This window comes from Lampris incognitus, chromosome 1 (genome assembly GCF_029633865.1).
Source record: "Lampris incognitus isolate fLamInc1 chromosome 1, fLamInc1.hap2, whole genome shotgun sequence".
Taxonomy (NCBI): Eukaryota; Metazoa; Chordata; class Actinopteri; order Lampriformes; family Lampridae; genus Lampris; species Lampris incognitus.
Window position 1 is genome coordinate 122,289,316 of NC_079211.1, and position 60,680 is coordinate 122,349,995.

Below are 60,680 nucleotides of genomic sequence, written 5' to 3' on the forward strand. Positions count from 1 at the left end.
AAGTCCTGGAACTCTTTGCTGCTATAGCATGGTCCATTGTCACTGTAGACGATCTGTGGGATTCCATGTCTTGCAAATATTTACTTCATGTGTCTAACCACACAAGTAGCAGATATGCTGGGAAGCAGCGCCATCTCTGGATAATTTGACAGGAAGTCGATCACCAGCAGGTAATTCTTTCCATCCAGGTGAAACAGGTCAGTCCCAACTTTCTGCCACGGCTCGTCTGGTAGGTCTGTGATTGCCACTGGCTCTTTTGGCTGTTTTGCGTGATACTTCAGACAGGTCTCACAGCTTGAGACCAGCCTATTGATGTCTGCATTGATTCCTGGCCAATAGACGGCTGTTCTGGCCCTTCTCTTGCATTTTTCCATACCGAGGTGACCCTCGTGCAGCCTTTTCAGCATCTCTGGCCTCAATGACTGAGGAATGACAGTTCTGTTTTTTCTGAGTAGAAGCCCATTGACGATGCTCAGCTCAGCTCTGATGTAATACTGTTGACATTCACCATTGAATTCACCCACTCTGGGGGCTCCTCCGCCTTTTTTATGACTCCCAGTGACGTCATTTGGTCGAGTTCTTGTTTCAGCTTGTCTCGTAGAGGTGCTGGAACCCGCCTGCGAGCATGGACGACTGGCTGTGCATCATCTTTTAGCTGTATCTTGGAGGTGAATGGTAAGACTCCACACTCTTTGAAGCTGTCTGGATACTGATCTACTATTGACTCGACGCTGTTCTGTGCACTGACATTGATGCGGTACACCCTCTTGACTAAGCCTAGATTTTCACATGCCTGGTCACCTAGCAGTGAGTCGTGTCCCTCTGAAACTACTACAAACATGAGGTTGTGTTTTTTTCCTTTAACTCTCACCTTGAGTCTGCATGTGCCTTTGGTGTTGATGAGCTGTCCGTTGTAGGCTTTGAGTGGAATAGAATTTGGACGAATGCATGGCTTTACCTTCATGGCTTTGATGTCGAGCTCATTCATCAAGTTAGCCTTTGCTCCTGTGTCCAGCTTGAGAGGAATGACAGCTCCGTTTATATACAATGGAACAGTCCACTTGCCCTGCTCAACTCTGTTCACACCTGACTGTTCAGTCCCTTTAGGCGTGACATCTTCCTGCGCTACCATTCCCATGAAGACTGAATCACAGAGATCAGTTTCTTCCACTGCATGCACATGTTCAACTCGGCTTTGTTTCCCCTTGGAAAAGCATTGTTTCACGTAGTGATTCTGTCCTTTACATTTATTACAGACTTTGCTATAAGCTGGGCATTGTTTTGGTGCATGTCGAGTGCCACATCTTTTACAATTAAAAGTCTCTAAGCCTTTTTGCTGTTTCGGCTGCCATAATGTCCTCGGTTTCTGTGCCCGTGCAGGCACAGTGGCTATCGCTGTGATGTCTTTTTTTATTTTCCTTCGTGCCACCACCGAACGTTCTAGCATGTTGCAGGGCTACCTCACTAGCATGGCATATCCTCACAGCTCCAGCTAAGGTAAGGTCCGTTTCTCGTGATAATTTCTCTCTCACTTTCTTGTCATTAATGCCAAACACTAATTGATCCCGGATCATTGAATCATGCAGCGCTCCAAAATTGCACGTCTTAGCTTTCAATTTCAAGTCTGTCAAAAAAAATGTGAATGCTCTCACCATTTTGCTGCGTGTGCATGCGAAACATGTGCCGTCCGAACGTCTCGTTTTTCTTAGGCAAACAATGTTCATCAATCTTCTTGACAACTTCGACGAACGTGTCCTTATCAGCTGCGTCGGTGTAAACAAACGTATTGTATACCTCCAATGCTTGAGATCCCGTGACGGTAAGTAGCAGTGCAGTCTTCCGTGCATCCGGTTTGCCATCCAGTCCGAGGGCTTGCAGGTACAGCACGAATCGCTGTTTGAACGTCCGCCTCTCGTAGTCCACATTTCCAGTCCAATTCACAGCGTCAGGCGGCTTCAAACTTTCCATGTTTCTTATTATAAATGAAGAAACCTGGGTTCAACAATTACAACTATTTATTAAAGTACTGTGACAACTCAGCTAACATGTGCATCAAATATCGTGTGGCGTCTTCTTCTGCCGGAATCCTACAGACCACTAAATTTGTGGCTACTGCCCTCGGGTGGTAAGTATTGGTATAAACATTAGTATCAACTCGTATCACCACAGTTTCTTAACAGACATACTAACACATGCAATGCATTAATATCTCAATTGGGTATTTAGTTTGACAGAATATAGAGTTAAAAAACCGTGGGCGGTCATTTTGTTCGCCCATGGTTCTTCTAGTAGTTTTTAAGTTCTAGTCATTGTTTGGGACTGTTTTAATATTTATTTTCAGTTCTTTTTTTACATTTCACGTTTTATAGGCCTTGTTACGTTTACTAAATTAGCAATGTGTGTTTTCCGTTTTGTTTTGCAGGTAATTTTTTTCAATTTTGCTATTCAAGTTCGGGCATGTCTCTCTTAAGTTTAAATTGTTTAAAAACATTATTATAGTTGTTAAAATGTTCATTTTGGTGTCAGTCGTTTCCTAACAGACATACTAACATATTTAGTGCATTAGTATCTCAACTGGGTATTTATCTTGACAGAATATAGAGTTTAAAAACCGGCGGTCATTTTAACCGCCCATGGTCATTTTAGGTAGGAGTGAATGAAATCCCGGTCGTTCTAGTTTAAAGGCACTGATTACTGTGGAACTGAATAAGTGAAGAAGGCTGTGGTCTGTGTGTAGGCCATCAATAAGAACCCGCTTTGCAATCGGCTAACTTAACAGCTCGGTTATGAAACTCAGATAAGTTTATTTTCTTGGCGAGCAATACAGCAGCAATGAAGCTATAAAAATTACAATTGTAGCGAATTCGGGGGGCAGTCCGGGAACCGTCACAGCCGGGACGCGAACCCCTGTCTCCCGCTCCTCAAATATTAATTTACAGTTATATTTCATCGGCTTCGTTTGATTTTTGTATGCAGACTCTGAACAAGGCTGGTTCCGGGAATAAATGTAGACAAGAAGAAGAAGTCTCTGACAGACCTGGTCCAGGATGATCCCATTAGAAGGACTCTTGGGTCCGTCCACATCCCTGTCCAGAACCTCATCAACGGGAGCCAGACGGTGGACGTTGTGTGCGATCTCGGTTTCTTGTTCACAGAGCTGAGTGGGATGGCCTTGGGGCCACAAGGCAAGGGAGGTTTACACTGAGTAAGATGACAAACGTTAGCTTTACGCACCAAACTGCCATTACACAACGTTGAGATATCGTTTTGTAAAAATACAGTAAGTTATCAAATCTGAAGAATGCGAGACGACAATGCTTTCCTGTTTGGGATTCAATTACCAAATTAAAAAAGAACAAGAAGGGGAACAAAAAACGTCAGGCTGTGAGAGGCGGCACAGACGGACAGAGAGCTATAGCAGCATCCAAAGGCGAGCATACACACCCAGAGCATCAGTCTGCAGGTTTATTCTCTGATGTAACCAGTGGACGTGAATTGACAGCCGAGTGCCCTTGAACATGACACTACTGTCGAGACTAGACTACCACACTACATAGATTTTGAAGCTTAAGATAAAACGGGATGAATGGAAATGCAAGATTTTTTGGGGGGGGGGGGGATCCTCATTATTAATCCCCCACGGTATTACCAATGAGGTTTCTCCACCCATCATCAGAACTGAAGAAGCCATCCACATGCAAGGCGAAACATCCAGTGAACAGATTTAAACCTCTCCCGTTTCAAGTTCCAAAAGCAAAAGTACCTGATGTGAACATGGCTAGTGAACCTATATTTGCCTTATTGTAATTAACTGTACAGAACAGCGTCCGCCTTAAATGTAAAGCTACGGGGATCGTCGGATCAAATCCCCGCGTTACTTCCAGCTTGGTCGGGCATCCTACAGACACTATTGGCTGTGTCTGCGGGTGGGAAGCTGGATTTGGGTGTGTTTGATTTGATTTTGATAAACTTTAATGATCTCCGTAGGGAAATTACGCCCTGCATTTACCTAGCTGTGTAGCTAGGAGCAGTGGGCAGCCGCCGTGCACTGCCCAGGGACCGACTCCAGTTCTTCTTTCCATTGCCTCGTTCAGGCGCACTAGCGCCTCTGGTCGGTCGGGGCGCCTGTTCGGGGGGGGGATAGCGTGATCCTCCCACGCGCTACGTCCCCCTGGCGAAATTCCTCAGTCAGGTTAAAAAAAGCAGATGGCGACTCCACGTGTATCGGAGGAGACGTGGTAGTCTGCAGTCTTCCCGGGATCGGCGTAGGGGGTGGAGCAGCGACCAGGACAGCTCGAAAGAGTGGGTAATTAGCCAGATACAATTGGGGAGAAAAGGGGGAGGGGTTAAAAAAAAGTAAAGCTACGGGGATCGCCGGGTCGAATCCCCGTGTTATCTCCAGCTTGGTCGGGCGTCCCTACAGACAGTTTGCCGTGTCTGCGGGTGGGAAGCCGGATGTGGGTGTGTCCTGGTCGCTGTACTAGCGCCTCCTCTGGTCGGTCGAGGCGCCTGTTCAGGGGGGAGGGGAACCGGGGGAAATGGTGTTATCCTCCCACGTGCTACGTCCCTCTGGCGAAACTCCTCACTGTCAGGTGAAAAGAAGCGGCTGGCAACTCCACATGTATTGGAGGAAGCATGTGGTAGTCTGCAGCCCTCTCCGGATCAGCAGAGGGGGTGGAGCAGCGACCGGGACCGCTCAGAAGAGTGGGGTAATTGGCTGGAGACAGTTGGGGAGAAAAAGGGCGAAAAAAATCCCCCAAAAAATGTAAAGCTGATAACAGAGGTATTGATTGACAGCAGACAACCGACCATGTCCGAACAAAACTTCTAACAATACATCTTAGAACTGATGATCTAGTTATATGTTCAATGTTTTTGTCTCAATCAAAAATCCTTTAAGTAAACTGAAGTTGAAAGAAGAATTCTCCTTCACCCACTTTCGTCTCCTCTCCAACTCTGTCCTATAAAGGCAAAGGAAAAGGACGGCGTGAGAGCAAGGCGGATGTCCAAACAGAAGAGACTCCCTCCGTTCAGCTAGAACCACTGACTGTAGAGTTCAGCGTGCAGTTGAAGACATTGCCGTCTGCATCTGGACACTCAGCTAAAACTCCCACAGGAAGCCTCCAAAGAATCCGGATCACCAGTCTCACAAACACAACAGTTAGCACCAAGTACTCTTTTCCAATTTAATTTCTTTTGTTATTGAACAAAGATAGAAAAAGTTTTTAAGATGATTATCAACGGTAAATGTTAAAAACAAAATAATGTTGAATGATTCACCATTATCAGAAACTGAATCTGTTTATGGGGTGTGTGATTACATGCTTGTGTCATCGTGACAGAGGGGAGGAAAAAGGGGATTGAAGAGGACAAGTGAATACACTGATGTGGTCAGTCGAGCCTGAACTTTAGTGCGAATCCCAAGAATACTGTATATGCACTTCCTAAAGTTCCCGAACTACAACAGCCAAAACTTTTTATTGCTGCTCCTTTCCTCTCAACTGTTTCAATTTTTCTCCTACAGAGAAGCAGTTTGAGGGAGACAACAGAAAGGGGTGGGTGTGTTTCAGCATCAGAGGACCCCCATAAGCAACCACATCATTTCAACTTAAAACCATGACGCCCTCTGACATTTCTCAAAGCTTTCACCTTACAGTTTGAATTTCTATGAACCTTCTATCTAAAGTGGATAAAGCCACATCTCTTTCTAACGAAATGCTCTCAAAGGGCTTTAAAATTGGATGCCACATGAAAGGGACTGAACTTTTCAGTTTATGCATAAACTTCTTTTATTTTTATACAGATATTCAAAACATGTAAGAAATGCCTATGTTTATTATTTTCCATTTTTTGTCTTACAGAAATTATCAATTTCAGATATTTGTAAAGGCCATTTAATTGGAACGAAGGACTTAAGCATGAAGTACTTTGGGTCCAACCGTTTTCTTCTCACAAAAATCATGAAGTAGGCCCTTGATGTATCTTAAAAAAAGCAATTACTAAAGCCAGCGGTATTGGGTTTCACCGCTCCACTCCAATCCAGAGCTAGCGAAATGCTACCTCGTGGTCCTTTACTTTATGAACCCGTCACACATACTGACAAACCCTTCAAGAGTACATAGTATTTCCTGGCGTAAAAAAATATAACTATCGCTCAACCAATTTCTTTTGCGCAAACTGATTTTTTTTTCAATCAAGTAATTTACAGTTTCAAACAAACACCTTAAATGATACTATATTAGCTTTGTAACCCCTTGGAAAAAGTGTGCAAACAATCTTGGGGTACTGATAAGTTAACAGAAACTGAGGGAGACCATTCTTTTCTCCCGTGACCACCGTTCATTGACAGGATCCTTTCCCTCATATAAACACAACAGATACAAAAACAATACCCCCCCCCCATATTTTCCCAAAGGTACTTATTTCTTACACAGACCTTCGATTGCAACTTGTATGCAATTCAAATGTTTTCACTATGCCAATTTTTTTTATGGGGGGGGGGTATTGATTTTAAGGAGACAAATCTCCCTTAAGAGCGCTTAAGGGCTGGCTTGTACAACAAAGATGCTTGGCAAAAACAAGCACACAAAACGCGCACACATAATCTGAAACCCCACGAGCGCCGCAAAAAAAAAAAACGAACAATGTGCAAATATACTGATTGTGCCATCAATGGTTCTGGAGGGCTTCAAAAGGTCTGGTCATCATTACAAGAATCAGTCCAATGGCCAAAGACCTCACAGATGTCACAATAGGGCCGTTCCTCATCCTTGCTGCCGTGGTAGGTGGTATGTGGCGGGGAGTCTGGCATCTGCATCTGCGTGGGACAGTCCTCAGTATCATGAAGGTCAAAGCAGTCGCAGATGTCACAGAACAGTCGCGGTGGGGGCTTCTTCTTGACAGGCTGCTTGTCCACACTGGGGAGGGGGGGCACAACTTAATATTAAAATGAAACAATCCAGTATTGTAAGCAGCTCTAAGCCAGGTCCACACATCATTTGCTCCAGGAAATGTAGTTTCTAGTGTATTGGACATAGAATTAATGGTGGGACCGTGAACTCACCCATCGTGATTATCTAGCTCACTGGCGTTGTTCCCATTGAGAGCAGCAGCCGCCATTTTCTCTAGCTTGCCCTTGAGCTCCTCATTCTTCCGCTGGAGGTCAATGATGACCGAATTAAGAAACTCAATCTGAAATTGAGAAGGAGCAGTGTCACTGCAGTTGTTAGAGAATAAGTCTCTACTGAACACCAACAGTCTTTGTTTCTTTTTGTGAATGTAGGTGCAGGCTATCCATTACAACATATCAAATGGACAAAGGTTTGATGTGGATATTCACCCCTTACAACAATTAACCCTGTGAAAAAGACTATGAAAAAATAAACCATAGCCATGCCTGGCTATACCTCAAATAAATCATCCCAGTCCTAAAAGTTAAAACTGGCCACCATGTGCCTTCAACTAAAGAGGAATTATAGCTAGGAAATTAGTTACAAAGCAACTCATTCAATTACCTACTTAAAAAGAAAGTTCCAATTTTTTTCAACCTGGAACTTACTTTCAAAGTATCATTCCTGTCGACTGTTATAGTGTACTTTACGTTATCTGCCTCATTGGAGATTTTTGGAGATGAGCCCATTCTGCTTCTCAAAGTTATCAGTAGGACATACTAACATACACCAGTGCTCCTCAGACAAGTCCAGTTTATCTAACCCTCCCATTTGAAAGTGAAAAAGTTGACATTTTAAATTTATTAGCCAGAACTACAAATTGCAGTAACAAGCTACTGTATTTAGCCCACAGATCAAACTGGGCGATATGGACCAAAAATTATATCTCAGTATTTTTAGGTTGAATGGCGATACACAATATATATCTCGGTATTTTCTATGAAGTGGGCTAAATGTTCGGTTGTAAGTCAAAGCCACATGTGAGATGTCACAAGCACTTTTATTAAAACAGATCAAAATAAAATGCATTTTAAAATATACAGCTACACAATATATCAACGTGTAAATGAAAAATTATCTAAAATAAATATTAAATAAAAATAGGCCTATCTCTGAGAATGCAAACCACAAAATATAAAAATACACAGCTGTGCAAATAAGAATAAAAATGTAAACAGAACAAAAATAACAACAGGCCTACTTGCTCTGACAAAGTAGTTAAATTTTCTACTGAGGTAGACAGTTCCTTCTATGTAGCCCTGTACATCTCTTACAGGTTTTGTGCAAGGAAAACTAACCTATCAACAGCTTCAGGCTTCAGAGATGCCCTGTAGCAGGTTACAATGTTACCACTGCAACTGAAAATCCTTTCGGAAGAGGAACTGTTGGCTGGTACACAAAGGTACTTCTTTGCCAGGTGGCTCAATGCTGGAAAGACAATTTCATGTTGCTTCCACCATTTGAGAGGTATCACTCTCTCAGGTATCACAGAGATCTGTATCACTCTCTACACTAATTGACTGCAAGTAACTTGAAAGTTTATTTTCAATTGCCTCCCTCTGTGTCGGTGGGGTCCTGGTGGCGGTCTATTTGAAGAAGCATGCCAGTGACGTCTTCTTCTTAGCGACACTGCTGCTTCTTGGTCTGCAGGCTTGGGCACAGTGGGCACAGCTGGGTCAGACTGACCGTTGCCCTGATCAGCCAGCAGAGACTCCGTCTCCAAGACAGCTTTGTGTTTCAATGCATCAATCTTTTCACTTGGCATGTAGTTGGCCCTGAACCATGGATCCACAAGTGAGGCCATGTCCAACAGGTCACAAGTGGCTGGGTCGGCATAGTTAGCCTTGAGGTCATCCACAGTGCAGGTCTTGGTCGCTCCAGGACCCTCTCAATCATTTGCTGCCTTGATCCCCAGTGTGTGGCTGACTGTGATGAGCTGGTGAGCCGGCAGACAACGTTGCTCCCATTGTCGGTTGTTATAGCAACCAGTCCCTTTTTGTCGAGCTTCCAGTTTGTAAGGGCATCCTGCAGGGCTTCAGCTCTATGCTCTCCAGTGTGATCTTGGGGGAAATGGCTGATTTGGAGACATGCAGTTTTCATCTCCCAGTCTTCAATGACATGTACTGTCAAACTCATATATGGCTCACATGTCCTGCTTGACGACATATCTGTTGTCAGTGCGAAATGGGTCACTTTTGCGAGCTGGTCGGTAAGGTTTTGTCTGACCTCCGTGGCCATTTCTGGCAGTGCTTCCCATGCAAAGTAGTTGTGACTGGGGCAACTGGTATCTTGGGTCAACAGTTTTTAGCAGCTTTTTAAAGCCTTCTTGTTCCACTGTTGCAACAGGGACCATATTTTTAGCGATGTGGTTGGCCACCACTTTAGTTAATATCGCGCCACTTGGCACTTTTCTTTTCATAGGGCACACTATGGGTAAATGAAGCTCGCCAAGTGCTTTGTTTTGGGGCAGAAGGCTGCGAAGGCTTCGTGGCTGGGGTTGCAGCAGCAGCACCAAGTTTAACACACTCTTCGTACTGCAGTTTATGGCGCTGCTGTAAATGGTGAAAGAGATTTGAAGTGCTTCCATTTTTGGATGCAACCTGTTTATGGCATTCTCTACATATGGCATGGTTCTGCTGCTCATCTGAGATTTTAAATCCAAACCATCTTCAAATAATTGAACCGTTGTTTGTCTTTTTACAAACCAGCTCTTCTTCGGCAGTGTGGACCGGCGCTGTGTCTCCCTCCATGTTGCAGGACAATTTGTGAGCGAGTGGGGCCAGGTTTGCGCACAGTGGGGGAGTGGGGGCGGGGTTGCACGGAGAGTGTGAGAGAAGAGAGATGCAAACACTGGCATGGTTTTAAGAAACAGGTTATGTATTTTAATGTAACATCAAACTATATCGATATAAACGGTATTGTCTCATCCTATATCTTGCTTGAAAATATATCGATTTAATGTAAAAAAAAAAAAGGTTTTTTTTTTTTTTTTTAAATCGATGTACCGCCCAGTCCTACCCACAGACCCATTACAAGATTTGGAGCTCCATGTGAGACTCACCAATGTGGCCTAAACAAATTTTGCATGTGTGCAGGATAAATACAGTACTGTAGCTAATTTCTAAAAGTTGTGGTTATGGTATTAAATTAATAAATGTAGTTTTAATTTCAGCTAATAGACTTAAAATTTCATCTTCATTTTCACTTGCAAATGAGGGGTTTAGATAAACTGGACTTGTTGAGGTGAATTGAACCTGTGTGTTAGCATACCCTGCTGACATGGTTGCGAAGCATAGTGCGTCTCACAAAACCTCCCTAAAGATGCAGGTATGTAAAATACTATAACAATCGACAGGCATGATTTAAGTTACTAGAGAAATAAGACCCAGGTTGAAAGAAAAATAAATTTCCTTTAAGAAATTAAATGGCTCTAGACAAAGCTGCTGAAGGAGCATATTAAGCTTGATTGATCTTTATGTGATTGTGGTTTTGACATCAAATGGAATGGGTTTCACATCTTCAGAACACAAGAGAGCACAACATTAAGAGCCACAGTGATATGAGAGGACAGGCATGCGTGAGAGAAACTGATGAAAAACAGTAACAAACCGCTGCCTGATTGCGTGGTGGCATTGCCAACATCAGAGACATGGAAGAGGAGAAGGAAAGGGTTTTAGGGAAAAGGAGGAGAGGGAAAAGACAAAATTGAAATTAGCTCGACCCATTGACTGCAAGACAACATACTCAAGCAAATGCTGATACACTATACTAGAGAAAATTCTAGAGCGGCGATCTCCAAAAAATGTGTCACTGACAGCCAAGTGTATGCATGTGTTCATTCCTGCAGCAACTGATTTCAGTAGTTAGTGCCCTCCCTTTCAAAGATGTGGCAAATAGCGACATCAGTTACAGCTGTAAGAATGAAAACTTGAATCCGCTCTGCTCTTAATGGCACACATAGCATACTACATCATGGGTCAGAAGCACGTGGTTGGTGATGACTTTTTCCAATCATACACATGCAATCACACACGCACGCACACCTTTTGCCATTGTCTCTTTTTTTTTTTGGTTCCTAAGTATAGTGGACCTAATTTTAATGAGTCCAAGTAAAGAGCATGGGCATTTCAATCAGTGGGGTAAAATTGTGAAACAGTCTGAGCATGGAACCCAAAGTACAAACATGACACAGTTCAAGAAGTACAAAGGTCTGATTATCAAGACGTATAGGGATGATGAAGAGTTGTGTTAACTGTTTAAGTTTCATTTATCGCTTAAACATTTCTCATTACATTTTTTTTTCATTTTTCTTTTGATGACACCAAGTGGATATTTGGGTTGGTTGGGTTGTCATTGAGATCTGTTTATTCTTGGTACATGACATTAGGATGTGTTTTTTTTTCTCTGATGTGTTTTTGATGCATTTTCTTTTTTCTCCTATTGTTTCAGTAGTTGTTTGTATTGTGCAGCACAACTTGCATTGAATTTGAACTATACAGTACAGTGGGAATTGAGTTTGAAATGTATAGTAGCTGAATTAATTTAAGAATAGGTGAGAAGGGGTAGGAAAAAAATAAGTGTATACTTCCTCCTACTCCTTTTCGAACATGTAACAAATAATCTGATGATTTGCTCGCAGAGTTGATGTGTGGATTTGTTGATCACTTCAGATTATTGGCAATGTTATATCCTGCTTATTTACATGTTCAAAATGAATCATCATTCATTCATTCATAAAAGCCCATTTCTTTGCAGGAATTTCTCACATTGTTTTTTTTTTTTTAAGTGAAATCTGTTTGTAAAATGCTGAAAAGAAATTCCGACAGTTATTTTGTAAAAACATCCTTTCAGAGGGAGGATGTCCTCAGACCCGCTACACATGGTGCAGTACGACTCTGCATTTCAGGACCACTACAGTTAGAATATAGTACAGGGGAAACGGTGCACAAAAGCAAACTACTGCTACCATGCACATGCTTTACAAGGGGTGGAATAATTATGATAAAAAAATAGTTCTGATCCGTCATCTCTAAAGATTTTAGGTCTTTTCAGAAGCTTACTACGCTTAGAAAGGAATTTTTTTTTGGGGGGGGGGGTTCCACCCTTTTTCTCCCCAATTGTATCCGGCCAATTACCCCACTCTTCCGAGCTGTCCCGGTCACTGCTCCACCCCCTCTGCTGATCCGGGGAGGGCTGCAGACTACCACGTGCCTCCCTGATGCATGTGGAGTCACCAGCCACTTCTTTTCACCTGACAGTGACGAGTTTCACCAGGGGGACGTAGCGTGTGGGAGGATCACACTATTCCCCCCAGTTCCCCCTCCCCACGAACAGGTGCCCCAACCAACCAGAGGAGGCACTAGTGCAGCGACCAGGACACATACCCATATCTGGCTTCCCACCCGCAGACACGGCCAATTGTGTCTGTAGGGATGCCCGACCAAGCCAGAGGTAACACGAGGATTTGACCCACCAATCCCTGTGTTGGTAGGCAATGGAATAGACCGCTACACCACCTGGACGCCCTCAAAATTCATTTTTATGTTCTATGTCACACCTGAGCACCTGTGAAATCAGCCAATTATTTTTGATTTAGTAATTCATGTAAGCCCGCTGCTCATCAGCTTCTGCTGAGAGCCAGGTGTTACCAATCATATGGCGCCTATCTTTAGACTCATTACTGTAGCTAGTAACAATAAACAGCTTGCAAACATGACAAGAAAAGCTGGCCATGTCAAACATGCCAATTCTGGCCATCAGTCAGCAAACAAATATTTGCATGGCCTTCCACGGGGTTAGGGGAGCCCCATGAGTTGGTTAAAATTCATTTACAAACAACCACCATGCAGATGTTAACCCACACCCTGTGGTGTGCTCGGCTCCCTTCTCTCAAGACTGCCTTCTAAATGAGGCTTAGTTCAATTCTGGTTTTGTGGCAAAATTGCCATGGCAGTTTCCTGTCCAATAATGGCCGTGAATAATATAGTTAATACTATACATATATAGCATATGCAAAAAGGAAAAAAAAATACTACACCCACAGAAAATGGTTTATTCAGTTTGAGAGGAGAAACAGATGCTGTATAATCAATTCATTAATTAAGATTGACTTTTTTTTTGAGAAAACGTCAGTAGCATAATGCATGACACTTTTTTTAAGAAAATTTCAGTAGCATAATGTATAAACCACTGGCTGTTATATGAAATTGCTGAAAACTGGTACAATATAGGACCTTTAATACCATTACCTAGAATAGGACTGAAATCCCACTGTGCATACACTGAATATTGATAAAATTGAAATTCTGGTCAGCAAATAAGGTAGGAAAACATCTCTGTTTGGATCCAAGCATGGTAAAAAAAAAAAAAAAAACTTCCAAGACTATATATTAAATTTTTGTCCTGGCCCTATATTTTTATTATTGGGATAATTCTGGTTAATAAACAAATATGGTCTATGTATACCTGATTCTCTGCAGTCTCATTGTCCTCCCTCAGCTGGTCAACGATTGCATCACCTGAAAAAAAATTATCCAGTTGATAACAATTTAAGCCATGTTCAATTAGTAAACTAAGAAATTAGACAACAATTTAAGCCATTTTCCATTAGTTAACTAAGAAATTAGACTTCCTTGCTTAGTTTATGATGCGATATCATTGCAAATAATCCATGAGGCCACCAGAACTACAAGATGGAGGCATGAATTAAGCAAGGTGTTACCTGAGGATTTGTTGATGGTGTCTGCCCCAGCAGCCAAGTCCTTTTCCAGGCTCTTAATGTGCGCCTGAAGACTAGCCTTGTCCTTCTCTAAGGCCTTAATAGTACTCTGAAGTGTCTTAAGCGTGGAAACTTCACCTTGCAAAACAACCAGCTGTGCAGGAAAGAAAATAAATGCTGTTAAAATACTGGATAAAATTGCAGAGTAACAAGATTACTGTTTGTGGAAAAATGTCCAATATCATAACTACACAATATTTTTATCATTATTATCATTGTGATCATTTGAATGCCAGTGTTTCAACACGCATCCGTATCTCACCTCACTCTTCGTGGTCTCCAGCTCCTGATCCTTTTCAGCGATGAAGGCACTGTTTTTACAGATGGATTGTTGAAAGTTGGCCTTTTCCTTGTCCAGCTCTTTCTTCAGGGCGCTCTCACTATCAAATATAAAGTACCTGACTAAACAGCAGAAGTATACAATATGTCCAAGAAAGAGGTCTCAGACAGAGAAATTCCTCACTGATCTTCCAGCAATTATTTTGCTCCAAAAAACTATTAAATAAAGAACCAATTTTTCTCTGTATGTGACCTGTTTGAGTTGAAATATTTGCTGAAAAAGGTTAAAAAAAAAAGCAGCATAAAGGACACACTGAACTTAATGTGAACTCAATGAGAGTGTTAAAGGGAAGTAGATAGGGAAAACACAATGGGGGAAAAAAACAAACTTGTGATCAGGCAACATGAGTGAGGAAAGCAGAAGCTAAAGGTGGATAAAACAGTTTATTGAAATTACATTTGATGTAATGACTAAAAACTTGGGGAAAAACAAAACATCACATCTTTGAGAAATGAATAAGGCTGTTTACATTAGGGTAGAAATCAGGAGTATAGGGTTCATTTTATGTGCATTTGAATGACTGATGTAATACAAAATTGAAGGCATAAAGTACCTGAAGGCATTGTTTGGTAAGCTTTAAAGGCAAAGATGATAACATTAACATGTAGGACACTCATAGCTAATAGGACACTCCACACAGGTGAAAACATTGTTTTACAGTTCTGATTTCTTAAATCTTAAATTTGGCGTTTTACATGAACGGGATTGCTTATAATCAGTATCACTTGTGCAGATGTACATTGTTAGAGCCCATTGACTATGTTGAAAAGTTACACAATTACCTTCAGAAATGTTGTAAAAATCTTTTTTATTTTTAATGTTTAGAAGGCTACAATGTTAACGTTACAAGGTAAAAATGTTTACATCCAGATTTGAGGCTTGGAGAGGAAGTTAGTATGTTTGTTATTGTATTGGGATCCACTTTGCTCAGTGGTGGTACTAGTGGTTAAAAACGCTGCAATTCATCTTTGAATGGGACAATAAGCAACACAGTACTGATGCACTTTGACAGGATGGAGACACTGCCAAAAGCTGTGGTGGAAAGTGACCACTCCTTCCCTTACCTTTGCTTCAGCTCCCCCAACTGTTTTTTGAGCTTTGAGTGCTCATCCTCCAGCTAAAGGGGTAGAAAAAAATTATGTTAAGTCTGCCGTTTTATCATTGAAATGTAAAAGACTCTAATGTTAGTTTCTAACTTCAAAATGTTCAAGGACAAAAAAAGTCAGGCAAAGGTCAAAGTGTTGCACCTTCACCAGGCCACTCTTGTCTTTGTGGTTATTGTCAAGTTCCCGAATCAGCCTGCTGTTCTCTTCCTGTAGGGCATGCAGGGATTGGGACTTCACAGATGTTGCTTCTTTGAGGTTCTCACTAAAATACACAAATCATAACTTCCATTTATAGAGCAAAGACCAATTATGAAAAATAAGTAAAAACATGTGATGATTGCTTAGAGGTAGAGCAACTGATGTATGATCATCAGTATAAACATGGACTAAACCCCAATCATCACAGTACATAATTCAATATTTGATCGTTTTTAGTTTTGTCCATAAACCAAATTTACAAATATACTTACATTTCCTGGCAAAGACTCTTAATTTTCTGGGCTTCTGAGCCAAGCTGCTCCTTTGATATATTTACATCTTCTTGGTACTTTGAATTCTGCTGCTTCAATAACTGTAACTACACCAGAGACAGAATAAACATATTAACTACAAGATTTCAAATATAATTGATTCTGGTTTCTCAGAACCGACTTGACTAATTACCGATGACAAAAGCAGTTTCTTGATCACACCAATCCATAGTTATTTCAGAGCCCTCCAAATTTTGCAGAAACTATTGCTTAATTATGATTTAGGCCTAGAGAAGCATTGGTATCATTCTTACCTGAGTCTCCACCTCCTGCTTAGAATTCTGGAGCTCTTTCAGTGAAGCCTGGACTTCATTCTTCTCCTCCAGGAGACTGACTTTCTCTTTAGTCAGTTGTTCTACTGCTTCAGCAGTCTTCCCAGATATCTCTGCAGCCTAGGCAGTGAGGGAAGTGTTGTGTTTCGTTAACACAATAACATAAAATTAGTTTGTCTCAAGATTAGGTCTTGATTTAGGCAAATTATTCCCCCAACTAACTGATTTTCAGATTTGAATAAACTAATTATAAATTGCTTATAATTAACCTCAACCAATTCAAGGTAAAGCTCATCAATTCAAATTGTGAAGAAATTAAAACTGCATGCTTTGTGCGTTAGCTATCCCAATTACTGCAATAAGCTGCCAGACTATGGGCTCAGTTGTACAAATCTCGGCTATCGGCAATGCTTAAAGCCTACATCTTACCCAAGGAGGGAACAAACCAAACTGAAAACCTGTGGCCTCAGAACGGATATCAAGTATTATCCTCCCTTTAATTAGACAATTGCTTAGACGAGGAGAAGTAAACTAATTTAAGAGGTTGTCTTTTCAAGCCATCTGTGTAGGATTGTCTCAAATCACTGTCGTACGGAAAGTGATAGAAACCATAAGTACTCCATTCTATAGCTTCTGGGAGCTGCTTTGTATTGTCATATAACATTTTCTCCTATGCCTTCTACCTCAGATGGGTAATTTACCAGTCTACCGTAGGGATTTAAATTAAACTAAGTTTGCTTTATTAATGCCCTTGGGGAAATTCGTTTACTCATTCATTTATTTATTTATTCATTTCATTTAGCAGAGAATTAAGGCTGAAAACTCCAAAATGGGGCGAAATGACAGATAAGCAGATCATTCGTACTCTAAAAACAACAGCAGCTGCTTTTTTTTCTGCCATTAGAACATGTAGCCAAAACTTATTAAATGACAAGATGTGGATGAGAACATCCCTCAAGCAGTATCTCTAAATAATCCAGAGAATCAACATCATCTGATGATGTGTGGCTATGACCTAAAACTTTCATGGTCCGCTTGAATCTACAATTTTATGTTACTGAATTATTGATCCTGCTCTAAGATCACGTTATAAGTCCACAGGAAACAACACAAAATAATGGCTGGGAGGTACTGGTGATACACAAGAGTTAGTGAATGGAAGATGAAAATTAGACATGAGAATGGAAAGCAGGAAGAAAACTAGGATACCGGCATGCAGTGAGAAAGCAACAGCCATTCTAATGTGTGGTTGAGTGACAATGACTGGTAGTAGGGGAATACCTCAAGCTGCTTAGAAAGGGCATTTTTGAGTTGAGCCTCAAGTTGTGCGACTTGTTGGATGGCTTCATCTCTCTCCACTTGTAGGGAATCCCTCCGATTTCTTAAATTTGTCATGTTGGTGGAAATTTCTTCATTTGTTTTAGCACAAACTGAAGCTTCCTCTACGGCAGCCTTGTACAGTTTTTCTATGTGCTCTTTATCAGTTTGTAGGACCTTGACATCAACTTTTAATTGTTTCTCAGTAGCTTGCAGCCTTTCTACATCCACAAGGAGCCTTAAACGCTCCTCATCACCAATTTCCTGGCTGTTGCGGAGAGAAGACATGTCTTGTTCGAATCTACACTTTACAGCAAAAAGCTCTTCCTTCTCCAGAGTCAGGAAAGTTATCTCTTTGCCCATCTCTTCAAGTTTAGATGACAAATGTTCTTTATCTTCAACCAAAAGACTCTTTTCTTGCTCGATCTGCCTCAACTGCGTGTTCAATACCTCCTTGTCTTTGGTCAAAGCGTTCTTTTCCTTGTCAGCATTTGTAAGGAATGTAGTCCTCTCAGCATTTTCCTGTGTCAATGTAAGCACTTTTTTCTGCAGTTCCTCAATCTCTTTGGAGAGACCATGCTTGCTACATGTCACTTTACTCCGTTCAACAACTTCAGCCTGAAGCTGAACCTCAAGAAGTCTCTTGGTCTCTGACATCGTTTCTGCCTGACCCTTTAACTCAAAGATCTGCTGAAGCAGACCCTCTTTCTCTTTATGCAAGGACTCTAAGGTTTTGTCAGCCTCAGCCTTCTGCAACTGTAGGAAGGTACAGTCTTTGGTAAGGTTATCCACCTGTTTAACAAGTTCTAAATTAACTTTTTCAGCATTTTTTTGGACTTTAATATGCTCCTGAGAAAGTTCAATTTTGTCCTCAAGAATTTCAATGTCAGACTGATACTTGTGCAGTAGGTTCTGAAGTTTAGCCATGTCACATTTTAAGACGATCATTTCTGCCTCAACCTCAAAGTTTTTCTGTTTGGATTCTTCCAGCAATGCAGTTATATTTGAATTCTCCTGAATATGCTCAGCATTGGCTTTAGAGGAGTTGTGTAACTGGTCCTTCATTGTACGTACATCATTAGCTAGCTTATCTCTATCATCAGAAAGAACTGTTTTTTCAGATACAGCTTTAGCATGCTTTTCCTTAAGTTCTCCATTCTCATGTATCAAACACTCATTCTCCATCTTTTGCTGCTCAAGTGTTGACTCGAGGGTCCTCTTCTCTTTCCGTAAAGCATGTAAAACCCTCTCAGTTTCAGCATTCTGGTGGCAAAGATCTTGTTTCTCCTGCTCAAAAGATGAAGATGCTTCTTTGGCTTTCTCCTTGTATTCTGACAACTTTTCATTTAAGGCCTGAAGTTTCTCTTTCAATTCCTCCCTATCATTAAGCAGATCCTCCTTCTCAGTACAAAACTTTCTTTGGATTGCAAGCAAGTCCTCTTTTTCCTGTAGAAGATGGAGCCTTTCAGAATCAGTAACCTCAGTACTTGCCTTGAATTCTTCCAGCATCTTGGACAAGCTTGCTTTCAAGGCCTGATGCTCTTCACAATCACGGACAGCCTTCTCAAGGTCCTTCTTTGTGGTATTAAGATGAGTCTGGAGCTCTGTGTTGATTGCCTGGAGGCTCTCCTTGTCCAAAATCACAACATTGATTTGAGTTGACATCCCATCCTTGTCCTTTGTCAATGTTTCTGTGAGGGCTTGTAGCTGGTTATTCTTCAAAGTCAAATCTTCTTTTTCCAAGCACAAGGACTGAAGTTTTGCCTGCAATTCAGCATTTTTAGCATCAAGAGTTTTTTTGGCATTTCTCACAGCGTCTATCTCCATAACTAGACTGTCCTTCTCAGATGTCAATTTCGACCTGGTATCATTGAGCTCCTCCAGGTGCTTCTCCCTCTCTTTGCAAGCATTTTCATAGTCCTTGACAAGTTGTTCTTTCCTTATTTCAAGTTGCTTGATAGTCTGCTGATGTTTTAAAAGTGTGTCATTCTTCAGTGAGTTCTCTCTTCGAAGGTTCTCAATTTGGGCTTGGTGTTCATCATCAGCATGAATCAGGATTTCATTTTCAGCCTGTACTTTATGAAGGACATCTCTGAGTTTTTCCAACTCCTTGCACAAAGAAACTAACTCACCATCTAACTGCTTCTTGTTGACTAGTTGCTCCTCATGATCTTTTGAAAGCTTGTCTCTTGATGTCAGTAGTTCCTTACTCTTAAGTGAGAGGTCTCTGTGACTAACCTCAAGAGCAGAGAACTTGGCCTGTAAATCAGAAAGCTGCTTTTCTAGTCTGTCTTTCTGAGCCTTAACATCATCACTTTCCTTAGACATGTGTTCCAGATCTAGTCTCTGCTTTTCCAGATTTTTGGACAACCGTTCAACATCCTGCTTCGAGGAGTCAAGCTCAGCAGAAAGACACTGGAAAAATAAGGTTGAAAGGAAAAAGGGGAGGGATATACATATATAAAAGGGGAATAAGTGAGATGAATCAAAAAATAAACCAAGCAGATACCGCCAAAAACAATATGCAAATGGAAAGGTTAAGTTGCAAAAGCATACAAAAAATGGGAGAGTATGAATCAACGGCTTACATCACCCTGAACATCACAAAAAATATTTACAAAGTAATATTCACGTTAGTTAAACATTTTCACATCAGTATACTGTTTAAATACAGATATGTCAAATTCAATTACAACTATGAAGTGTTGCATTAAACATTGTGGTGTGTTTGGATTTGGTTTTCTTTATGAATGAAAAGACAAACGGGGGGGGGGGGCTGATTGCTGACAATTCATAAACTAACACAAAGGTACGTACATTAAAAAGTGAAAATGTTCTACCAACATGAAATATCAGTTTGAAAGCACAGTGGTAACAGGACTACACAGTTAAAGCACCTGTGAGTCTGTTATTTGACAGAGAATTCAAATGAATGACTGATGAACAAATGTGAGAAATTATTTTTTTAGGTGGTTACTGAACTCCCAACTTGATGGAATCCATCTCAATAAGATTCTACTTGTTAATCACAAAATTTCTGTCCATCAGTCTAGACCAAAACTTGTTCATTACATTTAACCATGATTTCAGCTTTTTTCCACAAACATCAGAAACACCCCCAAAATCAAAGCTTTATCCCTGGCATTCCAAACAGCTCAAGAAACTATCTAAGGTAAAGATGAGGTGAGTTTAACAAATCTCATTGTTAGCCTAAATATTTAGGGATGCAAAAAGTCACAAGTAATAATCTAAGGGATAGCCATTAAAATACACAAATAAAAGATATGAACCACAACAAAACCAGAGTATCCATAAGAACACAAATTGTTAACTGAAATGTAGTGTATCTCTACTGCATTATTACTAACCCTATCCCAGTACCAATCTCAAGCAACACATTCTTTTAACACTCTCTAAAGGAAAAGCCCTCACATTCCCTCATAAAAATTCAATAATGAGATATAGGTACAGCCGATTACTGTTCATGTATCTCTTGTGTCCCACAACCTTTTTTTTAAATTAAATCTAAATAGCTATTCCCTTATATCTAATTAAGGTTTGAATTTCATGGCATCAGGTTAAAAAAAAACGAGAATTAAATGTATCATTAATCGTAATTTTCATAAACTTCACAGTGATGAGAATGACCACAAGATAATATAAAACAGTTCTACAGATTTCAAAAACTTGATGGTTGATGCTCACCTGGGCCTGTTCCTTGTATGGCTGCAGCTCAGAAACCAATTTCTCTAGTTCCTCGGTTCTGTCCCTGGAGCAGGTGACCTCTTGCTTCAGCTTGTTGCTATCACTCTGCAACTCCTCAAGCTCCTTCGCATGGAGCTCAGATGACTGCGACAAGGCCTTCTCATGGGAAGTCTTCAGTTCCTTAACCTGGCTCTCACCTTGCTCTACACTCTTCTCCTAAACAACATACAGGAAAAAAAGACGTAACTAATTCCAGCCACAAATGAAATATTTGGAGAGAAAACAGGGATAGGGTGCATATTTAATATCCATCCATCCATTATCCAAACCGCTTATCCCAATCAGGGTAGTGGGGATGCTGGATGTCTGATATAAAAACAGGTAAAGTAAATGGAAAATACTGGTACAAGTTAAAAGAATGTCATCTTCTGACTTACTAAGCATTGAAACACTGCTGAGTAAACCAAAACACAGCTCTCTGAAGTTCTACCATTCCCCAGTCCTGACTCTTGTAGCCCATTTACACCCAGCTTTAAAATATGTCTTGAGTGATGACATAGCAGTCCCAATAAAAGTTACATAAAATGCCAAATGTAAACTGGGACTCTGCTAATTGATCACTAAGGTATGTGATTCTCATACATAGATCTATGCTGCGTCCAAGAACAACTTAAAAGACTCATCCATAAGAAACAGGAATCTATATTTGAATCAATGACATGTTTTCCATCTTGCATGCACAGTCTCTTCCATTCCTAAATTCTTCATCTTGCTTGTCCTGGATTTTCACATCAAATTAAGCCAACAAACTGTGGAAAACAGTTTCTCTAGCTATTAACTCACCAACTCAGCAATCTTCTCCTGGAGGCTGCTTATTTGACACTGGTACCCATCTCTGGCCGAATTCAGCTCCTGGTCTTTGCGAGACAGCTCCTGCTGGTGTTTTTCACTTAGGTTTGCCACCTGTTCCTTCTTCTCTGCCAGTTGGTTCTGTAACTCCTCAAGTCTCCTGGATCATGGCAGAGGGGGAAGTGACTAAATGATCTAAAACAGCCAAAACATTTTCTTCAAACAAATGTGCCACTGCATGGAATGAACAAAACCTGCAAGGATAACACCTCAGCAAGAAATCTGAAGATTAAATACAAGAGGGAGGGCATGCATATGCTTGACTGCTTGGTAGTATTATGTTTGGAAAAAATTGCAAAACCCAATAAACAGATTTTTTTTTAAAAGTAGCATGCATGCTTTTATTTTTAAAAGCTCTGTCATGCTCAAAATGAAGTGAGCAATGGAAACTTACTTTGACAGAACAGAAACTGACAATACACATTTTAATACAAAAAGGGGAAACTTTTCATATTCCCTTTTTTGTTTACATTCACTTGTACTGGAACGTCAACTACTCATTTGTGTAGTGTGGAATAAGGAATCACAGTACCTTTCTTTCTGTGTGAGGACTTCATTCATTTTGGTCAGCTGTACTGAACTATCACCTGATGATTTCATCATGTCTGAAATATCACTTTCCAATTTGGCCTTATCTTTTGTTAGTTGATCAAGCTTCTCATCTCCAGCCTTTAGCTTCCTCTCCAGCCCTAAGAGGTAGACAACTTTGCTATGGCAATTGTGTTTCCATACAGCTATACATGCTCCAAATTTTGAAATTATATTCTGCTTTGTGATTCCATACTTATGGACAAACTTACTTTTATATATAAAATTGTATTTCAAACATCAAAAGACAAATTGTACATTATTGTACAAATAATCACATGAACCCAGGCTCCTGACCTGTAACTCGAACTCTCAGAGCTTCTAATTCGCCGGACAGTGATGTGCATTGCTCTTCTTTTTTACTGATCTTCTCAAGCACTCCTGGATAAAAAAAAAGATGTGAATTTTGAACTCTCAGAAACACAACAAACAGCATAGAAATGGTAAAAGAAAAACATCAGAGGAAACTGACATCATTGAACATCTGAATGCCTGAATACTGATAACTGTTTACCTTGCATAGTTTTTGCTGAATTAGTCTGCTCTTCTGTGCTCTCCGACAACTTTTGTTTCTATGGAAGAACAAAAATGTAACATCACCTTTATGGAAGTTACACTTTCTGCACAACAGAGCTCAATTTTAGGGCTCATCCTCCTCTCTTTGCAGTTTAAGATCCTACCTGGCCACATCATCTGGAGGCACATTCTCATTTCACAATATCCAGGAGAGGTTTAAACCTGTTACTACCTGGATGACTGAAATGAAAAGTTTTGAAAGGTGAAGATGGTGGCGCAAACTCACGTTTGCAGTGGCCTCACCCAGTACCGGCATGGGAAGATGGCAGCGCGATTCACGTTTGCGGTGGCCTTACCCAGTACTGTGTCCATGCAATGTCTTTGTCCACGTCTAAGTTTGTCTTCGTTTGATGGCTGGGAGAGCTGGCACTGGATCGGCTAGGAGAGCTTGGTCTGCTGCGTCCTGTGGGCCCAGGGACCACGGCCCTGCCTGGAGCTGTGCCCGAAGAGGTAACACCAAGGGCGGTCTGACAGGACGTGGAAGCAGGGCAGGCTAAGCTAACTGCTAGCCTACGCAGACCAGCAGTTCTGATAACACCGGAGGCGGTCTGGCAGCGGCCTCGCCTAGCCTTGACTGTGTTTTTAGTGTCATTGTGTGGAGAGGTGTGTCGAAGGTGTCTGGCTGGGAGAGCAAGCGTTGCATCAGCTGAGGGAGCTTGGTCTGCTGTATTCTGTGGGCCCAAGGACCACGGCCCTGACCGGAGCTGCGCCCGAAGAGGAAACACCAAGGGCGGTCTGACAGGACGTGGAAGCGGAGCAGGCTAAGCTAACTGCTAGCCCATGCAGACCGGCAGTTCCGACAGTCATCCTGGCTGGCATTCGTTCTCCTAGACAGCGATTCTTTTTCTTTCTTTCTTTTTTTTTTGTTTAGTTTAGATATACTATGTATTAGTTTGGATATATGTGTTCTTGTAGTTTTTGGATATGTATTTTTGTCTTTGTTTTGCACTGCTATGGGCTGGGGGAAACAATGTTTTGTTTCATTTCATGTGCGCAAGTGCTTGAAATGAAATGACAAAGTGTTTCTGATTCTGAAATGGATCTACATAGTCTTGTCACAATGCTTCACCAAACAAATGTCAGATAAAGCCTAGTAGCCCAAGCAGCAAAAATCACCTTTACAAATATCAAGCACAGATATTTCAAAACTCATTTACAATTTAATGAAACCAATTCTATAATGGACTTTGGCGGTCAACTCCATTAGTTTCTTTCACCTCGATCTAGGTTTTCTGTCTGCAAGTGGCAAGCCAAATGCCTGAAGTGAAAGGACATCTTTAAAGACAATTTTAGTTTTCACAAACCAGTCAAGAGGGTTGTTTAGCTTAATCTTTTAGAGGATAAATCAAACTGAAGCACATTTTGGTCTTTAGCCTCGTAGTATTAATATGAACATTACAGGGACACCTTAATGTTTTGTGGCAATTTACAGTATTTGGACATTTGCTAATATTGCTAACATTCTTCGTGGTCACCTTGATGGGGGTAGAAATATTTCCCCACACTGGTGGGGTAAAGAAAATCTCCAAACTATAATTCAAATTGTTGAGTTATTGTACACAGACCAAAAATGGGAGGGATTCTCCATAGTAAAGAGTTTTGGCCTTGTGTATCATTACAGCTTAATTTGGGGTTTTAAGTGCAACCTAAACCTGGAAAAAATAAAGGTGACTGTAAATACACACTTGAGGTATTTACAGTGCAAGTATGCTTGAACACTCACCAGGCCTCTAGTGTCTTCCTCTAGGGCATCCTTATCCTGTTGTAAAGTGGTCAGACTCTGTTGTAAGGATAGGATCTCCTGTTGTCGGCCCTCCAACATAGAGCTCAGCTCACTGACCTATAGCCCATGTTAGAGGAAAATACCATGAGCATTTAGCATGGCCAGAAATGGAATGCCAACAAAAACATATAAAATGGGGGTTGGGGAGGGGTCCTTAAGCCAAAATCATATGAAAACAATACATAATAACCCAATTTTCTTCATAAGAAGGAAAGGGCATTTGTCTTGGGATAGAAAAAAAATTAAATTAAAAAAAAACCATTAGGAGAAAATGAACTACCTTAAGCCTCTCTGACTTTGTCTGACTTTGTGCCTCCTCAAGACTGCCTTTCAGAGTCTTAAGGTCCCGGTCATTTTGAGCCTCCCTGGAGTTCAGGGCCTCCACTGTGGCCATCTGCTCTTTGGCTTCTTTGTCTTTGTCCTGAGCCTCTTGAACTAACTTTGATTCATTCTCCTGCAGTTCCTTTACCTTCAGCTCGGCAGCATGCAGCTTTCCCAACACATCCTCCATTTCCACAAGATGCTGCTCTTCAGCACGGTCAACACTGGACCGCAGGGACTCCTCTAGTCTCTCCTTTTCCTCAGTCAAAGACAACAGCTGTGCTTTCAGGGCTTGTGTCTCCTGAGCCCAAGCTCCAATGTCAGCCTCACGCCTGGCTACGGCCTCCGCCAGAGCCAACTTGTGCTCAACCTTCAACTTCTCCAGGGTACTCTTCGTCTCCACCAGGTCTGCTGTCTGAGCACCTTCACCTTTGCTGAAGGACAACTTCAACTCCTCCATGGCTTGTTGGTGAGAAGCAATAGCTGATTCTAGCTTGGAGTGCCACAGTTCAGTGACGTCTGCCTTCTCCTTCTCAGCCTGACTCAACCGCATTTGCAACTGCTCACTGTCACTGGAGAGCTTGACAGATGCGGCCTGATGCTGAGCAAGAGCCTCACCATGGGCCTTTTCTTCAGCCTCCAGCTTTTCCTTATATTTCTCCTGTTCCTCCAGGAGCTTGGCTCCCTGAGAGGCCAACTGGACTCTCAGTGAGCTTATCTCTTCTAGCAGAGGTGAAAGGTTCGAGTCCGAGCCCTCAGAGCCTTGCTGGGACTCAAAGCGCAGTCGCAGGTCAGCAACTTCTCTGGTTCGCAGTGAGAGTTCCCTCTCTAGATCCATAATGCGAGATCTTTCAGACACAGTAGCAACCTGTGAGGAGGAAAAGTCTCATTTTCAGCCATGTGGTTTTAAAAGACAGTTTGACAGACGGATGTGTACCTAGAAAGAGTCCAAGATACTTAAATAAAGCTTGACTGTTACTCAACAATTTGAATGACTGTAATTGTGGAATAAAAAGCCTTATTCAAATACAGGACAGTGACATTTCAGAGATTTAGGAATCAGCAAATTGGTGAACAAAATATAATGTAGCTCCACTGATGGCTTAGGTTAAAGGTATAAGGTTAAAGACTGAACCGCCTTGCTAAGTTTACAAGAAAGGCACGCTTACTGCGAACACATAAAAGGTGTTGTAGTGGCCTCTTGTGGATGAAAAAAATATGATCAAAATAATGGCTATGCACAGTGACAGAACTCATGGGAACATTTGGGAACAGTGTCTCAAAAGTTTTCTGAGCTGCCATAAAAAGTTGACATCCAAAATGATTGAAGTGCATGACCAATACTGATCTTGTCATTTCATGGAAAGCATCCCTGCAAATCCACCATCACAGAGATGTTTTTACTCAAGGTTTTCCATTATTTTCATTATACGTACACTCAGTGAGCACTTTATTAGGAACACCTGTACATCTACTTAGTCATGCAATTATCTGATCAGCCAATCATGTGGCAGCAGTGCAATGCATAAAATCATGCAGACACAGGTCAGGAGCTTGTTAAAGTCCACATCAACCATCAGAATGGGGGGGAAAGCAATCTCAGTGACTTCCACCGTGGCATGATTGTTGGTGCCAGAATGGCTGGTTTGAGTATTTCTGTAACTGCTGAGCTCCTCAGATTTTCACGCACAACAGTCTCTAGAGTTTACTCAGAATAGTGTGGGGGGGGGGGGAATCCAGTGAGAGGCAGTTCTGCGAGGAAACACCTTGTTGATGAGAGGTCAATGGAGAATGGCGAGACTGGTTCAAGCTGAAGGAAGGCTACAGTAGATAACCACTCTACAATTGTGATGAGCAGAAAAGCGCCTCAGAATGCATACCACGTCAAACCTTGTGGTGGATGGGCTACAACAGCAGAAATTCAGAAGAGAAACCAAGTGTGCGCATATCCAGAAAAAATATTAAGGTGCAAGACAAAAATGACAAAGCATAAAACAAAGGAGTGAGATCTGCACATTGAAATGTTCCCAATACTTAATCTAATTGGCAACGTTTCGAGGAACATCTGATAGATCGAAATGTTGAAGAAAAAATAAGTATTTGAAGAATTTCAGTGTGCAGACCTCACTCCTTTGTTTTACAACAGCAGAACTTCTGTCAATCAAGAACAGAAAGCTGAGGCTGTAGTGAGCACAGGCTCACCAAAACTGGTCAGTTGAAGACTGGGAAAATGTAGCCTGGTCTGATGAATCTCGATTTCTGCAAAATTACACAGATGGTAGGGTCAGAATTTGACACCAACAGCATGAAACCATGGGCCCAACCTGTGTTGTGTCAACAGTCCAGGCTGGTGGCAATGGTGTAATGGTGTGGGGAATGATTTTTTGGCACACTTTGGGCCTGTTAATACCTATCGTTTGAATGCCACAGCCTATTTGAGTATTGTTGCTGACCATGTGCATTCCTTCATGGCCACAATTTACCCATCTTCTAATGGCTACTTCCAGCATGATAATGAACTATGCACCACAAAGCAAAGGTTGTCTCAAACTGGTTTCATGAACATGACAATGAGTTCAATGTTCTTCAGTGGCCTTCCTAATCACTGGTTCTGAATCCAATGGAACACCTTTTGGATGTGATAGAAAGGGAGAGTCGCAGCATGAATGTGAAGCTGACAAATCTGCAGAAATTGTGTGATGTAATCATGTCAACAAGGACCAGAATCTCAAAGGAATGTTTTTAATATCCTGTGAAATCCATGCCACGAAGAATTGAGGCTGTTTTTGACAGCAAAGGAAGGTCCTACCCACTATTAGTATAGTGTTCCGAATAAAGTGCTCAGTGAGTGTATACAGATTCCTGTCCAACTGTCAAATCTAGCATATCAAACTTTGATAATCAAAATCAGCTGCATCTTTTGACTGCTGCACCCTTTATTTACTAGCTGGATCTACACATGGAAAATATTTAAACCCCAACACAGAACCTGTAGAAACTATGGCTCTGAACCTTATCAAACAATAAGAATTTGTATTGCGTTATTATTGATACCCCTTTTTTGGCTGCAATACTCTGGGGGCAGGGGGACACAAAAAATCACGATCTGGGCAGAGGAGCAAGTTAGATATTTGCAAACGACAGGAATCCCAAATAAGCAGGGAAACTTGAAGCTGGGATGACTTAAGGGTGTGGAACAAAGGGTAACCAGAGAAATAATGTAGCTGGGGGCAAGGGAGTGGTGTGTCTGTCCGGTTAAGCAAAAATACCAGATTCCATAAGCCAGGGTGAACATTTATTGGTTAAGTTTTGGAAAACAGGTGGAGCATGAGAACTGTCACTCAATCAACCAGTAAATATTTGTTTATATTAGTATTCCAATTACTTTAGTTTTAGAAAAAGATAGCTAATCATAAACGTGACAAAAAGATTTGAGTTGCAGCTCCCACAAAGACAAAATGTGTGGGGAGTCAATACTTTAGGCTGAGTATATCTGAAGTGTGGACAATGCTGCCAATTATTAAGCCAACTGCAGACTTATACTATAATGCAAGGTGGAGTAATCAGCCCTTATAAATGCCAATTACATTTTATACTCTCTCATTGTTGTTTGTCCATTTACTGTAAGAGAAGCAGCAGTGTATCTTTCCTTTGAATCATATATACTCCAATCCATAGTAAATTCAGAGGTTAACTAAGAGATCCTGTTACTCCTCAACAACCCTGTCAACCTTGTCAATCTCCCTGCCATCATCTCCATCCCTGGCCCTCTTTCCATAAGGGCAGCACGTCGCGTAGCAAATTCCATTACCCTAGTGTCTTCTAACTCTCTTTGGAGTTTCTCAGCTTTGGTCTTTTCAAAGAGCAGGCTCTGTTCAAGCTCCTTTATGTGGGCATGCTCCAGTTTCGTCTGCGTCTGTTAGTAGACAAGGGGAGAGGAAGAGAACACACCAGTGCCACCATCACATGCCAGCCCAACATAGACAGAGAGGGAGGGAGGGGGAGAGGAGCACAGTGGATAGTAGGTTTGTGACAATGTTTGTGTGTATATGTAAGGGATGTTGGGAATGGGAGATGGGGGGTTAAGGTGTAGGTCAAGAGGAGATGGAAAGTGGTCCTCATGCAAAGCTTTCAGGCGGTGCCTTGAACAGCTGTACATGGGGAATTTTCATATGGCGTGGTTAGGAATACAATAAGACATGCAGCAACAAAAATGAACTGGATATGCAGGATGGTAGTGTTTATGAGATGCAGTTTTGAAGATACCATGCAAAATGACACCTGGTGTGAAAACAGCATTTAACAGATTGTTAAGGAAAACTTTGAAATTATGTGTCAAGCCAGCAGGACAATTATTTTAGAAGGCTCTCATCACAAGCATGAGAAAGCAAAGCAGGATGTTTTTCCCCCTCTTAGTCTATTATGCTTTAGTCTGTAACATGAAAGTGCCACTTTGCTAAATTTAAATGTACCTACTTGACAGGCCAATGGAAACTCTGTATCGCCACTGTATCTATAATATTAAATGTTTATCCAACACCTGTTCTTTGCTGCATTTTTTTACCACAAGGATCAATTGGGTTTACTTTATCCTAGTATTTACAGCCACTTAAAAATTGCCATGTGATCATAAATCAGCTTTGCATTCTCTTTTCTGTGACAAGGTCAATTCATATACTGTATAATGTGAGCATAAAACCTCTGATCATCAGACCACCAAGAATAACAACTGTGAACAACAGAAACAACTCAGTAACACAGAAGAATCTGGGGCTAATGAAACCAACCAGTGGATGTGTTCCCTCTTGATCTTGATCTCCTTCTATAATTTAGTGCCCCTGTTCTTACATGTTACTAAATATATATTTAATTTTCATTAAAAGAAGGGGGAATACCACTGAGTCATAGTTTTCAAAAGTTGTTCCTATGCTGTAGACAAATTCAGGCTTCATGAGGGAAGGATCACTATTGTATCATATGGCCTCAAATTGCTCTTTGTGATATAACACTGAAATACAACTTTGAATAAAATTAATTTGTGAAGGTGGAGGTGATTGCGACAGCACAAAAGGTAAGTTTCTGAGGATCAATGATTTTTTTTCGGGGGGGGGGGGTGAGCAGTAATAAAATATTAATCTTTGCTTTATAGTCAGTTTCAAGCAAACCCTGTATGCACCTACAACAATACTTTCTTTATCCATTGTCTATGGAGCACCTTCACACTGTGGTGCAGCATGACATCTTAAAACTATAATTTTACCCATTTGTTTTCCAGGTCTGGTTGACAGTTTTTTAATTTAGCAAATACCAATTGGCCTTGAAACATTAATTTTCACTTTGAGTGCTATTCCCCTTTAATTATAGTGGGAAGAGTCTAAATTCAGGTCTGTGACTGGGCAGTGGGATGGCAGGGGAGCATCTCCAGTGATTCCATGCTAAGCACTGGACCAACATGAAGGACAACGAGAGGACAAGGAAAAAGAAGCAATAACATCACATCACTGTGTAGGGTGGCAATGAGGATTAAAGCACAGCATTAGTACATCTCCAACAGCTTGAACTCAACAAAAAGCATATACTGGGTTGTTGGGCCAAGTTTTTTGTTGATGTGTTTCAAGCTGCATGAATGTATTTGATACACCTGTGACTGTGGGTTAAGTACATAATAAACAAACTGTTAGTATACGGGTAAAAAAAAGTTCAAAGTAGTATTCTAACCCTGTAGCACTCATTTTAAAAGTTCTATTTTGAGGAGGGATGCCTTCAGGTTAACTGACATGGTCCTGATTGGTGTAGCGCTGTGGAATAAATAACATAAATCCTTTGATCAGACATGAATGCAAACAAATCCCCCAGGCACTAATACTCTGGCCCGCCAACTTGGGATGAGGATATAAATCAGATGACTGAAAGAATACTGATAGACTAATATGAATCAGAATCAGAAAGTTTAGTATGAAACAGTTTTCCAAGGAAGAGGTTTTAAAAAAAAAAAAAAAAACACACACACACAAAAAAAAAACCACACAAAAAAACAACCTGCCTCTTTCTAAATAACCACAATAATTCAAGGATGAGCCCAAAGTTTAGATAATGGTCCAAATCTTCATTATGAATTAAGAGAATTCTTATCGAATTAAAAAAACATTGTTCATATGCTTATGTTAGTTTTGACATCAGTTTTGCCACTAACCCTCTAGGCTCATAGCATTGAAGTGATACATAACAATAGCGGTTTTGTGGCTTCATGAATATCAGACGGACAACAGGTGTGATGAGCGAAGTTCTGATGTTGGCAGTTCCATATTTGGCATGGTGACTTGATTATCTATGCCAAAGGCTTTTAGCAACATAGGGAGACTAAGATTTCTTCTGTTGGTTTCATTTTATGGATGGATGAAGACAGACTCAATTAAACCATACAATCAGGTCTACTGAGGCTGTGGGTAGAACAGGGTACACAGCCAATATAAACTCTAGATAATGCATATGCTCAATCCTTGCCATACTAAACTGTGGCTCACTGACAAGGACCCCAATCAGCCTCATGTAACCTTTTAATCACAATGACTGAGCTGCCAGAGACCCAATCTTATATGCACAACATACCTAAAGTGATAGCTTCATTTTGACATTTAGATTTAAATACCTCTTCAGAAATCACTTCTAGGTCAAGGATCGGGTGTTAAGATGTTGAGACTTTGCAATGTTAAGAGATATCAGAGTGCAGTCTTGTCCGAACATTTGCTCCTCCCCATGTATGAACATTTATGGTTTTAAGTAAGTGGGGCAAATGCAAAGGCAAAACTCGTTAAGTAAATGAAACATCCATGTCAAGGTTTTTTAAACTATATTTAATCCCTTTCTGAACTAAGCTTGGTCAAATTTGCAGTGGAAATGTTTTTATCATGTACATTTACATAAATTATATCTGATCTGAGGCCCACCCTTGAAATCAAATACTGTATTTTTACAAAAGAGAATTTAATACCAATATGTCACCATGAACAAAACCTCCGTTGTATATGTATGTTAAGTATTTACCTCCAGGTCTCCTTTGGTAATACAAGCTTCTTCGACACGAAACTGAAGGTCCTCCACCTTCCTATAGAACAATAACAAAAATCATAACAAAACCAAAAAAAACACACAAAAAAGAAGAGACAGTACAGTCATTAAAAGCTTTGTCATTTGAACACAAATGAAAAGTCCAAAACTCTTGTACTGGAATAATCAAGAGTTGTTGTTTTTTTTTCTTTTCTTTTTTTTTCTTTCATACAAAAACTATTGAGCCAATGCTTCACCAATACCATTTCAACACCCAGTGTCATGAACTTCACCTTTAGCTACCATGCTGTGTGTCAACAGATCAAACCTACAAAATTAAAATAATGTACACGGATCAGATCCATCTTCATTCTCCCCATTAGTGATTCCCTATACCTCTGAGAATCCTTACCTCCTCTCCTCTTCCAGCTGATTCAGCAGCTCAACTTTATCTTTGTCTGCGGCCTCCACCAAAGCGCGCAGTTGATCCATTTTGGTCTCCATCTTCATTTAGAGGGTAGGGAAAAGTGTAAAACCAAAAAAGTAGTGTTTAGTTAGAATGAAAACATTAAATTATGTTACAATGAGGGTTTTTCAAAAACGATTGCGGAGCAGTGTTTTCAGCTAAATATTTTGTAGATGTGGGGATGGGTGTAAATTTGGTTCAGAAATCCAAGTTTGCTCCCTGGGCCAATTCCAGGATCAGTTCCATACAGTGTGTTACAGGTTAAGAGTTGCTTTTTTTTAATATAAATTTATTTCTAGTTTTTCCCCTTATCCCACCCGATTAACCCGATGGCATATGGTCGGAACTCTTGTCGAATAACTCCCCTGGCTCACGTTTCCACAGGAAGGAGACAGTCCTAACACCAGCTTCCCTTAAACTCGTGTCGGCTGCTCTCGCTTTTTACACGCTGAAGCCTCGTATGGATTGCATTACCCTCAGGCTGCGAAGGAGACATAGGGAGAATGCTTTCGATTGCTTGGCTGCAGGCGCTCGGAACGACGAGTGCCCAAACACTACACCGATCTACACCCACTATCCCTCGGTTAAGGGTGGCCTAATGAATGCCTTACCCGTGGACGCTCTGGCCCTGACTGGTTACGGCGAGTCTGGGATAGAGTTGCTTTTAATTTGGCTATTTACATCATAATACACAGATGAACAGACTGCAATTTATTTTTTATTTTGTCGAGCCAAGCAGTGACACCTGATCATGAACTTCTATCACAATCCTTATTTTCTAGCAATGCTGGATGACTAAAGCTTAATAACTGTAAAAGAAACACTACATAATATTTTGTTTTTATGCATGCTCAATAATCCAGATAAGAAAATCAAAGAAAGTTGAATCAGTTCATCTGGACACAATGTTTATTGACAGAAACGTTTCATTGTTCAACGAAGTGACTGAAGAGGTCACTTAGTCGAGTGATGAAACATTTCTGTCAATAAACGTTGTGTCCAAATGAACTGATTCAACTTTTTTTGATTTGACTACATAATACCATTTCTAATTATCAACAGTTTAACATGAAGAGCAAATGGAAAAGGTTTATGCAGATGTATGATGCTGGGTGTGCTGACCTGTTCCTGGTCATCCCTCAGTAGATTGAGTTCTTGCTCCACCTCCCCAACATGGGTGGTGGCTTTAGCAACTTCAGCCCTCTCCATGTCCCGCTCAGCCAGCAGCTGTTCAATATGCTGCTGCTTCTCCTTCAGCGCCTCCTGTAGAGCTGTGGTGCCCGAAATCTTCCGACTGTACCTTGATGACGTCTCTGTTAACTGTGGAAAGATGGAGGTGTGGAATGTTCAGACTAGTCAATGAGATCAACAAGAGGAGAAAAACGGGAAACATCTTCTGTTGCTCTCCAATGAATCTTCTTGTCTATAGAACTATCAAATACATTCTCATGTGTGAGGCCATCGACAAAGTTGAATCTTTGTTGAGTGTGCATGTCTCACCAGTCCTGTGCGGCTGGGCTTGGCGCTGACAGAGGAAGCCACAGAGCTCATGGTGCTGATGGAAGAGGCACTGGGGCTGCGCTTTAGGCCCGACGGCATGGCCACTACTTTTCGCACAGTTGTCTTTGCTTTGGCTGGCGTCGTGGAAGGGAAGCCAATGCGTGTAACTTTATGAACTGGGGCAAATAAGCCATACTTGGGTTGGCACTGAAAGTATCTGGGGACAGAGTTGAGAACAATTAACACTCCCCCAATCTTGGAACCCATTGGCTATTGTCTGACAACGATTTAGCCTCTGGGGATAACAGCCAATATTTCGAGGCTTCTGGTGTAGCTGCTGGCTGCTTGCTTCCATTTCCTATGAAGAGTTCCTCTTCCGTGCGCCTGACATCATTTTTAACTTGAGACGCGATAATGGAGCTGGAGTTGAGAGACAATGTTCATGACCGGCTTGTTTCACAAGTAGTCGACACAAGTTGAATGTTTCTCCACACAATACACAAACATCGATACTTTTTGTAGGTGTTTCAGGTCCAGACAACATCTTGGCCAATGCATCCTGCCTCTTTCACTCCCTACACAGACTGTTTACTTGCATGCAACCAAAGCATGTTCCTGTAGAATTTGCCGCCTACTCAAATGTGATTGGTCAATACTACTCAGACTACAACGGAAACAGAAACCAGAAAAACCAGAAGGCTTCCGATACCAAAATCTTGTATATATAGGTACTGTTTATAGAGATTAACACTCCCCCAATTCTTTCTGATGAACTGCTAATATTATGTGGAGGGAAAGTCAGTAAACTTTTCAATTGTTTCATTGCAAATAGTTTCGATACCTTGTGCCGGCTACTGCTCCATCATTCTTTCCTAAGGGTTCATCCAGCTCCACGCCGCACCACTCCCCTTTGGCAAAGTCCGTTTCTCCAAGGAAACGTACCACTCCAGCCTTTGTACCGCCAACCTGGGTGGAAAAGAGACATTATGGGGAGACCCACACAGTAATCAGCTTTGTCTGGTAGTAAACTCTAAACAAAAGAAACAAAGAAAATTCAACAGGTGCTAGCCTTGCCATCAACATAGAACTAGGCCAACATTGTCAGCACATTTACATGAGCATGTTTTGCTTTGTTTGCTAAATTTGGTTTGGTGAGTATATTTCCTGTGCAACTTATTGACTATCAGTGACAGACTTCCTCTTTGCACATTGCTATAGAACCCCCTGATGAGAGAGAAATAAAATAAGAGGAATCAATTAGGAGGAAGGAAAGTCCTCCGGAGGAAAGCAATTGGCTGTGAACAACAGGACTACACACAGACACGAAACTGGATGGTGTTATTATGGATGAATTCCATCGACTAGAGAGATCTTTAAGAGAAACCGAGGAGTGAAGTGGAAGAGCTGTTTCATGCATGCATTCCTGAGATTGCTATGAAGGGGCGGGGGGTCAGTGAGTCATGTGACAGATAGGGTTGGGTACCCACGGCACACCCGCCAAGTGTGAAGTTGATCAGCTCAACGGTTGTCGAGAAAAATCGAAGGACAAACAGAGACTCCTTCCATTTTAGTTAATTATTATTCCGAGGAATTTTGAAATGTATATAGTTAATATATCAAAGACTAACAAGTGCACATTTGCATCCTACTAAACATCCCTCTCGGGTCTTCTATGATTGAGTGACCACAATTTGCGATGCAAAGCCCATGACGGCAGTTGCACGGTGCCGTGAGCTTTGCATTTCACATCACAAATATTGCAGTGAGCATTGTCTGCATCAAGTTTGGAAAAATGTAACCAAAACTGTGACCGTTTTTGGCTTGCCATTACTCTGTGTTGGACTTGAACAAGCTGTAGATTTAGGGGAGGGGTAACACAGTCTCGCTCTTTCTCTCTAACATATACTCTCTCATCCAGATATGCACTTGCAGTAAACAAGGAGGGATTTTTCAAAAAGCTCATAAGAAATCTTAAATATTTATTTTAATTCACAACCCGCTCTCAAGGTACCAAAATTTGGCACCGATTGATTTAATGTGAATTCGTACACTGTAATACTGACGTAATTCAGTTGGTAACCCTTAAAGTACCGAGTTCAGTACCCAACCCTAGTGACAGACCAGTCACCACTATGTATTTCTGGGAATGTTGCCACTTAATTAACAAAGGGGGAACGTTCGGCCCTGAAGGGAAGGAGAATAGAAAGTATTTCAGGCCAGTTTTCAACTTTACGCAAATATTCCTAATATATATGTTCATGAGATAATGGTATATGCCACAGTATAGTGTGACCTTGTTCACAATTTGATCCCCCCCCCCTTTTCTCCTCAATTGTACCTGGCCAATTACCCCACTCTTTCGAGCTGTCCAAGTCACTGCTCCACCCCCTTTGCTGATCCAGGGAAGGCTGCAGACTACCACCTGTCTCCTCCGATACATGTGAAGTCGCCAGCCACTTCTTTTCACCTGGCAGTGAGGAGTTTCACCAGGGTGATGTAGCATGTGGGAGGATCACGCTATTTCCCCTAGTTTCCCCTCCCCCCTGAACAGGTACCCCGACCAACCAGAGGAGGCGCTAGTGCAGCGACCAGCACACATACCCACATCCAGCCCCCCCCCCCCCCCCCCCCACAGACACGGCCAATTGTGTCTGTAGACACTCGACCAAGCCAGGAGTAACATGGGGATTAAAAGCGAAGATCCTTGTATTGGTAGGCAACGGAATAGACCGCTACGCTACCCGGACACCCACAATTTGATTTTTGAATTAAATCGCTAGTTAGTGATTAAGGCTTCGAATTAAAATTGTTAAGAAGCGATTTAAATCAAGAGCCTCAATTCAAGGGACAAGTAAAGGAACATAAGCCCCACATTAAGAGGCAGTTCCAAAGTGCAAAACCTCTCCAATGTGCCAGAGATTAAACCATCACCAATTCAATTTCAGCTTTTTTTTAACCTCAAGGTCCAACTAATGCTAAATAAGGCCCTTTTCTTCAATTCATTCTTTGGTGCATAGATTTCCAACTCAATTATGTTTATGTGAACTTTGAGGTGTCAAAGTCAAGGGAAAAAAAATAAAAAGGAAAGTTGAATTTTACATAAAATAAACTTTACCAAAACACGGTCACCCATTTTCAGTTCCCTTTCCCCTTTCTTGACTGATCCAGTCTCTGAGAGGTTGGAGACAGATTCACTGTTTGTGCGAGCCAGGTTGGATGGTGTTGTAGTGGGTGTGGCCTTCTTGGCTGCCAAGGTAGTTGACGGGGTAGCAGGTTTGGTGGAGGGTGTGTGTGAGGCTACGCTGCCAACTGATGGAGTAGGTGAAGCAGCACGTGATGGTGGTGCCGTCTGAGTTCCATTAGCTTCCCCCTCTGTGCGAGACAACTTGGATGGACGAGTGAATATCCCTCGCAGTGCTTCACACTGGAAGTAGCGCACCCCAGCCACCGAGCCGTCATTCTTCCCAATTGGCTCGTCCAGAACAATACCTGCCCATTGTCCTGGGGCAAACTGTGTCTCCCCAAGGAACTGTATAAAGCCTGGCTTGTTTCCATTCACCCATACTCGCTCCCCAACCTGAAACGTCTCCCCGGAATTCTGGGGTTCCCCTCCACTGGCACTTGCAGTCGATTTGTCACTTCCCGTTACTTTGGGTCCAGCTAATGGGAAAAGACAGAAATAAAGGTTCCTTGAACATCAGCTGTGCTAACTGGCCTGGTGTCTAACAAGGACAAATGGGACATCATCCATTCTGCACTTAACCTGGTAATATCACATTACAAAAAGTCTCAGCTTCCATTTTTCCTCCATACTACACAAATAAAATATTTAGACATTAGGCTGAGGCATACATAACTATTACTGTTTAAAGGATAATTATACCAGGCAAAAGTCCAACGATAAAATTAATTGTAATTTCACCGAGCCCTCCATTTGAGAGCAGTTTAAAAGAAATTCCTGTGACACCACGGCTTGAGAAAACTAGGCTAAATGTTCATAAAGCTGGCTTAACCGGCATAATATTCCGATATAAATCATCAATTTTGGCAAGAAAGTGGAGAAAATACTGTGAGGACTGGATTTCATTAATACCACAGAACTGATTGACATTATGTCTGTAAGTCACAAAATACTCAGTCACCTCAGCATACCCAGACATCAGAGGCTGTGAGCCCCTTTCTATAAACCTAAGCAGATTGATGAGATCAAAGCCAGAGGTTTGGAGCTCATTCAGTGTGTTTCCCTGATAGACATTCCCTTAGCAGCAGCAACCACCACTGCTGGAAAACGTTCCCCCACTGCTGTTAATTTCATAAAATCCGCATCTGGCTTTATTGCCAACCAAAAAAACAAAAAACAAAAACATATTGGTTGAAAATATATCACATATGATACTGGGAATTAGGCCAGAAGCAACACCAGTGAACAGAATCAGAATTACCATCCCCATAACCCACTTCTACACACACACACACAAAAGCGATTCTAAGTGAAACACTGAAATGCCTTATTAGGGGTCGTGGGGTACTCTCACCAGTGCTGGCGGTGGGCTTGGTGGCTACCGTCCCTGGCAGCCTTGCTATCTTGCTGGGCCCTTTGATCCCACTGGGCTTGGCTGTGCTCATGTTTCCTCCAGTGAAGTGAGAAATCCGCAAGGCTCTTGCAGGTCAGTGGGTGCAAATTGAAACCAGTTCATCAACACAACTGGGTGCAGCTCGGTGGTGTCAAAATTGTATCTCACCAAAAGAAGACCAAAAAAAAAAACAGCAAAAGGGGGGAGGGAGAAAAAAATTAATTTTTAAAAGGAGTCTGTTGAAAGAAATGAAAGAAACACACATGGATAAGTGGCGAGTTAAGCAGAACACAAGTTCCATCAAAATATAATTTCTAAATTGACAACGAAGACATTATTCCAGACCACACATTTGACCTTGACCGATAGAACGGTGTGGTGAGATCACCAGCCAATATTGGCTCCTCACACATAACTGATAATAATAGTAGCATTTATCATATCGATCAACTAACAACAAGATCATTAAAAAAAAAAAAAACAATGGAAAATGGAGTTACAAAATCAAGGCGATTCCTTTTTTTATTGATTTTTCCATATACTGCAAAATGGTAAAAACTGAGAACAAAATAAATTCTGGCATCTAAAGAATACCGTAACATGTAAATATAATATCCTCACTGCCAATTCCATCCAGAGGGAGTAAAACCAATGACTATTTTTATTAAGTGCCAGGGGCTGGAAAAGAAAAGTCATAGTTGGCAGATACACCTCAGCCTACTTAATCAGAAATCAGGATAGAGACTTCACTTAGCCAAATTTTCAACTTGCTCACTCATCTCTAGCTCAAATCACATTCTAAGTGCCTCTGACAGCCTTTAAAGTAAAGTAATGCTTGGCAAGTATAGATGCAGCATTAAGGAACATTGTCATCATTCAGTGAGTTTGCGTGGGGTTCCATCAATGGAGGCATTCTGTTTGTTATGACAACAAGCTCTTCAACACGGACCCTGCCATGAGCAGACCTAAAAATACCCGTCACAGTCAGTCAATATGCAGTCTCTACATTAAACACAAACTTCACACTAGCTCACAATCATCACACCTTTAAGCACAGTCCAAAAAAAAATTAGCTCATCCATGTTTTGTTTTTGTTTTTTTATTTGTATACCTCTGTGCTATAAAACAAAGTAACCAGCTCTGGGTAGCTGCCTCTTCTAAAATAGGATTATAGCCGCAACCCCACCTCCAGATTATCGTGTTTACCAGATTGCCTTAACAGACAGACTGATAAGATAAATGCGCTGAAAAGCATGGGCTTCCCATTGTTGGCAGGCTGACAATATGATTGGGCGAGCTGTGTATAATCTTACAACATGCTCGACTTCCTCAAGTGTCCAACAACACTGAAGTTGAAGATGACGAGTTCCTTGGTCTTTAATGTTTCACTTGTGGGCTTCACCAGTCATAGGCGGCCTGGAGAACAGGTGCAAAGGACTAAGTCAGCAAGCCTGCCAGTAAAGGTCAACTACATGCAAACAAACTAGAGCAAGAATTGCCACCTTTGTTGATGATGCCAATACCACATATTACATAATCAACTGGTAACGATGAGAAGACTAGAGAGTGTACATGTATGAGCATGCCACTCACATGTAAATACTTGAGACAATTGAATATAGTCTAACAGGCAGTCAAAGTAACAGATTCCCTACTTAATGTACAAGATGCATTACTGGTTCCAAAATATTTTCAAGATCTGTGTGTCTATTATGGCTATTTTGGAGCTGTTTTTCTTTAGCTAAAACAAAATGTTGAGTAGTCCTCAGAAACTTGAACACCATTATTTTCTGGCCAGTAAGTCCTTATGTACTTTTGAACAGACCAAATTGAGGCATTGTAGTTGTGAGTCGAACACTTTTACTTTTACTAAAATTGTATGCCAGCCTTTTAAAAGCAGATCCATTACACATAATTATATGACATTAGCTGGATGTTAAATTAATTAGTTTAGTATGCTTTCACATACATGTTCTCGGGACCCTGGTGCCAACTTTAACAAATACATTGGCCACAATAAGCTCCGAATGTGATAGGAAGGTGCTTGTTACATGAGAGGCTAAGCTTCTAAAAATCCTTGAATTTCCATTTAAAGTTCTCTTTTCACAACAATAGTATAGAGCCATACTGGCCTGTGCGTTAGCATATGATGAAGCTTCCCATTTCACAGCTTTAGAGTGTATATTCTTGGGGCAGAATCAAAATATTTTGACCAACCTATTCAAGAAACTGATCTCAACAGAGAAACAAACATAGGCCTTATACCTTCCCTCCATATGAAGACCAATGAGCCGAGTTTACCAAAATCAAGTCAATGTCCAGAAAACAGTATCTCGCCCTCATACAAATTCCAATATATTTCAGAGTAGAAAACGAAGGGTGGTCATCAACTAGCAATGACCTACTTTGTCTGCAGTGTTCTCGTCTTCCCCTGCTGTGCCTTTCAATGATGCTGGTTGGTGTCCGGAGGTCAAGAAGACCATAATATAAGCATAGCCCCTTGAAAGAAAGCACTCCTAAGATTGATGCCTTCATGGTCGAAAATAATGTCACAACAATAGAAGGAGTGGCCATCCGTGACATTTCAGCTCTTTAAATTTTCTAAACTTTATCTAAAAAATAAGAGGGGAAACTTTACCATTACACAGCTTCATAAAATCCTGACTGGTTGACCTATACGGTCCTGCAAACATTTCTAAACATTATGTGCACTATTTGTAATGTTATTTTAATGCTTGGTCTTAGTAAAACTTTTAGCAGTAGAGAGAAATTAGCAAAACCACCAAGTTTTGAAGACTTAAACTATGGCTGTCTCATAGGGATGCATATGAGTGTTTTTCATCTCTGATTTGGTGATCTTGTGTAGTCAGCCGAAAAGGATCTACTTGTGCTGGAGACATTGCACACTGCAGTAACGATAATCTCTTGCTGCTGACTCTCACACTAATCTGTAGCAAGGGGAAAAGCCAAATAGCAATGTTCTGTCAATGTTATGTACAGGTTTAGGAAAGTTCATTTGCAATTGCAAATGTTTTTACAACTGTATGCTTAACTAAGCTAAACCCTAATCAGAAATATGTTACACTAAATCCCTTGTAGCCTGGTTAAATATTTTTCATCAAATAAACAAATAAATGGATTAAGACAGAAATATAAGTTCATGGCACGTCCTGTAAAACAGAATTGTGATATCGGCCAACTTTACAAATCATAAAACACTATTTCCATGGTCAAAGAGAAGAATTCATGCACCCATTATTCTAATCTACCATGCATAAGCACAGTATAGACACACCTTCCAGAGATTTAATATGCTCCCTCCCCTATCATGCTTGACAAACCTGTCCTACAAATCAAGGAAAATAAGTCAGGAACATTATAGCCAACTTACTTTAATATTATGGATTCAATTGCTTTTCACTGCGACAAAGCATTCTTTGCACATTAAATAATAAGACTGGAATCTTTCTCACCCTTAGTCATCAACCATTTCCTCCCTCTGAATATACCATTTCCCAAATGGGAGTGTGACATCGATGCGACACAACAGACATCCATGAGATCCTCGGGCTGGATACAACCTCCTAATTAGCCTGTAAGCAAAGCTGAACAACAAGAGGATCCAGGCGAGACCTAAAACCATGCCCTAAGAAATAAGTATTGTCTGACCCAACAAGCACTCTCACTCACTCACTCTCTTGCTTTGTCATATCCAAATACAATAGCACAAAGCCGAAGCATGCTCTAGTTCTTCCTTTTTGAGGAAACATCTGCTGGTGGGCTTTACGTAGTCCACTGTTAGGCAGAGGGAGAAGTGTGAAAGCCCTAGAGGAACATTAGTAGAGAGTAAGAGGCGGAGGCCTTGGCCTCTCTGCCGAAGACTCCTTTCATAAACAGCCTTCATATAGCCAAACTTGGAATGTTTTATCTAAATCTGCCCAAACTCTACAGTTCTACACTACAGCCACAACCTAAGCCTGAACTTGACAGGTACAGTGTGCAGTTAGATACACATAGTGCCCATGTGTGTGTATCGAGTGGCATAAACTTAACAAAAGCATGCTGATGTAACTGCCTCATTTAATATCAGGTCAAATAAGCCAGGCTGCTTTCTTGTATTCTAACATCAACTTTGTAGCATGAGGTTTTATGGCAAAGACAGAAGTCAGTGGTATTACAAAATCAGTGAAGATATGTAATTACTGTAAGAAAGAAAAGTGATTGCAAATATCCATAATGGGCGACAAACAGAAAAAGTAGGATCGTTAAACTGCAGTTCAAAACCTTTTTGTTAACCGCTCAAGTGTCTGGTGTAAAGACGTACTCCACTTGTCAAGTTCAAACACATGATTAATGGGGAATATTTGTAGTACGGCTTATTTATATCCACAAACGTAGTTGACCCTCCTGTCACCGAACGCCCGCTGCCCGAGTTAACAGCAACCGATGAGGTGGCACATCTGGACTAGCCGGCAGAGTCCAGCCAGATGGACAAAAACACTTAGCTTCCGAGTAACATTGGCCGCATTAAATAGCTATTTACTTCCGGCAAGGCGGCTTGAATTTTTTTCTGATTAAAAGTTCGTATGTAGCTATGAATAATCCCCCCGGCCTCCGTGAAAAGTGACTAGGAGGGAAATTCTGTTAAATCTGAAAGTCTTCGCAATGTCACAGAGACTCCGGTTGAGCTCACCGAGGCTACAAGTTGTTAATCCATTACAACCCACGGTTATAGATATTACCCCTTAAAGTCAACGTGCTGTACGACGTTGGCTTAATAACCAGCCCAACGCCAATTATGTCCTCCATATCGTGCTTTAATTAATCCCCCGCCGGTGTCATTGGGAAATAAAACCCGATTAAGCAGCTAACCAAAGGTGGTCAGGCCCGAACAACACGGCGAAAAGGTAGTTAAGAGAAGGGCTGGCTGGCTGGCTAGCTAGCTAACAAACGTCAACCTTCACCTCAAGTTGTGTAGCATTCAACGTTAGCTGAGCAACTTCTACCGGGAAAGTGGATAATTCCTCTTGGTTTGTCGGCGACACGCCGGCAAGCGAGTGCGGTAAGAATTAAAAAAATCGGTGAACTCGGCATCGGCTAATACTCACTTGATAACGCTTCCGCGCAGCCCCACGTACTGCCGCGGTATAACCGTGTAGCTTGTGAGCTAAAGTGGATAGACGGCACGGTGGCTTGAGTAGGACGCAGGCAGGCACAGCCCAGATACGCTAATGGGAGCTGTTTGTCCAACGGAAGACGGCAACGTAAAAACCCTAGCCTGGTTTACGAGGTGTGAACCAAAGATGATATGTGGACTAAGACGGGAAGCTCTCTCTTTCTCTCCCAGGCTGCCTCCTCCCATGACTCATAACAACTCAAAACTTGTAAAGTTAACGCACGGTTCAACGTTTCCTGATATTCTTTTTGGGAGCAACATCTTTTACAGCTGTCTGACGAATGAAATCACGTTTTGGACTATTTCAGTGAACGATCTCCCAGGCAGAGATTCATTCATTTGGAGAAAAACAAAAACAAAAACAAAACACAAACAATTAGAAGTGAAAACTTTTATGAAACTATTTGATTGATATATGTGTCTTTCACCATTGGTGTTTTTCGTCATTGTTTTCGTCAATGTGAAGCGCTTTTGATGTCTAGAAAAGCGCTATATAAATGTAATGATTATTATTATTACTATTATTATTATTATTATTAAAGCTTCACTGCCAGACTATTTTAGTGAATTTGCTTACGCCCACAGGTTAGAATCACACCAAGCAGGTTTTGGTCCTCTGTGATCTAAGCATAGCAGGATAAATACAGCTGCAGATACTAGTATTGATAATGGATCTGTGTGATTTAGGCATGTCAGCACACCTGTCAGCATTAACACAGCTGTCAATAGTACTGTTGATACTGGTTCTTTGGCACAATTGTAGGTGGGCCTATAAATGACTGGTTGGGCCTATAGGGTATAGCCAATCACATGCATGATCTGAAAAACATAGTGACCAAATAGTTAAAGAATCCTATGTACATAAGAAATATCCCACTGTAGGCAACATAATTTAGCATCAGCCACTACTACTACTACTTTCGGCTGCTCCCGTAAGGGGTTGCCACAGTGGATCATCCGTGTCCATTTCTTCCTGTCTTCTGCATCTTCCTCTGTCACACCAGCCACCTACATGTCTTCCCTTACCATATTCATAAACCTCCTCTTTGGCCTTCCTCTTTTCCTCTTCCCTGGCAGCTCCATATTCAGCATCCTTCTCCCAATACACCCAGCATCTCTCCTCCACACATGTCCAAGCCATCTCAATCTTGCTTCTCTTGCTTTGTCTCCAAACCGTCCAACTTGAGCAGTCCCTCTAATATAATCATTCCTAATCCTGTCCTTCTTCGTCACTCCCAGTGAAAATGAAAGCATCTTCAACTCTGCCACCTCCAGCTCCGCCTCCTGTCTTTTCGTCAGTGCCACTGTCTCCAAACCATATAACATAGCTGGTCTCACAACCATCTTGTAAACCTTCTCTTTAACTTGCTGGTAGCCTTCTGTCGCAAATCACCCCTGACACTCTTCTCCACCCACCCCACCCTACCTGCACTCTCTTCTGAACTCCCCGTTACTTTGGACAGTTAACACCAAGTATTTAAGCTCATATGCCTTCATCACCTCCACTCCTTGCATCCTGACCATTCCACTGTCCTCCCTCTCATTCATGCATATTCCATCTTGCTCCTACTGACTTTCATTCCTCTTCTCTCCAGTGCATACCTCCACCTCTCCAGGCTCTCCTCAACCTGCACCCTACTCTCGCTACAGATCACAATGTCATCTGCGAACATCATCGTCCATGGAAACTCCTGCCTGATCTTGTCCGTCAACCTGTCCATCACCATTGCAAACAAGAAAGGGCTCAGAGCTGATCCTTGATGTAATCCCACCTTCACCTTGAACCCATCTGTCATTCCAACCGCACACCTCACCATTGTCACACTTCCCTCGTACATATCCTGCACCACTCCTACATACTTCTCTGGAACTCCCAACTTCCTCATACAATACCACACCTCCTCTCTTTGGCATCCTGTCATATGCTTTCTCTAAACCTACAAAGACACAATGTAACTCCTTCTGGCCTTCTCTATACTTCTCAATCAACATTTTCAAAGCAAACATTGCATCTGTAGTGCTCTTTCGTGGCATGAAACCATACTGCTGCTCGCTAGTCGGTATCTCTCCTCTTAACCTAGTTTCATAATTATAACCTTCATAATAAACATAATTAACATCAGCCACAAAAGCATTAAAACAATTGTGTGAACAGGTGCATCAATCACCTGCTAAAAGCAAGGCACTGGCTTGGTTGTATTATCATGAGTGTATAAGAGTAATCCACTTGTTGACTTAGCTACACTGAGTTGCCTTTTTATTCAAGTATAGGTCTCTGCAGAACAACATGCTAAGTTTATTAGATACCATTCCCCACCCCTCACAATTCCAACAAGTCATGCGTCATGCATGTGTTGTGTGGTATAAAAAAGGCAGACAAGCGTTTCTAGCATCAGATAGTGTTCAACTGAGCACTGAAATGGCCTAATGAGTGAATATGGCATGATAGTTGGCATTAAGCATGCCAGTTGTAGCATCTCCAAAACAGCTGTCGCCCTGGACTCTTCACATACAACTTTTTCAAGGATTTACCGAGAATGTTGTGAAAAACAAAAAACTACTAGTAATCATCAATCCTGTGGATAAAAATGGCTTGTGGATCAGGGTGTCAAAGGAGAATGCCAAGAATCAAGCAAGAGAACAGATGGGCCACAACCAGGGAAATCAAAATTGAAGTTCAGAATGTCATCTCAACTCGCACCAATTGGACTCCGCAACTACCGAAGACCATGTCGGATGGTGATGTTGTCAGTGAATATCAAGAAAGCCCATCTCCAGTGGGCACAGGAGCATCGAAACTGGACCATTGAGAATTCAAAATTATAAACAGAGTCTACTGGACGCCACCTAGGCTGCGTAGAGTGGGTTTGGTGGACAGCTCAGAGTGCTGGAGGTGTCTTGACAAAGATGGTACTTTAGTACACATGCTTTGGAGTTGCCCAAAAATACAGGAGTTCTGGTCTGCTATACATATCGATTTAAAAAAAAATACCGGCTTAGACATCCCTTTCTCTTCCAGTCTGTTTATTTTGGGTGACCCCTTTGCATTAAGTGATTTGACTCCACCGCTTGCTGACTGGATCCAGACTGCCCTTATGTTAGGACGGAAACTCGTGGTCAAATAATGGAAAGCCTCCTCTGCACCAGCGCCAGCTTTGTGGCACACTTCTCTTGATCAGCTGGCTGCCCTAGAACAGTTATCATATAGGCTGCTTGATAAGGTGGAGGAATATCACTTGAAATGGGGGCAGTACTATTTTTATATATTGAGCGTTTAATGGCGTTTCCAGCTCATAAAAATAACAGTAACATATCACATGTAATGCAAATAACTGAGATACATTTGGTTAGAATACCTGTTGACAAGCAATGCTGTAAACTTTTAAGCACTCCATGCATCACAGTCATGTTTTTTCTTCTTTTGTTTGTTTGATTGTTTTTTTCTTTTCTTTTCCTTATTTCAGGATGTCTCTCCTATCTTTTATTTATTTTTGGTCTGGTTGTGTTTGTTTCGTTTCCATCGCATTCTGATTAAATGTCCATGTTATTTGTAATTGAAATACTTGTGCGTGTGTGTGTGTGTGTATATATATATATATATATATATATATATATATACGTATATATATATATATATATATATATACACACACACACACATACATACACAGTTAAGGTCAAAATTATTAACTTTAACTTAACTTTTCCATGGAAATGACCATAACCAAAAGTGTTTATAGTTTAATTGCTTCCAAAAGAACAAAGACAAAATCTCCACTAAGCTTGATTACGATATTTTACTGATGCGCTGAATTGAAACAAGAAATAACAAAAATGACAAGGCCAAATTTATTAGCCCTTTGACAATTAATAGTCAATAGTGTAACCTTTCTGACTCACAACTGACAACAACCTCTTATGGTAGTTCCTAACTATGCTGGCACATGTCTCTTGATGGATCTTAGCCCATTCTTTCATGGCAAATTGTTCCAGCTCATCCAAATTGCGTGGTCTTCCAGCATGGACATTAACCTTGAGCTCCCGCCACAGATTCTCAATAGGATTGAGATCTGGGCTCTGAGAGGACCACTCCAGGACCTTGATTTTGGTGTCCTTCAAAAAGTTTCGGGCCAACTTGGATGTATGCTTCAGGTCATAGTCTTGCTGGAAAACCCAGCAGCGACCTAAAGCTAGACTGGCAGCAGATTTCTTTACATTATCCTTCAAAATGTCACCATAATCTTCTTTCTTCATGATCCCATGCACCCAAACAAGGTTCCCTGTGCCTGAAGCAGCAAAACAGCCCCACAGCAATATGCTCCCACCACCATGTTTAACTGTGGCAACTGTTTTTAGGGTTGAAGGCGTCTCCTTTCCTTCGTCAAACAAAAGCAACATCCATGTGCCCAAACAGCTCAAGTTTAGTCTCATCAGACCAAAGGACAGACTTCCAAAACTCATGCCCATGTTTCAAATGTTCACAGGCAAACTTCAGTCTGGCTCTGATGTGCCGCTGTGTGAGCAATGGAGTTTTTCTTGGATGATGACCTTGAAGCCCACCATGATGAAGAGCCCTCACAACAGTCTTCCTTGAAATATCAAGTCCAGAAGAGTTCAGTTTAGCAACAATCATCTTGGCAGAGATCTGGGGATTGTTGTTGACATCTCTGACTATTTTCCTCTCCAAAGTTTTTGAAATCTTGCACTTTCTACCACACCCAGGTTTGTTTCTAACAGAATTTGTCTCCTTGTGCTTTGCAATGATGCAACGTACAACTGCTGTTCTTGACACTGTGAAATGCTTGGAAATGGCAGTATAGCCTTCCCCCTTAAGATGAGCATCCACTATCTTCTGAGTTCCAAACTGATTTCTTTACTTTTTGGCATGATGAAATTACTTCTTACAAAGAATTTAATAGTCCTTCTCAATCAAGTGTTCAAGTGCCACTAGCCCTGTTCATTGGAGTCCCTTAAGTAAAGTTCAATGCTGATTGATTGCTCAGGTGTGGTTTGAAAGCTGACTGATTGGTCAGGTGTGTTTTGAAAGCAAGAAATCACATGGGGGCTAATTTTGACCACCTCAATTTTCACTACATTTGGTATAAAGCAAACCTGAAGATTTATTTTACATTCTAAAATATACCAAATAGGGGCCTTAACATTGATGAATGTTTTACTATGTAAAGTTTTATGAATGATGCAAACATTGGGCAGAATTTTAGGGAAATGTTCCATAGTTCCTTGGGGGCTAATAATTTTGACCTTAACTGTATATATATATATATATATATATATATATATATATATATATAAACTTTGTTAAAAGAAACACTCAACAGCAGAGAAAGTGCTCAACAAATAACGAGCAAAATAATCCAGTGAGTCAACTAAATTCTTTATGAGACAGCACAAACCTGTTTCATGCCATAAGCAATCATCAGCTTTCAATAAAGCTTATTGACAGCTGATGATTGCTTATGGCATGAAACAGGCTTGTTAACTTTGTTAAAAGAAACACTCAACGATAGGGATAGTGCTAGCAAAATAATCCACTTAGTCAAGTGTTGTGTTCTTATGGACAAAGTACCCGGAGATGACTTTATGTAAAGGAGCTTTTATTCATATCTCTTGGCTGTACATGTCCACCTGACTGTCAAGGCATTGGAGAGCGCAGTTCTGAGTTTTGGCGCTTTTGCACCCAATATTTATATCCTTTCTGGGCGGGGTTACATCTGGTCAACAACATGTAAACAATAAGTAGTTCCGTATCCACAGTGAATGATAGACCATTTATCAATACACCACATTTCTCCCCAGAAACTTTAGACCTCTCATATTTTCATCTGAACAACCACAAAAAAAATAAAAACCGTTTTCCACCCACAGCAGTGACATTCTTTTTCCTATTACAGTCAACACTAAATGAACAGTTGTTTACAATCAATGTTTCTCCTAAGCAGATTATAAAGTTAACCTATCAGGTGCTCGCCTGTTTCGCTGTGGTCTGGTGCGTGGTGCTTCCGTAGCGGCAGATGCTTCATCTCTTTCCAGTTCACCACTGGGTACCACCTCTGTTTCTGGAGCCCTGACAAACACATGTTCTGCAATGTCAAATTCTGGGTCTCCTGTGTTGTCTGTGGTCTTATCTGTGATCAACTGGTCAATGTGTTTCTTGGGGGTTTGCCCCTCTACCTTGACTAAGTAAGTCACTGGTCCTAGAGCTCGCTCTATCACCCCTGGTTTCCATTTCTTCCCATCCCCTCTATTATGTAGCTGGCTAATAACACTATGGTGTAAACAATTTCACACACGATGTAGGGACCACAACGCACACACGGCTGTTCATTTCCATGCTTTACTAGGAACTCTTCTTCTGTTGGTTACAACCCAGACAACAGCAATATAGAATACAGGTGCCACCTAGTGGTCACTGGTAGAATAGCCTCATCCATACATAACATCTCCTCCCAACTAAAATATGTTGTACATCAACAATGCAAAAATCACTTCTCGGAACAAAGATTAAGTGACAAAGGCGTAATGTTACTTCCCAAAAGTACATTCAAAACAATGTTATTTTCCGGTATACATTCAGACCCCGTATTTGTTTCCCAATATTTTTATACTGAGAAGTCTCAGTCTCTTTACCACATTATCAATGTGTTTACTCAGCAGAGTAACGTGCAGGTGGTTTAGTATGTCTCACCAGATAGCGCGAGTGTCTAACAGTCTCCGCTATCTTAGTAGGTCCAGCACCAGCTGGTTCACTGGAGTGAGGTGTCTCCGTGGGGTCGATAGCCACTGGAACTGGATTAGTGTTCTCATCAGTGTGAGATGCAGGGGTACCGAGGTGACGTGTAGTACCACCAGCACTATGTTGAGGTGACATAGGGAAGCTGGTAGGAAGGTGGACTGCAGAGCTGGCAGCGTCCGCGTGTGCCTGCTCTGTTTGAGTCAACATCTGATCCACATGGCGTTTCCACACTCCCTGTGCTCCCACCTTGACCTCGTATGACACTGGTCCCGTTTGAGTCATTATAACTCCTTGTGTCCACTTTTCCTCCCTCTTCCGGTAATCACGAACAAGGACAGACTCACTGACTGCAAAGTGTCTAGCCTTGGAGTGTTGTTGACGGCGTTGCTGCTGTGAGTCTTGAGAGCGATGAACAACCCCAGCCACACTGGGTTTGAGAAAGTCCAGTCACGTGCGTAGCATGCGCCTTGTGAACAGCATAGACGGCGGTTCCTTTGTCGTGGCGTGCGGGGTGTTGCAATACGTCAACAGGAATGTGTCGAGCCGCTGTTGCACTGGTGCGGCGCCCCTGGAGGATTTGAGGGCGTGTTTGAAAGTCTGTACAAAGCGCTCGGCCAGGCCGTTCGTAGCAGGGTGATACGGCGCTGAGCGAATGTGCTTGACTCCATTGGCTTTCAGGAATGTGGCGAATTCCTCAGAACAGAACTGGAGTCCATTGTCGCTTACGAGAATGTGAGGAAGGCCGTGGCGACTGAAAAGGCCCCTCAGTACTGTGATGGTCTTGCTTGCTGTGGTGCTATCCATGATTTGCACCTCGGGCCATTTAGAATGAGCATCTACTACCACAAGATACATGTGTCCTTCAAATGGACCAGCAAAGTCCACGTGAATCCTTTCCCAAGGACTGGAAGGCCACATCCATGGATGTAGAGGGGCAAGACTCGGTTCTCTCTGACTACGCTGGCATGAGTGGCAGGAATTGGCCTGGAGCTCGATCTGAGAGTCAATACCTGGCCACCAGACATACGACTGTGCCAAGCTTTTCATCCTCACTACCCCTGGGTGTGCTGTATGTAGCTTGTTGAGCACCCGGGGCCGTAGCTTGGGTGGCACTACCACTCGTGTGCCCCACATGAGGCATCCCTGTTGGATTGTGAGGTCATTTTGACGAGTCAGGAAAACAGACAGTTCAGTATCTGTGTTTTTCGTGTTTGGAAAATGTCCAGTAGTGACCATCTCTAGTACGCGAGACAGTGTAGGGTCAGATCTAGTGTTGTTTCGGATATCAGTGGTACTGATTGGTAGTGTGTCTAACTGTGACATGTAAAACACATCTACGGTGTCTATCTTGTCATCGTGAGTGTCCGGAAGTGGCAACCTTGACAGTCCATCTGCATTAGTATGTGCTGAAGCCTTACGATACTCTATAGTGTAATCATGCGCTGACAAGAGGAGCGCCCAGCGCTGCATGCGGGCTGCAGCCATCAACGGCGTACTCCTCACTGGACTGAGAATGGAGGTCAGTGGGCGATGGTCTGTGAGTAGAGTGAACTTGTTACCATAGAGATACTGGTGAAACTTACGTATGCCAAAGACTATCCCCAGCGCCTCTCGCTCAATCTGGGCGTAGTTCTGCTCTGCTTTGCTGAGTGTTCTTGACGCATAAGCGATAGGTTTCTCTACACCATCAGGCATGACGTGAGAGAGTACAGCCCCTACCCCATAGGGCGAAGCGTCACAGGCTAGACGGAGGGGCAGCTCAGGGTTGTAGTGGGTTAGCACCTTCTGAGATACCATGAGCTCTTTCACTTTTCGGAACGCTGCCTCACAAGCTGTAGTCCACTGCCATTTCTTCCCTTTGTGCAGCAGTGCATTAAGTGGTTGCAGGATGGTTGCCAGGTCCGGGATGAAACGTCCATAGTAGTTTATCATTCCGAGGAGCGAGCGTAGTTGGTTAACGTTGGTGGGTGCCGGTGCCTCCACAACAGCGCGTTCCTTCTCTGGCGACTTGTGGAGCCCGGCAGCATCGATGATATGACCTAGATACTCTACTGACTCCTGGAAAAACATGCACTTATCCTTTTTGACATGGAGACCATACTCCTCCAGTCTCGTGAGAACGTCGTCCAGGGCTTTCAGGTGGGTCTCTTCATCTGGCCCACTAACCAGAATGTCATCGAGATAACAGTGCGTGAATGGCAATCCAACGAGCACTTGATCCATAGCCTTCTGGAACAACGCTGGTGCCGACGAAATACCGAAGGGCAAGCGGTTGTAGCAGAAAAGTCCTTTTTGTGTGGAAATAGTCAGTAGCTTCCTCGACTCCTCCACTACTTCCATCTGTAGGTATGCATTTGACAAGTCCAGTTTACTGAAGCGTTGACCTCCAGCTAGCGATGCAAAGAGATCCTCAATGCGTGGAATAGGATACTTGTCCACACAGAGTGCTTGGTTGAGGGTGACTTTGAAATCACCACAAAGTCTCACCGTGCCATCCTTCTTGTTGACAGGAACTACGGGTGTGGCCCAGTCACTATGCTCCACTGGTGAGATCACGCCAAGGTCAGTGAGGCGGGTCAGTTCAGCCTCTACTTTGGATCTCAGAGCATAGGGCACATTACATGGTGGGCAGAATTTGGGTATGCTATCAGGTTTAAGAGTCACTCTCGCCTTAATGTCTTTCATTGAACCCAACCCATCCGAGAACACAGCAGAATGCTGCTTTAGTACAGCATCTAAACTGTCTTTCTTTTCAAGTTGTACACCATACACAGTTTTTAAGTCTTTCCAGTTAAGCTTAATAGCTCTCAGCCACTCTCTACCAAATAGTGGAGCTGCATTCACTTTTACAACATACAATGGTAACTCAGCTGTTTGCTTATTCAGGTTTACTTTCACATTAATAACCCCGTCTGGTAACAAAGGTTCACCTGTATACGTCCTAAGGACTACATCAGTAGGCTGCAATGGCACCTTTTTCATTGTACTTTTATACTGTTCCCATGAAATTAAAGATACAGCAGCCCCTGTGTCTAATTCCATTTCAATTTTCTTACCATTTATTTCAGGTAACACAGATATACGTGAATATTTACCCTTACGAAACAGTGCATAACATGGCAATTTGTTATCATTGTCAGATTTAGTCCCTTCACTTGTACTTTCATTGTCACTGGCCTCCACACAATGCACTTTCTTCTTCTTGTCTCTCCCACTGTGTTTGGATGTGTTGCTTTTGCCTTTAAACTCCGGTTTCCCTTCTCTGTATTTCCTCTCTCTGCCATAGTCATTCTTGGGTTTACTTTTACACATGCGACCAATGTGGCCTTTCCTGCCGCATTGATGGCAGTCTCTATCTTTATACCAACAGTTATCACCACTATGATTTGTCTTTCCACACCGCCTGCATTTGGCATGGGATGTTTGAGAGAGAACGGCATTTACCTTTAACGAGCCGCTCAACTGTTGTGCGTCACGCGCCACTGTTTCTGCTGAAACTGCATAAGTGACCGCTTTCCGAAAGGTCAAATTGTCCTCGGTCAACAGGCGCTTCTGAACCGTTTCACTTTTCAGTCCACAAACAAACCTGTCCCGTAGTGCATCCTCTAAGTAGCCACCAAACTCACAATGCTCGGAAAGTCCTTTAAGCACAGCAACATACTGAGCCACCGACTCACCGTCCTCCTGATTCCTCTTGTGGAAACGGAATCTCTCTGCTATCACTATCGGTTTGGGGGCGAAATGTCCTTTCAACACCTTTACAACGTCATAATACGTCTTCTCCCCAGGCTTATCTGGAGCAATCAGACTGCGCAATAATCCGTAGGTCTTTGGCCCTATCACACTCAATAGAACCGGCACCTTCTTAGCATCCCTGATCTCATTAGCCAGGATATAATTCTCAAAACGTTCAATATACGTTGCCCATTGTTTACCGGATTCCTCAAATGGTTCCATACCGCCAATAATTCCCGCCATGATGCGTCCTTCTGGTTCCCTTTCCCTTTCTTCTCCGCTACAACTGCGTGGATGACTTCGTCCAAACAAGTAGAAAACTTCCCTTTTCACGGCTACTTTGGTGCCTAAAAGTTTCTACTCCACATCTCGTCGCCAATTTATATTATGTAGCTGGCTAATAACACTATGGTGTAAACAATTTCACACACGATGCAGGGACCACAACGCACACACGGCTGTTCATTTCCATGCTTTACTAGGAACTCTTCTTCTGTTGGTTACAACCCAGACAACAGCAATATAGAATACAGGTGCCACCTAGTGGTCACTGGTAGAATAGCCTCATCCATACATAACACCCTCCCCGAAAATCCCTAACCTTCACCTTCTGATTGGGCTGGAGGGTTCTAGGACTGCCTGTAACCTTTGTGTGTTTCTCTTGCATCTGTGCTGAGAATTTTGGCTTTATCAGCGACAACCTGGTTCGAACCTGTCTTTTCAGAAAGAGCTCAGCTGGGGTTTTCCCTGTGGTTGTTGATGGAGTGTTCCTATAACTAAACAAAAAACTATCAATGCACTGTTGCATTGGATACCCATATTCCTTCTGCTTCTCTAAAGACTGTTTAAAAGTCTGGACCAACCTTTCTGCCTGTCCATTGGAAGCTGGATTGTAAGGAGCGGACTTGATGCGTTTGACACCATTTTGTTCTAAGAAGGTTTCAAACTCCCTTGACACTAGCTGTGGGGCATTATCTGAAACGACCACTTGGGGGAGCCCCCACGCTGCAAAGAGGCCCCTCATTGCATCTACTAGGGCTGTAGCTGTAGTCCTGGTCATAAGCTTGACCTCTGGCCAGCGCAAGTATGCATCACTGACCAAAAGAAACTGCTGTTTCCCTTTTTCTGCAAAATCGATGTGGATTCGTTCCCATGGCTGCTCTGGCCATTTCCATGGGTGTATGGGTGCTTTGGTGGGCAGGTGTCTGTTTGCTTGGCATAAAATACAATTGTTTACCATATTTTCTATTTCCTGATCTAAGCGTGGCCACCAAAAATGGCTTCTGGCTACTGCTTTTGTCTTCACAATGCCCAAATGCTCTGCATGCAACTCTTTCAAGAGTGTAGGTCTCAGTGTCTTGGGTATGATTACCCGTAAACCCCATAACACACAGTCGGCTTCCACTGTGAGCTCATCACGTCTGTTCCAGTATGGCTTTAATTCTTCATCTGCTACATGTTTAGGCCATCCTGTCTGTATAAAATGCCTAACTTTTGTGAGCACCCTGTCTTTATCTGTTTGGATTTTAATATCTTTGGCTGAGACTGGCATTGCTTCTAACCAAGACACTCTGTACTCTGGGTTACTCGTTGGTGCTTCTCCCTGTACTGGGAGCCTGGACAGACCATCTGCATTTGCATGCTGTAAGGAGGGTTTGTAGACTGTGTCATACTGATAGGCAGAGAGGAGTAATGCCCATCTCTGCAGGCGGGCAGCGGCTAACGCTGGCACCCCTGTTGTTGGCCCTAGAATCTTTACTAAAGGCTTATGATCTGTCACTAATATGAATTTCCTTCCATATAAGTAGTCCCTAAATTTTTGTATCCCAAAAATGATGCCTAGTGCTTCTTTCTCAATTTGAGAGTAGTTGATCTCAGTCTTGCTAAGCGTGCATGAGGCATATGCGATTGGCATTCACTGCCATCTGCCATTCTATGTGCTATCACTGCTCCTAACCCATAGGCACTTGCATCACACACTAGTAATAGTGGTAGCTGGGGGTCAAAGTGAGTCAGCACTGTGTCTGATGTTAACTGGCTCTTGGCCTTCTCAAAGGCTTCCTGGCACTTAGTAGGCCATACCCATGGCTTGTCTTTCTGTAACAACTCAGTCATAGGCTTTATGATAGTGGATAAGTTGTCCATAAACTTCCCATAATATGTCAGTAGGGCTAAGAATGCTCTCAGTTCTGTGACATTCTTTGGGGTGGGAGCATTTGCTATGGCTGTTACCTTCTCTTCTATGGGGTGTAACCCTTCCTTGTCTATTTTGTGCCCTAAATATGTAACACTTGGCTGGCAGAAGGCACACTTGTCTTTGTTCACCCTTACACCTCTGTCTTGTAACCGCTCCAGCACTCGTTCTACATTTTCCCAGTGTTCAGCTTTTGTTGTCCCTGTGATGAGTATATCATCTAAATAGCACACCACCCTTGGCAGCCCCTGTAATACCTGATCCATGATGCGTTGGAATGTTGCTGGGGAGCTTGCTACTCCATATGGCAACCTGTTTAGACGATACAGCCCCTTAGGCGTGTTTATAGTTAGGTACTGCTTGGATTCATCATCCAGCTGTACTTGCTGATATGCTTGTGTGAGGTCTAACTTGGTGAAATACCTGCCACCTGCTAGTTTAGCAAACAAGTCTTGTGTCTTTGGCAGAGGATATTTGTCTACCTCTAGCCATGGGTTTATTGTCACTTTATAATCCCCGCATATTCTGACTTCTCCATTTGTTTTGGGGATACATACTATGGGAGTAGCCCATTCACTATATTCTACCGGGGTCCATACTCCTTTTTCTTGTAGTCTGTCTAGCTGCTGTTCTACTGCTGTAGTCAGTGCATAAGGCACTGATCTTACTTTGCAAAACTTGGGCGTGGCGTCGCTAACCACCTGTAACCTTGCTTTTACTCCTGAAATGACCCCCCCCCCTTGTCTCTCTCAAACACCTGGAAGTATTTCTGATACATCTCAGTCAGTGGATCTACTACCACCGGTACATGGTTCACTCTAGACCAGTCTAACTTTAAGAACTGGATCCAGTTTCTACCCATCAGTGTTGGCCCATGTCCCTTACACACTAACAAAGATAGCTGTTCTGTTTGCTCCCCTCACTGTACTTTCACTTGGAATTTACCCAACAATGGAATCGGCTCTGAATAATACATTTTTAAACTTACATCACATGGCATTAGTTGACACTTGCTAAACCTCTGTCTGTACAGTTCTCATTTATGATACTCATGGCTGCGCCTGTATCTACCTCCATTTTGATCTTTACACCATTACATCTCACCATGACCATAAATGGTCTGACATATTCATTATAATTTTTAGGCCTACCGGTAACGGAAAACAACCCCAAGTCTTTTTCAGTCCCTGTTACCTCGATGATGGTCAGCTTGTAGGTTTTGTTGGAGGCCCTGTAGTCCTCATAATCAGTCTCTTCCTCCGATGCACTTTGCTGTTCGTGGGGAGATTCCTCCCTGGTGATGTAGCGAGTCTGCCTCTCTGCAGGAGTGGCCCTCCAGCTCGTCCTAGGTCCCCGTCTGGAGCTGCCGCCGTGGTTGTCCGTCTCCGACTCCGATGATGCGGTGGACCTGCACGCCCTCTCCAGATGGCCCTTCCAGTTGCAGGCTCTGCACTGGAACTCTTTGTACCTGCATGTCGCTGCTTGATGTCCCTCTCCGAGGCACCGGTAGCACGCCGTGTCCCTGGCGCCCTTTTTCATGTCGTGTGCCGCGTTTCCGCGCGCACTGGCGCTCCCTTTGTAGCTGCTGGCTCTCACAATGTCTGTTCTCAGCGGAGCTTGCTGGAACGCTCTAAGACTGGTGGATGTGCACTCAAAATTGTTCACCGTGTCCATCACTTTAGCCCAGTTTATCTCTGGTTCATAAGCAGCACTCAACAGCTTAGTTCTCAGCTCTTTACTACTGATACTATATACTAGCTGATCTCTCAGTTGTTCTTCTAGCGCCGCGCCAAATGCGCAAGAGGCTGCTAACCCTTTTAGCGCGGCAACATACTCGGCTAGAGACTCACCACTTTGTTGCTTGCGGGCACGGAAGCTATAACGTTCGCTCAGGACATTCTTCTTTGGCACATAAAAGTCCCTCAATGCTTTAAAAATATCAGCTAGTGGCATTTCCGGTGGCTTCTTTGGCGCTACCAAGTCAGTCAGTAAAGTTAAAATCTTTGCACCCACGACGGATAGGAACACAGCCCGTTGCTTCCCCTCCTCAATCCCGTTGGCTTCAATAAACTGTGCAAAACGATCCTTGTACGTGCTGAAGCTTTCGTTAGCCTCGTTGAAGCACAAACCCGACTCACTGCTAAACACAGCCATTTCGTGACTGACGTTGCTAGTTGCTCCTTTGCTTGCTAGCTAGCACATTGCTCCGGTTAGCTCTCTCTTCTCTCACGCCTTTTTCTCCGTCTCAGAAGAAAAAGTTTTCGTGGAAGAAAAAAAAAACGAATCCCCCTTGTCGCCAGTGTTGTGTTTTTATGGACAAAGTACCCGGAGATTACTTTATGTAAAGGAGCTTTTATTCATATCTCTCGGCTGTACATGTCCACCTGACTATCAAGGCATTGGAGAGCGCAGTTTTGAGTTTTGGCGCTTTTGCACCTAATATTTATATCCTTTCTGGGCGGGGTTACATCTGGTCAACAACATGTAAACAATAAGTAGTTCCGTATCCACAGTGAATGATAGAACATTTATCAATACACCACATCAAGTAAATTCTCTGAGACAGTACACGCCTGTTTCATGCTAAAAGTAATCATCAGCTGTTGATTGACAGGTGAGGATTGCTTATAGCAGGAAACAGGCTTGTACTGTCTCATAGAGAATTTACTTTAACTGAATTATATATATTTCTGTACTTTACTCTCTCTGTAATAACAAAAATGTAATTTCTGTTATACAAAATAAGTCCAAACTTCTCAGTTTCAACATTATTTATTCAGAACATTCTTTTTATTTATTTAAAACCGGTTGTTGTAACACAAACACACAAAAAAGACATGCATGTTAGGGTTAATGCTCCTGTCTGTGCCCCTGACCAAGGCAAGGGAAAGAAGAACTGGAGTTGGTCCCCAGGTGCTGCATGGTGGTTGCCCACTGCTCCTAGCTACACAGCTTAAATGCAGAGGAAGAGTTGCCCCGCGGGGATTAAAAAAAAAAAGTAGTAGTAGGAGTAGTAAATCCCACCCACCTTGTTTTTTTTGGGAGTTGTAAATTCTCCGATTTAATTTTGGGTTTCCTACCTGCCCAGATAAAGTCTGACATGGCTCTATTAATGTCTCTAATAACATTTGGTTTTAAAATCACAAAAAGCAGAGATACAGGGTAAATTATTTTTCAGAAGAATCGTCATCTTAATAAGACTGATTTTGCCAAGAAAGGCTATAGGAAGATTCCTCCATCTTATCATCTTTTCTTTAAGATGTTTGTAGTGGACTATAGGGGCACAATTCACGATAATCGGTTGACGTTCTGGGTTAGGTAAACACGGGCCCTTTAAGAAAGGGTTTCCGGGTTGACAGGGTGGAGCTAGGAGAAGGGTTGTTGGAGCAGTGCCATGTTGCTCGGGTTGGGATTTTTGTACGGAAGAATAAATGACACGCGCGTTCGTGTAGTCAATGAGAGAAATTGTCCGTCTCAACTTTCCTGCAATTTCCACATTAGTGACCCCGACGTTTGTCTGCTGGACGTTTCCAGAGACAACACTTTATGAACATGACGACTAATGCGGTTTCTCCCAAGCTGCCGGAGTTCTGGGAGTCGTCAGCCTCGGCTTGGTTCGCCCTGACTGAGGCACAGTTCGCATTGCGGGAAATCACAGCAGACGCCACAAAATACTACTATGTGGTGTCGGCTCTCGGCAGTTCAGCAGCCAGAGTGGCGAGCCTCCTCAAAAATCCTCCGCAGCAGGATAAATACGAGACACTCAAGGCTCACCTGTTGAAAACTTTTGAACTTTCTGACGCTGAGCGGGCCAGCCGGCTCTTCTCTCTATAAGGTCTCGGTGACAGTAAGTCGTCTGAACTTATGGAGAGGATGCTGGATTTCCTGGGAGAGCACAAGCCCGACTTCCTCTTTATCCAGCTGTTTCTGCGACAGCTGCCTTAAGTACGGGCTGCTTTAGCCAACACCGCCATCTCTTCACTGTCGTGCTCTGGCCGAGGAGGCTGATAAGTTTTTCCTGGCTGGTCAACAGCACTGCGCGGCCGCGTTTTTTTCCTG

At 42.2% G+C, this 60,680-nt stretch overlaps 2 protein-coding genes across 4 annotated transcripts; both read right to left on the reverse strand.

Annotated features, from left to right (window-relative positions):
- Positions 1-5,776: 5,776 nt before the first annotated feature.
- clip1a (CAP-GLY domain containing linker protein 1a) lies at positions 5,777-44,027 on the reverse strand. 3 transcript variants are annotated; one of them, XM_056281792.1, is made up of 26 exons: positions 43,871-44,027; positions 38,724-38,998; positions 37,304-37,848; positions 35,030-35,154; positions 34,189-34,405; positions 33,811-34,008; positions 32,635-32,726; positions 32,220-32,280; positions 28,987-29,091; positions 25,135-26,043; positions 24,795-24,911; positions 23,010-23,067; positions 22,793-22,876; positions 22,440-22,596; positions 21,842-22,007; positions 20,999-21,214; positions 17,258-19,708; positions 15,959-16,096; positions 15,645-15,751; positions 15,316-15,436; positions 15,133-15,185; positions 13,991-14,108; positions 13,672-13,822; positions 13,416-13,468; positions 7,064-7,191; positions 5,777-6,917 (listed from the first exon to the last, which is right to left on the reverse strand). In XM_056281792.1, exons 2-26 carry the CDS (start codon positions 38,812-38,814, stop codon positions 6,689-6,691), a joined length of 6,690 nt encoding a protein of 2,229 aa, XP_056137767.1. In that variant the 5' UTR covers positions 38,815-38,998; positions 43,871-44,027; the 3' UTR covers positions 5,777-6,688. The 3 variants fall into 3 exon arrangements, with proteins under 3 accessions (XP_056137767.1, XP_056137752.1, XP_056137759.1); XM_056281777.1 differs by lacking the exons at positions 17,258-19,708; positions 28,987-29,091; XM_056281784.1 differs by lacking the exons at positions 17,258-19,708; positions 28,987-29,091 and having other exon boundaries at positions 38,724-38,925; positions 43,871-43,887.
- A 7,247-nt stretch (positions 44,028-51,274) lies between these two features.
- On the reverse strand, positions 51,275-54,670 carry LOC130112037 (uncharacterized protein K02A2.6-like; the record flags this gene model as incomplete). The annotated part of the gene is made up of 2 exons (XM_056279343.1): positions 54,449-54,670; positions 51,275-53,302 (listed from the first exon to the last, which is right to left on the reverse strand). Coding segments are annotated over exons 1-2 (2,250 nt in total), but the record flags the coding sequence as incomplete, so codon positions are not given.
- Positions 54,671-60,680: the final 6,010 nt, after the last annotated feature.

Bases quoted from the DNA above. Each gene is read 5' to 3' on its own strand.
- clip1a (XM_056281792.1), bottom strand. From the start codon at position 38,814: ATGAGCACAGCCAAGCCCAGTGGGATCAAAGGGCCCAGCAAGATAGCA. The intron at 26,044-28,986 runs GTAATGGAATTT...TCCTCCTCACAG, and splicing joins GAGAGTTAGAAGACACTAGG to GTTGCTACTGTGTCTGAAAG. The intron at 14,109-15,132 runs GTAAGGGAAGGA...TATATTTGATAG, and splicing joins TTGGGGGAGCTGAAGCAAAG to TGAGAGCGCCCTGAAGAAAG.